Source organism: Mesocricetus auratus, unplaced genomic scaffold (genome assembly GCF_017639785.1).
Source record: "Mesocricetus auratus isolate SY011 unplaced genomic scaffold, BCM_Maur_2.0 Super-Scaffold_100008, whole genome shotgun sequence".
Classification (NCBI taxonomy): Eukaryota; Metazoa; Chordata; class Mammalia; order Rodentia; family Cricetidae; genus Mesocricetus; species Mesocricetus auratus.
The window spans coordinates 70,810,404-70,874,507 of record NW_024429192.1 but is presented as its reverse complement, the minus strand read 5'-3'; the positions used below and the strand labels follow the sequence as shown (position 1 = coordinate 70,874,507).

Here is a 64,104-nt window from a genome sequence, read left to right as displayed (position 1 = left end):
GAGGAGTCTAAAATGGCTGAGAGGCACTTGAGAAAGTGCTCAACATCCTTAGCCATCCGGGAAATGCAAGTCAAAACAACTCTGAGATACCATCTCACTCCTGTCAGAATGGCTAAAATCAAAAACACCAATGACAATTTATGCTGGAAAGGATGTGGTGAAAGGGGGACACTCCTCCATTGCTGGTGGGAGTGCCAACTGGTTCAGCCACTTTGGAAATCAGTATGGAGTTCCCTCAGAAAACTGGGAATAAACATACCACAAGACCCAGCAACTCCACTCTTAGGCATATATCCAAAAGATGCCCATTCATACAACAAAGATGTCTGTTCCACTATGTTCATAGCAGCATTATTTGTAATAGCCAGAACTTGTTAGCAACCTAGATGTCCCTCACCCGAAGAGTGGATAGAGAAAATGTGGTACATCTACACAATGGAGTACTATTCAGCAGAAAAAAATAATGGAATCATGAGATTCGCAGGCAGATGGATGACACTAGAAGAAACCATCCTGAGTGAGGTAACCCAGTCACAAAAAGAGAAACATGGCATGTACTCTCTCATATATGGATTTTAGACATAGATCTGGGGAGTGCCAGCCTACAATCCCATGGCCAGAGAGTCTGGGAAACAGAACCTTCATGTAGTGGCTGATCGAAGAAGAGGCAGACTCCCTCGGTTAAGTACTGAGCTGAACTCAAGAAAGCCAGTAACAGAGAGGGAGGACTGATGACCAAAGGGATTAAGACTGGGCTGGTTTAACCCCCAGAAACAGCTGACCTGACAAAGGTTAACTCTCGAATCCCAGGCATTAGCCTGGGAATCCAGCATGGGACTGATGAAGACCCCCTGAATGTGAGTGTCAGGGAGGAGGCCTAGGTAATCTATTGAGCCTTGGGCAGCAGATCAGTACCCATCCCAAGTATACACACGGACTTTGGACTCCCATGGAACAATGTGAGGTGCACTCTCACCCTGAACTCTTGGGGAAGGGTCTAGGCCCTGCCCTATATGAAATGACAGACTATGGACACCCCCATGGAGGGCCTCACCCTCCCTGGGGAAATAAAGGGATAATGGGGGGGTGTTGGGGGGAGGGCATGGGAGGAGGGGAGGGAAAGGGAGAGGGACCTGGAACTGACTTGTGAAGCAACCTTGTTTCTTATCTAAATTTAAACTGAAAAATAAATTAAAAAAAGAAAATCTATCAATGTAATCCACCATATAAACAAACTACAAAAGGAAAACTACATGATCATCTTATTAGATGCATAAAAAGCCTTTGAAAGAATCCAGCACCCCTTCATGATTTAGGTTCTAGAGAGATCAGGGATTACAGGAACATACCTGAACATAATAAAACCAACAGCTAACATCAAACTAAATGGAGAGAAACTCAACACAATTCCTCTAAAATCAGGAACAAGACAAGGGTGTCCACTCTCTCCATATCTCTTCAATATTGTACTTGAAGTTCTAGCTAGAGCAATAAGACAACAAAAGGAGATCAAGGGGATACAAATAGGAAAAGAAGTCAAGCTTTCACTATTTGCAGATGATATGATAGTTTACATAAGTGACCTGAAAAACTCCTCAAGGGAACTCCTAGAGCTGATAAACTCCTTCAGCAAAGTGGCAGGATACAAGGTTAACTCAAAAAAATCAGTAGCCCTAGTATATACAGATGATAACGTGGCTGAGAAAGAAATCAGAGAAACATCACCATAAACAGCATCAAATATCTGAGGATAATGTTAACCAAAGAAGTAAAAGACCTGTATATCAAGAACTTTGAGTCTCTAAAGAAAGAAATCAAAGAAGATACCAGAAAATAGAAAGATCTCCCATGCTCTTGGATTGGTAGGATCAACATAATAAAAATGGCAATCTTGCCAAAAGCAGTCTACAGATTCAATGCAATCCCTATCAAAATTCGGGCACAATTCTTCACAGACCTTGAAAGAACAATAATCAACTTTATATGAAAAAGCAAAAGGCCCAGAATAGCCAAAACAACCCTATACAATAAAGGAACTTCAGGAGGCATCACCATACCTGATTTCAAGCTCTATTATAGAGCTATAGTCCTGAAAACAGTTTGGTATTGGCACAAAAATAGACAGGTAGACCAATGGAATCGAATTGAAAACCCTGATTTTAATCCACATACTCATGAACACTTGATTTTTGACAAAGAAGCTAAAATTATACAATGGAAAAAAGAAAGCCTCTTCAACAAATGGTGCTGGTATAACTAGATATTGGCATGCAGAAGACTGCAGATAGATCCCTGTCTATCTCCTTGCACAAAACTTAAGTTCAAATGGATCAAAGACCTCAACAGAAATCCAACCACATTGAAACTCTTAGAAGAGAAAGTGGGAGATACTCTTCAACAAATTGGTACAGGAGACAGCTTCCTGAACATAACTCCAGTAGCACAGACATTGGGATTGACATGAGCTTCGATGGATATTTCACATTCAAACAGCGTTCCTCCTGTGGTTCCCATAGGCTCAACTCCAGCTCACAGTACAAAATGCACTTAATACAACTTCAAATGTCTCCATAAGATTAACATCCTACCAGGATGCATGTTGGCAAGCTCAAAGCTCTCAACAATTGTACCCACTCAAGCATAGTACCTAAAAATATGGAGCAGTCTGCAGCTACATCTTGGGCCCTGCATTTGTCCCTGGCTTAATCCCTTTTACTGTTTCTCACTTGGTCTTGTGTTTCTGGGAAATTGCTCAACAGATATACCCATTACTACATTTTCATTATGAAAGAGTAGAAGCCACAGAACTCAAGTCTAAGGTCAGACTTGTATTTTTCTCTGCAGTCAGAAATGTCCCTGACATTTTTTATGGGGTGCTGCTGTAGGGGTCAAATCACAGCCCACCAAGTCTCCCCTCTCATCGTCTTCACACAGTCAACACCCTCTTGTTTCTCGGATGTAAGTTGTGACTCTTGACGGTAGGAGATGAAGTTAGTTGGGTGGACTGTGGTGGACTATGAATAGCACTTTATTTTGACATATGTGGATCATGGGGACTATGAATAGCACACTAAGGAACAGCAGAAACACACACTTTATTTTGATACCTGGTTTTAAACTCTGAAAGTGCTTCTGTGGGATAGATGGGTCAAAGTTTTCATACTAGTGACTTCAACCTCAGTGAAAGTGATCAGCTCGCCTGGTCCTTTGACTTTATTTACTTCATTAGTCAAGTGTCACTGTGCACCGCTGTGTTCAGCTTGTCTACCCATTCAAACTCTTCATTCAAAGATATGATCTCATCCAGACATTAGCTTATCTTTAAATAGTTCAAGGTCACAGCCCAATAATTACTCAACCCTCTGTTCAATTATTGCCCGGAATATGTCAAGCCATGCACTCAGGGGTACAAAGCAAAATCCTGTACATAATGCAACGTACCACTAGGTGGAGACACGACCTTGTCTATTCCCCTAAGGGTTACTAGAATGGGCAGGTCAGGGATCCTCTAGGAGTCACTCTGGGGAAGGTAGGCCTGCTTAAGATAAATCTCTTTTCTTTTGTAGAGCCCCCATCCCCCAGCAGGATCCTTCCTGACTTGGGCAGCTCTAGGAGCTGAGCTACCCTGAGGTTCAGCTGAGTCTGCTTGCTGCTCTGAGGCTGTCTTTTGTCAGTCTGTGTCTCAAGGGCCTTCAGTTCTGTAAGGTTGTCATGTCAGGGCTGGCTTCTTCAGCTGTCTCTTGTTTACCATCGGGAAGGCGGAGTTTGGCAGTCCATCATGTGGAGCCTGAAGTTTCTGTTATTGAAAAATCTTGTGTCAACATAGTCATTTGGGTTGTTAAGTGGATTTTTGTTTTGGGGGTTTTGTTTGGTTGGTTTGGTTTTTTGGTTTTTTTCAAGATAAGGTTTCTCTATGTTGCCCTGACTGTCCTGGAACTCTCTATCTCTGTAGACTAGGCTAGCCTTGAACTCAAAGATTTGCCAGTCTCAGCCTCCTGAGTGTGGGGATTAAAGTCAAGGGCTACCACTGCCTGGTCTGATTATTAACTTTTTTAAATATATTATTGTATAGTTTTATTAGTAATTTCACAACTCATTCTTTTTTCAATATTCTTTATTTAACTTTTTTACGCATGTCACTTACTTTTTAAGAATATTCCTTGAGTGGTAAAAAGAAAACAGTCCTGGAGCAAAAATGTTTTATCAATTTGGGAAAGCAACGGGAACAGAAGTAAAACAGGAAGCTGTTATGAAATGGGACAGAAAATTGGGGTTTGGGAAGTCCCCATGGAGGGGGGGGGCAGAGAGAGAGAGAGAGAGAGAGAGAGAGAGAGAGAGAGAGAGAGAGAGAGCCCAAAGCATTAGTTACAGAGTTTAAAAGAGGACTTGAACTTTAATTAATATCTGAAAGAAAAGGTCAGAAGAGAAGAAAATGAAATAATAATGCCTTTCTGAGTTAGCCCTCAGAACTGCAGTGCACAAGAAAACAGAATCAAGACAGACAGGTCTCTCCTGCTGTCCTGTTCACTTTGAGAGAACCCAGGGAGCCGCCTCTGAGCTTCTTGCACTGTGAAGTCCATGCTAAACAGGAGTGTGGGCGCTAACTATTCCTGAGAATCAGGCATTTCTCTAGGGAGAGTGCTGGATTTAGGTAGATGGATACACGAGATTTGTCACCAGTATGCTCTATAGAACTTGGGTTTTCCCCTCTCCTGCTAGGCAGCCATAAAAGTTTGTATGTAAGGCATTGGCTCATATATAATATATTAGATCATTTCCCTTGGTTTCTACAATACAAGTTGTTGGATGGTATTGCAGGTTAATACTTCCTTTGTCCCAATGTTTCCAACAGCCAGCCTGTATTGAGGCCAGAGAATATTGTAGTAAAATTTTAGCCTCTTTTTTAAGGTTCTCAGGATCTGACTTATCCCAACTCTTGAGGCCACCACAGCAGCAAGACGGAGCACAAGTTGGTGATGATCCTAAGGACAAAGGGACAAGCCATAGAGCTTTGGCAGTGAACCAGGGCAGCCCTGAGTCAGGGATCTCTAGAGGACACAAATAGGGAGAACTTAGCCCATTGGCTCTAAAGCAGTAAAAAGAACAGACTCACACTTAGCTGGGCTCGCAGTCCACCATTGCTCTCACAGGATGAGGGGGAAGAGGGGAGGCACGACAACCAATGTTTACTCAGTCCATGAGCATGGACCTCAGCAGTCTCACTCTGAGGACAGAAGCAGGGATGCTTCCCGGAAAGCAGCAAAGGTTTGTCTGTGAGGAAAGCTTGCAAACACTGGTTCTGCTATCTGTGAAGGAATCAACAGCAAATCCATTTGGCGCCATAAGGAAGGTCATGTTAGTGAAAGGTGAGAAACCCCTCCTCCCTCCATACTTTTTATTTCTGCTGCTCCCAGAAGCTACTGCCACGGTTCAGGGTGCGATTCCCTGAATGGATGATTCTAATTTATGGCAATTTGATGTTAAAGTCACCCCTAATATTCTCTTAATTCCTGCTCTTGGCCTGAGACCAGATGGGTAGAATGCTTTCTTTCCTCATTACTCCAGGGGTTCTTGAAGAAGATTCCTGGGCACAGCCCAAAACAAGTGGAACACTGACTTGGATCTGTGTGTTCTGGGGCCTCCTCTCTCCCTAGCCAAGGTTTATTCTCTCTCTCTCTTTCTTTCTTTCTCTCTCTCTCTCTCTCTCTCTCTCTCTCTCTCTCTCTCTCTCTCTGTATTAAACTCCCAAACTTGGGATAAAAGTTCCTGCTATGAGCATCTCTGATGGTTTTGTTTGTTTTTGCCTCCTTGGAATCTCTTATAAAACACTTGAGGGAACACTCAAACAAACAAAACCTAAGAGGCGATGTCTAAATGACTTTGGTCCTTTTATTTTAAATTGTCATCCAAATTCTAAGTGTTTTAGTTTTGTTTGTGTGTGTCAGTTTATTTAATCGTCAAGGATCTGATTGCTTGGGGTGACCGTTTCACTTGTTATGGAGAGTGTCGTGGGGTTTCTACAATAGAAGACCACCCAGACATGGGTTTACCCCAACAGAAAGTCTTCACTGGCTGGTGGACAACTATGGATGTTCAGGATCCCAGTGTAGTTGAGCCTTTCTCAGGGTGAGCTTTTAAGCACAAAACCATGTTCTGAGCTGACATACTTCAGTTAACAAGAACAGTTAGCCAGAACCAGAACTACAGAAGCCAAAAAGCAAGACTTTCCCAGAACTACATGGACTTCAATGGATTAAGTCTATTTCATTTTGGCAGGTGTTACTGTCTACATCCTGAGTTTTATGACCTGAATGGTACTTCCATCATGGAGTCCGTTGTGCTAAGGTCTGGGAGAGCATTTGAAAGGCCAATCAAAAGGAATCTAGAGATAAACATAGTTGCAGTTTTTTTCTAACTGGCAATGGGGAAATCCTACAGGTTGCCTGGGAATCAGCAATGCTGCTGAGTTCCACAGTGACTATGGTTAGTGAAAATAACCATATAAAACTTTTTAAACTGAAAGAACCCACCATGTGAGGCTACTATTGCCTCTTTGGATACATTGCTCAAGGGAATGCCTTATTATCTGGGGCATTATCTCTATACCCATAGGTAAAGGGTTGTCTACAGAAATGAACTATCAAGAATTGAGAGGGGTGACTGGGGTGCAGGTAGTTGTCCAATGCATTACCAAGTTTGTTCTCTGGCACAGATGAGAATCTGAACATCTGGGAAAGACAAAGTACCAAGCCCTGAAGAAAAGAAAAACAGCAACTTTAATCCTTCAAGATTAGAGAGACCTAACTCTAAGTTCATTAAATGGACTCTGTTGTGAGTGGATTTGTTTGTGGTATATTTCTTGAAACAGGGTTTGTTTTGTTTTGCTTTGCTTTGTTTTTCAAGACAGGGTTTTTCTATGTAGTCCTGGCTGTCCTCGAACTCACTCTGTAGACCAGGCTGGCCCGGAACTCTCAGAGATCCACCAGCCTCTGCCTCTGCCTCCAGAGTTCTGGAATTAAAGGCATGCACCACACCACCAGGCCTGTTGTGTGTGTTTTATAGAGAGCTCTGGTCCTCTCCTTTCACATATCAGTCCTGTTACCCACATCCAACCATGTGCCTCATGTCTTCTTGAAACAAAACCCATCATCTCAGGGAGCCTGCCTTCTCTTTCCTTGTTTACTCATATCTGACAAGAGCAGTTAGGATAGAGCAAACCAAAGAAACGTAAAACATGGAGTATAATTAATTCGGAGTCTGGCATACAAATGGACTTCGTGTGTCCATAACACACAGAGGGATGCTCTCTCTGCCTGGACTCTTAGGGGAGTGCCTGGACCCTGCCCTAAGCAAAATGACAGACTCTAGATATCCCCTATGTGGAAGGAAGTGGGGATAGGGTGGGAAGCTGGGGGATGGTGGTGGGGAGGTATGGGAGGAGGGGAGGGAGAGGGAACTGGTATAGACATGTGAAGCAAGCTATTTAAAATTAAAGTAAAAAAATTAATTAGGAGTCTTGAGAATGGAAAGAGCCTATTGCTTCAGTATGACTAGAATCTTTTATTACTCAGGAATGAGAGTTTCACCTTTAAGTAGGTAAGAAAGCACTTAGTCTGGCATTTTGTTCTTTTAGGCTGTGTCACTACAGCAATTCATTTTTAATCTGAATCCACTGAGATAAGACCCAGACTTTAAATTCTTGTTGTCACTTGGTGTTGTCCTTGTAGAGCAAAGATATGTAAGCTGGGAGGCACTTCGAGGTATTGGTGTTTAAATTAAAAAGAAATAGATTCTGCAGGAAACAGGATCTACATTCAATGTACAGCTTCCTTTTCTCCCACCCCAGGAACCTCCAGGGAGGGACAGGCCATTAGCTCTTTATTCTAAACACTAACAGCACAAAACATAAAGGGGCCACTGTCTTCATCTGGTTGCTTCCTGCTGAATTGGGCAGAGTTGGGTTTTCAGCATCTGTCTTCAAGATCTAGGGTATAGATAGGGTTGACTTTACACAGCAGTAGGAGAATTTTAACTTGGTTGGCTGTGGGGATTCATGCAATTGCCATCATGCCCTCCTGAAGAAAAGAAAGAAAGAAAGAAAAAGAAAGAGAAATCTTTGAAAACAGTTAATTAAACAGGGGGTTAAAATAAGTAAGATGAGAATACAGATTAGGGAACTCAGTAAAGAGCCTACCAAGGTAGCCATTGTTCTGCTGTGGGCTAGGCTCCTTGTTATTTTGTATATCCAATGCTTGGTTTTGGAGTTTTTGTTGTGTCTCAGATGTTTCTTGATTGGTTGATGTAGAAGCAGAAGTCATCTTAGAGAAAGAGGCATGTGCCCCGCCCCTTTTTCTTCCATTAGATCTGTGGCCCACCTGTTTTGGAGAATAAACTATTCAAGGGAATCTATTTGGTTTTAAAGAGTATTGATGGTGGCTGCAATCTCAGCTAGGAAGTTGGAAAGTGCCTCTGATAGTTGTTGAAACAGTAAGTGGAGGTAATTCTCCCTGCTTTGTGCATCTCCACGGTGGATGAGATGCCTACACCAATCAGAATGGGGAGGAGTTGGAGTGCTCTCTTTAACCAAAAGAGTACATTTAACACACATTGTGTGGGGGGGGTGTTGAAACTGTCTGGTTGTGAGACTCTGTATGTCAGGAGATTGAAGACCAGGGTGCACATTCTACCTGAGCCACAAAGAATGATTTTCTATCAGTTGAGGAAGGAAAAAGCAGGAAGTGTTAAGAGATGAGGAAAAAGATCTTACTGACAGGGAGTTGGTAGGAGTTGATAGGGGAAAGGAGGGTTTGGAAAGTCTTGGTTGTGGGTGTGCTTTAGCTATAAATGAATAGGGTGGAGAGTTAAATTCTGGAGTGTACTGGTAAAGGAGTCAGAAATGGATAGAACCCAACAATTTTATGTTTGTTCTATATCAAGACAGTGTATCCAGGGTGCCGCGGTAGAGGTCTGACAATGAGTCATGGTTGTCATGAAGGAACAGGTGATGGTCATAGGGAGGAGACATCGTGGGATGTGCAAAGAATCTTAGAGGGTTTTCCCATTTATCATCTTGGTGGTTGGAGAAGGGGGACAGAAAACTTGGTGTCTCTGGAGAGGTCTGTATTTAAACAATCACTAGAGGGCTGAAAATGGATGATTTGGTTACTGTCTTAGTTACCTTCTTTTACTGTACAGAGACACCATGACCAAGGTAACTTATGCAAGAAAACAGTTAATTTGGGGGCTCAGGGTTCAAGAGAGTTGGAGTCGTGACCATCATGCTGGGAAGCAAAGAATCAGGTAGGCATGGTGCTGAAGCAGTGTCTGAGAGCTTATATCTGATCCACAAGCTTGAAGGGGAGAGACAGAGACAGAGACACAGAGACAGACAGACACACACACACACATATATACATATATATATAGAGAGAGACAGAGAGAGAGACAGAGAGAAAGAGAGAGAGAGACAGAGAGAGAGAGAGAGGGGGAGAGAGACAGAGACAGACAGAGAGAGAGAGAGAGAGAGAGAGAGAGAACCAACTGGGAAGGGTGTAGACATTTGAAACCTCAAAGCTCTCAGTGATGTACTTCCTCCAACAAAGCCACACCTTATCCTGCTCAAACATTTAAATATACTAAGCATATTGGGGTCAATGTCATTCAAACGATCACAGTGACAGAACAAAACTGAGAGACTGCTCAGGAAGGTGGAGGTAGAGGAACAGTAGAAGGGAGAGACACAGAGAGGAGCCATTGAAAGAAGGTGAGTATCTGTAGATAAGACTCACATACAGTGTCGGGAAAGGATTGGAATTGTGTCTCAAGAGGCAGGGGGTATTTGACAGAGGTGAGTCAGGGGTCTGGATGGGAAATATGCTAGTAGAGTTAATAAGTAGGAAGAGAGTGATAGCTCACAGTTAGGGATGGGGAGGATCCAGAAAAAGCAGAGTATCTTGACGGTCTGTTCTGGGTATAGAGTCTTGGGAGGAATCGGTCATTATGTAACGATGTAGCATGAGAGGGCTGTGAATCCACAGTGATAAGAGACTAGGGGCAACCCAAGAACTCTGGACTTTAATGGGCAGACAGACCCGGCTGTTGGGTGAGTAAGTGAAATTAGCTGCCTTTAAAAGCTGGTGAATTTGGTATAAGAGGAGTATGTTGCTCCTCTTGCAAGAGATTAAGGAAAATGGCAAGAGTTGAGTCCCCAGGAGGATCATAACTGTGGATAGAAGAGGGAAAAAAGGGGTTGTGGCCAGTGAAGAGATACTTTAAATTGCTTAATTAGAGGTCATAGTTGGATCTTGAGAGAAGGCAGGCAGAACACCACTTGCAAGGGAGCCACTACCTGCCCCACCCATGCCTCTAAGTGCTCCCTCTATGCTCTTAGCTGAGTGTCCCAAAGCATTCACTGTGAGAAATTAGAAACAGGGGCACCCAACAGGGGTGAGGTAAAAGCAGCAATGGATGAAGCCAAGTATTTTAAGACAAATGAGGTCAAAGAATGTTAGAAGAGTTTTTTCTTCCAGGTTCAGTCATTCAGGGTGAATCAGCAGAATCAAAAAGGGGCTACAAAGCATTGTAGGATAAGAACAGGAAAAAATAGAGAATCAATGTAAAGAATTATATCTGACCACTTATCAAAGTTAAATCAAGACCAGATTAGCAATTTAAGCAGACCTATAACTCCTGATGAAATAGAAGCAATTATTAAAAGTCTGCCCTCAAACCCTGATACTAAGCCACACGCATATGAACACTTGTTTTTTGACAAAGAAGCTAAAATTATACAATGGAAAAAAAGAAGGCATCTTCAACAAATGGTGCTGGCATAACTGGATGCTGGCATGTAGAAGACTGTAGATAGATCCATGTCTATTGCCATGCACAAAACTTAAGTCCAAATGGATTAAAGACCTCAACATAAATCACACTGAACCTCTTAGAAGAGAAAGTGGGAGGTACCCTTGAATGAATTGGTACAGGAGACTGCTTCCTGACCATAACATCAGTAGCACAAACACTGAGATCCACAATTAGTAAATGGGACCTCCTGAAGCTGAGAAGCTTCTGCAAGGCAAAGGACACAGTCAACAAAACAAAAAGGCAGCCCACAGAATGGGAAAAGATATTCATTAACCCCACATCTGACAGAAGGATGATCTTCAAAATCTACAAAGAACTCAAGAAGCAAGTCTCCAAAGCGCCAAAAGATGCAATTTAAAAGTGATCTACAGAACTAAATAGAGAATTCTCAATAATGGAAACTAAAATGGCTGGGAGACACTTAAGAAAGTGCTCAACATCCCTAGCAATCAGGGAAATGCAAATCAAAACAACTCTGAGATACCATCTTACTCCTGTCAGAATGGCTAAAATAAAATTTAAAAAACACCAATAACAGTTTATGCTGGAGAGGATGTGGAGAAAGGGTAACACTCCTCCACTGCTGGTGGGAGTACAAACTTGTAGAGCCACTTTGGAAATCAGTATGGAGATTCCTCAGGAAAATGGGAATCAATCTACCACAAGACCCAGCAATTCCACTCTTAGGCACATATCCAAAAGATGCACATTCATACAACAAGGACATCTGTTCTACTATGTTTATAGCAGCACTATTTGTAATAGCCAGAACCTGGAAGCAACCTAGATGCCCCTCAACTGAAGAGTGGACAGAGAAAATGTGGTACATTTACACAATGGAGTACTACTCAGCAGAAAAAAAAACAATGGAATCTTGAAATTCGCAGGCAAATGGGTGGCACTAGAAGAAACCATCCTGAGTGAGATAACCCAGTCACAAAAAGACAAATATGGTATGTACTTACTCATATATGGATTTTAGACATGAATCAGGGGAGTGCCAGTCTACAATTCCATTGCCAGAGAGTCAGGGAAACAAGAAGGACCCTAAGAGAGATATTCATGGTACCCCAAAGAAAGTGGAATGAAGCAAGGTCTCCTGAGTAGATTGGGAGCACAGGGGAGGGGAAGGGAGCCAGGAAAAAGAGAGAGGGAGAAAAGGAGGAAAGAGAAGGATATGGGGAAGCAGGAAGGTTGAGTTGGGGGAAGAATAGAGGCTAGCAGGATGAGAGATACCATAATAAAGGGAGTCATTCTAGGTTTGAGGGGAGATCTGGCACTAGTGAGATCTCCAGAGATTTACAAGGATGACACCAACTGGCAAATTAAGCAGGAGTGGAGAGACTACTTTAAATGCCCCTCCCTAATACTTATTTTGACGACTATCTTACATACATACCATCCTAGAACCTCCATCCAGTGACAGACAGATGCAGAGGCAAACACCCACAGCTAAACATTGAACTGAACTCTTGGAACTCAGTGACAGAGAGGAAGAAGTGATGAGCAAAGGGGCCAAGACTGGGCTGGTGAAACCAGATAAACAGCTGACCTGAACAAGGAGGAGATCTTAGACCTCAGACTGATAGCTGAGAGGCCAGCATGGGATTGATTCAGACCTCCTGAATGTAGGTGTCAGTGAGGAGATCCAGGCAATCTATGGGGTTTTGGGTAGTAGATTAGTATTTATCCCTGGCACACAAATGGGCTTTGGGGACCCATCCCACAAATGAGGGATGCTCTCTCAATCTGGACACTTGGGAGAGGGCCTGGGCCCTCCCAGGAATGAAATAGCAGACTCTAGAGATCCCCCAGGGAGCGCTTTACCCTCCCTGGGGAATAGAGTGGGGATTGGGTGGGGGGCTGGGGAGTTGGAGGGGAAGTGGGCATGGAGGGGAGAGGGAGGGAACTGGGACTGACATGGGAAGCAAGCTTGTTTCTAATTTAAATATATAATAAAAAAGTGTTAAAAAAAAGTAAGTCTGCCCTCCCACACACACCACCAAAAACAAAGGCCAGGGCCAGACAGTTTTAGCACAGAATTCTACCAGACCTTCAAAGAAGAGCTAATACCAATACTCCTCAAATTATTCCACAAAACAGAAACAGAAGGAACATTGCCAAATTCATTTTATGAGGCCACAGTAGCCCAATACCCAAACCACACAAAAACTCAACACAGAAAGAATTACAGATCAATTTCACTCGTGAACATAGATGCAAAACCTCCTGCAGGTACCAAAGTAGCTGAGCACAAAATTAACTCACAAAAATCAATTAACTCACAAAATTAAGTCACAAAAATTATATAGAACCCTCCATATACAAATGACAAACTGAGAAAGAAATCATGGAAACAACACCTTTCACAATAGCCTCAAATATTATAAAATATGTTGGAGTAACTCTAACTAAGCAAGTAAAAGACCTGCATGATTAAAAACTTCAAGTCTCAGAAAGGTAGGTAACAGAAGATAGAAAGATCTCCCGTAGCAAAAATAGCCACTCAACCAAATGCAATCTACAGGTCTGGTGCAATTCCCATCAAAATTCCAACAAAATTCTTCACAGATCTTGGAAGGACAATTCTCAATTTCATATGGGGACACACAGACACACATACACCACATAACTAAAACAATCCTAAACAACAATAGAACTGCTGGAGGTCTCACCGTCCCTGATCTCAAGTTATAGTACAAGGCATTAGGAATAAAACAGTATGATATTGCCATAAAAACAGACAAGCTGATCGTTGAATGGAATTGAAGAATCAGACATAAATCCACACACCTATGGATACCTGATTTTTGATAAAGAAGCCAGAAATACACACCGGAAAAAAGAAAGCATCTTCAACAAATGGTTCTAGTATAACCGGATGTCTATGTATAGAAGAATGCAAATAGATCCGTACTTATCACACTGCACAACATAAAACCAGGTACACTGAACCTGATAGAAGAGAAAGTACTTTGAAAACACTGGCACAGGAGAATACTTTCTGAAAAAACACCAATAGCATAGGCACAAAGATCAACAATCAATAAATGGGACTTCATGATACTGAAAAGCTCTGTAAGGCAAAGGATCCCATAAATCAGACAAAGAGGCAGCCTACAAGGTGGGAGAAGATTTTTATGAACTCTCAAGAGGGCTGATTTCCAAAATATATGAAGAATTCAAGAAACTTAATATAAAAAACCAAATAGCCCAATTAAAAAGTGGGGTACAGATCTAAACAAATTTCTCAATAGAAGAAACTGAAATAGCCAAAAAACACTTGAAGAATTTCTCAGCATTTTCAGCCATCAGAGAAATGAAAATCAAAAGTACTTTGAGATTCCATCTTACAGCTGTCAGAATGACTAAGATCAAAAACACAAGTGGTGAGGATGTGAATCAAGGGGAACAGTCCTCCATCGCTGGTGGGAGTGCAAACTTGTATAACCACAATGGAAATCAGTATGGCGGTTCCTCAGAAAGATGGGAATTTATCTACCTCAAGATCTATCTATATCACTCTTGGATATATAACCAAAGGATGCTTCATCCTACCACAGGAACATGCTGCACGAAAATAAAAACAAGACTCAGAGACTGATACTAGGCTTCAAACTTCAAGCTGAAGGTCAGAAAAGCAAAGTAGCAGGGCACTAACTCTTACCACTACCTCAGGATGAATGGGTCCTACTGCCTTTCCTCAGTGTGGCTGAAGAATCCTGAGACTTCAATGTCTTCCTCAGTGTGGCTGGAGAATGAATCCTCCTATCTTCAGTGTGGCTAGAGAATGAATGACTCATCTACTGAATACTGAAGACCCTGCTTATATCTTTTTTACCCCTCTAGTGCTGGGATTAAAGGCCTGTGATCTGTTACTCTTTTAGACTAATTCAATTTCATGTATCTCTGGGTGGCCTTGAACTCAGAGAGATCCATCTACCTCTTCATCCTGAGTCCTAGGATTAAAGATGTGTACCACCTCCTACTAGCTTCTGGCTGCTGGGATTAAAGGTGTATGCCTGGCTTCTATGACTTGTGGCTGACTTTGGTTTCTGAATCTTCAGGCAAGCTTCCATCACCACAGGAACATTTGCTGAACCATGTTCATTACTGTTTTATTCATTATAACCCAAAACCGGAAGCAACCTAGATGTCCCTCAACAGAAGACTGTATAAAGAAAGTGTGGTACATGGAATATTACTCAGCTCTTTAAAAAATAACATGATAAAGTTTGCAGGCAAATGCAAGGAATCAGAAATAAACACCCTGAGTGAGGTAACCCAGACACAGAAAGATAAATATGATATCTATTTATTTGCTTATATCTGTATATTGCCTATTAAATAATATGATAACTAAGCTACAATTCATAGACCCAGAGAGGTTAGGTATAGAGAAAGGGACTGGAGAGATGGGGAAGAACACATGTATCTCCCTAGGAAGGGAAAATAGAACAGACTTTCCTGGAGCTGGGTAGGCAGACAAGAATGGGAGGGTCAGGTGTGAAGGAGGAGGGAAGATGGGGAATGAGAGAAAAGATAACTAGAATTGAAGAGCATTTAAGGAGCATTTGAGCAGCTGGTATGAAACAAAATACAGTGGAAACTTCCTATAATACATGAAGGTGATCCTAAAGAATAATCCAGATAATGAGGTAGACAGAACCCCCTACTACAGCCATCTCTTTCACCAAATGAAGCTTCAGTGCCAGGACTAGATTTCATCCAATTGAGTTGTTATCCAAAGAGGTCCCATGAAAATCCACAAACAACCCAGATTGTTCCCAAGACAATAGGTTGCTCTCCACAAACTGACAGCAAAACCCCATTGCTAAAGACAGCATCCATATAACAACCATACAACTCATTGAATATGTTGAGCTGGTGCTTACATGGAACCTTCATCCCCTTGTTCTAGTGTCTATGACACAGAAAGGTACTCTGTATGCTACGAAAATATAAAAATAAATACCCACCCAACAACAAAACCTTTTATATACAATATGTCCTGTCTGTAAAACACAAACCTTTGGGAGTAACCTGCTGATGTCCAATCTGACTTATGGACCATTCCATGAGATGCTCATACTGGACACTGCTTGGGTGACAAAAAAACAGAGTCTAGATAACCCAGTGTCCTAGGGTAAAACCAAATACTACTGGTCTAAAAAACATAACAATAAATGGGTGTCTTATTCAGCCACCATCAGAGAAGCTTCCTCCTGAAAGAGGAGGAAACAAATAGAGAGGCCGACAATCAGACATTACAGAGAGAGAGAGAGAGAGAGAGAGAGAGAGAGAGAGAGAGAGAGAGAGAGAGAGAGCTTGGAACACACAGATCTAAATGGGAGAGTCCCATCAAATCCCTCCCCTCACAGTACAGGGAACCCCTCAGAAGGGGGACAGGAGGAGTGGGGGAGGACACCAGGAGAACAAAACCATCTGAAACCGCTGAGCTAAGCTCATATGAACTCATAGAGACTGGGGCAGCAAGCACAGGACCTACACAGGTCTGCACCAGGTCCTCCGCATACATGTTACAGCTTTCAGTCTAGTATTTTTATGGGACTCCTGAAAGTGTAAATGAGCTGGTCTTCGGTTTTTGTGCCTATTCTTGGGGATCTATTATTTTTATGTTTGTTTGTCTTGTCCAACTTCGACATTACGTTTTTTGTGTTAGCTCATTATGTCTTATTTAGTTATGTTTTGTTGTTATCACCTAGAAGCCTATTCTTTTCTAATGAGAGACAAAAAGAGAGTAGAACTGGATGAGAGAGGAGGCAGAAGCAACTGGAAGTATAGGAAGGGGAAATTGTACTTAGATAAATAAATATAGATAATTTATATAAAATAATAAGGAACTACATATGATATGGAATGAAAAGATGAAGATTCCTTGCAGCCTTAGCATCCCCACAGTGTCCAGAAAATTCTCAAACCTGGTGATGGGCAGTGAGATCAGCTGTAAGTTTCCTGGTAGGGGTTTTGGAATGAATGGAGCTGCTGTAGATTGAGAGCCATTAGAAGAGCTCCTGTCAGGTATCCCTGTTCAGGTACAGGCGGGAGTTTAGTTATTATTGTTCAAAAAACGTTCCAAACCTTTGGAGATGAGATAGGTAAATCCATGAGCAGAGGCCGTCAAACTTAGAGGCAATTTGGGTAAGGAGCAATATATCCCTGGAGCTGCTACATTTTGGAGAGAGGTCCTGATGGTTACGATTTGATAACTTGCTGCCTAGTTTTATGTCAATTTGACACAAGCTAGAGTCATCTGAGAGGAGGGAGCATCAGCTGAGAAAATGCCTCCCTAATATTGGGCTACAGGCAAGTCTGTATGGCATTTTCTTAATTAATGACTGATGTGAGAGGACCCAGCCTATTGTGAGGACACCCTTGGTCTGGTGGTCCTCAGTCTATAAGAAAGTAGACTGAACATGCCATGATGCACAGCTAGTAAGCAGCATTCTTCTGCGGTCTCTGCATAAGCTCCTGCCTCCAGGTTCCTGCCCAGCTTGAGTCCCTGCCTTCACTGATTTTTATGATGAACCAGTACATGGAACTGTGAATGAAATAAGCTCTTTCCTCCCCATGTTGCTTTTGGTCATGATCTTTCATTACAGCAATAGTAAGCCTAACTAAGGCAGAGAGATACACTGGGCCCCCAATCTATAGGGTGGGAATGGGCACCCATCAAAGCGAGAGGAAGGCAGAGGGCACATTCATTTTGTCCAGAGCTGAGTCCTTAGGCAGGAAATGGTACTGTTAGCAAGAGAAGGACAATCAGAGAGGAATAGGGGAGCAATCTGGAGGGACCAGTTGCTCCCAAACATAAGATCAAAGGGGCCAAGGTGGAAGGACTTTCAGGGGGAGAGCCCTAAGATTTCTATGTCCAGTCTTGTTTTAATCTAGAGCTAGTTTTATGGGAGTTTCCTTGAGGATTCAGTTAGTCATTTCTACTTCCTCTGTCAATTGAAATGATATGGGATAGGGAATCTGGAGAGAGGTCACAACTTGTTGGGTGATCATGGGTGTAAATTTGAAGCCATTGAAGACAAGACAGGAGATTGAATCAGAGGATAAGTTCAGAGACTAAGATATGGGCCACGGTAAAGACCCTTTTATTAGTAGTTGGGAAAGCCTCGACCTATCCTGAAAATGTATCCACTATTAATAAAAGGTACTTATACTTTTGTTTACAGGAGACATGTGGGTAAAGTCCAGTTGCCAGTCCATAGCAGGCATCTGTTGTGTAGGAAATGGTAGCAACTAAGGTTTGAATTAGGTAAGTTCTTTTGGAACTGTTTGTCTGGAGGTTGGAGGGGAGGGTGTTGTTGGAGAAACTGGAGTAGAATTTGGTTAGAGGACTGCAACAGAGAGTGTAAGTGGGTGAGGACTCTTTGCTCGGAGGAAAACCAGGAGAATGTGGTGAATTGGGGATGGAGGCCTGGTAGGCATGAGTGATGAGGTTTTGTAGTCAGAGGTCTGATCAGTAAGGTAGAGATGAGTAAGAGAAACTTCCTTGGTGAGCTTATTAGCATAATTGTCCTATGAAAATGAACAACAGAGGCTGTCTTGGGAAGTAAAGCAGCATTTAAGAGATTTGGAGTTTGTGTCAAATTAAAGACAGGAGTTCCCTTTTGTATGAAATCCCCCCTCCCCATTGGAATGGATAATATTGTAGGTGTGTTTTGAAATCTGCATAGACATTGACTTGTTTATCTGCAGCCAAGGTCAGATCTCCAGTTAGGGGTGTGAGTTCTGCCTCCTATAAGGTAGTGTGATGGAGGAAGGGTCTAGCCTCAGCAAGAGTGGAAGAGTGTAGAGAGAGAATGTGGCCTTAGATGGTAGAATAGCCGGCCACGAAACGGGGTTGAATGGGTTGAGGGTGAAGTCTAAAACTTTGATATGGTGAGGAAGAGGGAGCAGAAGCATGAATTGACATTTTTTATGATTTTATTAAAGCTTGCCTCAGGATTCAGAAAGCAAAGTCAGCCACAAGCTATAGAGTTCAGCAGTGGTGGTGCACACCTTTAATCCCAGAACTCAGGGTTAAGAGGTAGGTGTCCAAGGCCACCGTCAGTGGTGGTGCACACCTTTAATCCCAGGACTCAGAGTTAAGAGGTAGGTGTCCAAGGCCACCGTCAGTGGTGGTGCACACCTTTAATCCCAGGACTCAGGGTTAAGAGGTAGGTGTCCAAGGCCACCGTCAGTGGTGGTGCACACCTTTAATCCCAGGACTCAGGGTTAAGAGGTAGGTGTCCAAGGCCACCGTCAGTGGTGGTGCACACCTTTAATCCTAGGACTCAGGGTTAAGAGGTAGGTGTCCAAGGCCACCGTCAGTGGTGGTACACACCTTTAATCCCAGGACTCAGGGTTAAGAGGTAGGTGTCCAAGGCCACCGTGGCCTGCACAAGAGTGAAGAGTAACAGAGCTCATGTCTTTGATGCCAGCACCTGGCACTCACCTTTAATCCCAGTATTATGGAAGTATATAAGACAGGAGCAAGGTCTCAAAGCTGGCATTCATCCTCCAGCCACACTGAGGATAGAGATGCATTTGGTCTCAGAGTTCTCCAGCCATGTTGAGGAGAGCATAGCAGTCTGGGAATTCAGTCTGAAGTTTGGTGGAACCAGGATCACCTTTGAGTTGAGGTACAGGCGAGAGCTAGTGGCTGGCTGCTTTACTTTTCTGATCTTCAACTTGAAGCTTCCCCAATATCTGTCTCTGGGTCATTTATTTTTCATGTTGCAGAAGTGGGGGACCTTGAAAGAGTGGTGGGTAGTAAAGTGATGGGGTTGAGGCTTGGGGAGAGTTGGAAGGTTAGGTTGGGGTCCAGGAGATAGGCAGGCATGGAGAACCTGAACCTGCGAAGGTGATAGGAGTAGGAATATGGGATCTTTTCTCAAGTGTGTGAGAAAAACAGTGAAGGGACTATGGAGGGATATTTTGTTGGTCTTAGGGATGAGAATGGTGATAGTAGCTATGGTCTACAGACAAGGTAGCTACCCTTTAACAGCCAAGTCTAGTTGTTTGGATGCAGTTGGAGTTTAAATGACCCCTGCTCACTGACAGAAGACAGCAAGGGCACTGCTTTGGGTAATGAGAAAGAAGAGAAAGAATGACCAGGAAGGGTCTGGGATTGTGAGGGTGGAGACTCTAGTTAGAGACTGCTTTAAATTGTCATGGCATTAAGAAAAGAGGATGTGGAGGAGAGAGGTCCCTTAATGGAACCTTTGGTGGGATGGGCAATGAAAGAGAAGTTAGGGATCCAGACTTAGAAAGGCCAAAAATCCCTCTTGGTGTTAGGCATGGGGGTAGTTAAGGAGCTCCTGTGTTCATGTAAGTGGGATGGACTAAGCTACAGGCAGGACTGAAATCTTGGGCAATGGAAGTTTGGGAACAGGGAACCTCAGACCATTTGTCATTTTGCTTGACGAAGTTATCTAAGTCTATGAGGATCTAGAAATAGAAAATTCCTAATTCAGGCCAGGTATGGTCATTACCTAATTGATGTTGGAACCAGATGTGGAAGGAGAGCTGAATAGGTCATGGGTTTGAGGCCAATGAGATCTGAAGCTTTGAGGTTGATCTTAGGCGTGCCAGAAGGGTATCTTTTCACACTGACAGTTTGGAACTCATCTCAGAGGCAGAAGAAGCTACAGCTGTCCTATAGTCACCACCTAGGTTCAGACAGCAGCTGGAAGAATAAGCCTGATTTACAAAAACAAAAAACAAAAAAAAAGGGCATCCCCTGTTTGTTGACATCAAGTGGCAAAAGCCGAGGAACTCCTGGGGTTCCAGAGAAAGTCTAGGCCTGGACAGTGAGGTTGTGATGGTTGCAGTTAGAGAGACAGACAGCAAAGGGTCTCTGTTCTGGAGATTGGTAGATAAAGAGAGGTAGGAAGAAGGAATGGGAGAGGGACAGTGAAGGGCGCAGATTGGGAGAAGTTCAGAAACTGAGTTTATGTGGCACACCAATAAAACCACAAAATGAAACTTTTACATATAAGGTAGATAAAGGCCACAAAAGCCAAGAGGTTTCAGGTAGGGACTGTTGGCTGTTCAGTCTGTAGTAAACTGGTGACCAGCCACACCGTTGACTGGATGGGTGTCAGAAAAGGAAGGAAAAAGAGAAAGAGAAGGGCTGGGGTGCAGGACCTCAAAGCACCTCCCAAGTCTTGGAACCAAGTGTTAGATTTGGGTTGTTCGAAGCAACAAGAGAACAAAGGAACAAGAGAGTGACCTGGTCAGAAGAAGATTGTCCCTTATTAGGGTATGAAGGGCAGTGGTCTCCCTGTAGGCGTGGAGACTGTGCAGGGGCATGAGGTTTTACAGGGCAAAGGGGGGTTTTGGGAGGGATGATCTCATCTGCACATCTGTTCCTGCAGCCTTGGCTTTGTAAATATCAGCAGAGATTGGTTTGCTGACCCCCTTATGGGGATTCTCCAGGATCCTAACGGCCTGCAGCTGTTATCATTGTGTCAACTTTCCTGTCCGGAGTGTTCCCAGCTGTCTTGAGCCTTTAGGACATTAGTGCTTCAGGTGCTACCATTTTTACCATGTTCTCATCAATATGAAAAATAATTACTGAAGAGAAATTGTGTCTACAAAGACCAGTTGACTAAAATTGCAGTGGTGTGGAGGGATTGGAATGATGCAGGTCCAGGGCTAGCTTCAGTCCCCGGAACAGCCATAATTTGTCCACCTCTGTGTCAAAACTAAAGTCCTGTGACTAAAAGATGAGAAACCTTTGGAATCTATTAACTTAGCAGACCACTAGCTTCCACCAACCCCACATCTAAGAATATCACCAGAGGATCTGAGGCCCATAGAAAACCCTCCCATCTTGCTTTAACCAGCTCTCTGATGTACCTACTGATGTATTTTAAATTTGCCTTGATTTATGAATCTCTTTGTTCTGTGAAATTAGGAAATGTCTTCCACATTAGAACATAGAAATTTGGGGTATTGGGCTGGAGAGATGGCTCAACCATTAAAGGCTAGGCTCACAACCAAAACTATAAGAAATTTGGGGTATCCTGGGCCAGAAGGGAGAGAAGGAATGGGCTAAGGTCGCCAATGACTTTTATGAGTCATCAACATAGTACTCTAAGTTCATGCGATGTAGGATTTTCACAGTATGCTTTCTTGGATGAATGAAGGGGTGAACCAAAGGCTCATGGAATTTCCTCCTTCACTGTTTTCCTTCCTCATCAGGACAGGTAAAAATAGCAAAGCTGTGCTTGCCCAGAGGTTTTATTTGCCTGATAGAGTTTGCTTTGAGTCCAAGAGCAGAGTATGTATGCTTGTTTCCCAAAGTCACTGAGACCAGAGTAAATGGACACTAAAAGGAGAACATGGTGGGATTTAGGTGAATTTAGCTCATGCTCGTTTCAGATCAACCTTGGTCACTGTGGCCCCTTAACTTCATCTATACACTTTATTCCATTAAAGAACTGTGCTTCACTCTCTGGGTCCATTAGGATGGAAAAGACAACCAGGTAGCTCAAAAGTCCCACAACAAATTGCTCGGACTCATGCCTCAATTCTCAACATTGGGCCTCTTCCTTGCTTACTTGCTTGGAAGTCTATTCCTTACTCCTCTTTCCTCTTGCAAGCATGTTCACCAGCTCCAGAATGCCTGTGTTTTCCATACCCTCATCCTCAGCTGCTGATCTCCACCTCCTTTCTGCCAATGATGCTCAGCCACTCGGGGGATTCTGCCTCAAGATGTAGCCTGCTATATCCGAATGTCCCCGTGGCATCCTGCCATCCTGCTTGAGTCTTGGGGTACTATGGCTCTGAGGTAGTCCCCAGATCTCCCAATAGTGGTAACATGGGTTACAATATTAATTTGGTGATGATTTTAGTGGAGTTTTGTTGGTAGTGTTTGGGGGTTTTGTTTTATTTTGGTTTGGTTTTTGCCTTGTGTGGTACTTTAGATGAGAAACACTTTCCTCCCCATAGGCTTGGGTATTGAGCCCCAAGCTCGTGGTACTGTGTGGAGCAGTGGTACAGCCTAGCTGGAGAAAGCACATCAGTGGGTAGGCTTTGTGAGTTCACAGTCTTACCCCATGTTCAGTTCACCCTTTTCTGTGTTTGTGTTTAAAGATGTGACTCTCAGCCTCTGGCTCTGGCTACCAGCTGCCATGCCTCCTTACCATTGAAAATTTGTCCTCCATGTGAAGTTGATTTGGGTCGTGGTATTTTATCATAACAACAGAAAAGTAATGAAAATTTCTTAGAAAAGAAACAGGTGCAAAAAAACCTGAAGGAAATTCCAAAGATTAACACACAGGGTGACACCAGGGAAAAGCCTTTGGTGTAACCGAGCTTCATTCAGCCTGTGTTGTATAAACTTGGGTTACAAGGGTACTATGGTAATAACTCACTGGAGCCCTCATCCAGCCTTTCTCTCCCTTCAAACCCTCGTGGAGGCATGTCACTGGGCAGGTATGGCACACTCCAGGCTGTTCTGTATCTCTCCTTAAACATCCATCTCTTTTTCAGCAACCATCCTTGTGTCTCTGTACAATTCACTGTAAAGAGGTACTAGAGCCTGGAAACCTTATCACCTGCCCCCACACCTGGAAACCCAAAACGATTGCTCTACAAATTGTATGCAGAATGACAAATGTTTTCCCCCCTCTTTATGAGCTACATACAGCTGGGCAGCTTCAAATGTAGAATGCTAAACCTTACAAAAACGTGTGTCCCCCACTCCCACGCATTCCCAAGGATCCCTGATTCCTGAGTACAGGTACCTGTAACTTGGCTACAACTCACATGCTTCTCCGGTATTATAAAAATCATGCAGCCCTTCTTATAAGTGCCTATGAATTGAGAACTAGTCCTGAAACTCAAGACCTCCACTTTGGGTCAGACTGTAAGTCAGATTCAAAGTCCTTACCTTCTCAGCCTGTGACACTCAGAGGGCTTTTAAGCAGCTCTCCCCTGGCCTAGCCTTTAGATCAGACTAACTTTGCCTGTGCTCACACATGGATTCCACCCTCTAGCTCAGAATGAATCTCATAAGCAACTCGACTAGCTAACCTTGGTGCCTGGATGCCAGAAGGGATTGGCAGAAGGCAGCCAAAACATGGATCCAGCCTCTGATTTCACGTGCCTCTCACTTTTAGATAACTCAAGGGAAGGGTGAATAGAATACTGTCTGGTGAATCTTTTACTTATTTCTTGAGTGTCTGTAGGGAAGGGATTTGTCACTCTTTAGTCAGACCTGAGTCTCAACAAGCATGGAGGACTCCTTGAATACTTGATGAGTTGAACTAGAGTGAACTGTTCCAGCTGAGAGTGTTGTGAGCATGGTTAGTGCTCATAGTGACAAAGTGTTCTAAATGTTTGAACATGGAGGAGGAATGCAATAAGGTATTGACCCTCTTACATCCCATAGCCAGGAGCAGAACTGTCATGCTTGATGAGAAGACAGAGCAATGCACACACAGATGTGCATTTCTGTTTATCCTCAAAGATCTAGATAAGAGTGGAAATAGCTGGAACTTCCAAGGTTTTAAGATCTAGTTTGAACAGTAATTTCTTCCAGACATAATTTTTAATGAAAATTAAGCTCACTATCAACTCTATTCCACTGACTTCCCAAACTGCTGAGGTGTCTAAGCACAGTAGGACCCTCTGACATGAAGTCCAACTCTACAAAGAGAACGGGAACTTACACAATGAGAATAAGGCATGTCAGATGATGTAGTCACTGTGTTCTTTACTATAGCATATGAAACAAGACCTTGTGACCCTTTCTCCACCTCAGGAATGAAAATACCTTTCCACTGGGTTCATTTGAAATTTCTTTGCTTTCAGTGAAGGGCTGATTCTGCTTTGTTTTGTTTTTTAATTTACTTATTATGTATACAGTGTTCTGTCTGCATACCAGAAGAGGGTATTAGATCTCATTATAGATGGTTGTGAGCCACCATATTGTTGCTGGGAATTGAACTCGGGACCTCTGGAAGAGCAGTTGGGGCTCTTAACCTCTGAGCCGCTGACTCTGTTCTTTGAGTGGAAACTGAGCCAAGCTGATCTGAAACCCCCACAAAGATTTACAGGGACCCTAAAAACTAAGATCCAGGAAAGTCAGGTCCTGGGAACATAGACTCAAATTCTTGAATTCCATCCAGAAGAAGAACAATTTTAGAAGGCGTGGCCAGCAGTATGATGATATCCACAGGAGGTGGGGAGAAAGAACACAAATAAAACCGTAGTTGCACACTAAGAGGCCAGGATACCAAATCATTGCAAAGTTAAGGTAGTACTTCAAAAGTGTTTTTATTTTAATTTTTAATTCAATTTTATTTTTTTAATGTGTATGCGGTGTGGGTGTGTTCACAACTGTGAAGGCCCAGAGTTGATGTCAAGTGACTTGCTCAGTCATGCTCTGCTTTTCACTGCTGAGCCCTGTTCCAGGCAGTTACGGTCCATTTTAATTTACCAGCACAGGGTCTCTCGATGATGAACTGGAGTCACAAACTCTGACCAAACTGCCCAGCTTGCCCTGGGGAACGCCTGTTTCTGCTTCCCACGCACTGGGATTGCAGGCAGCTACCATGCCTGCTCAGCTTTCATGTGGGCTCCCAGGCTCTTAACACTGGTCCTCACGGTTGTACAGCAAGTGTGATATCCACTGAGCCACCCCCAGCCACTAACTGGCTACAGCAATGTGCTGTCCACTGAGCCACCCCCAGCCACTAACTGGCTACAGCAATGTGCTATCCACTGAGTCACCCCCGGCCACTAACTGTCAGTGACAGCTCTAGTCCAAAAAATGGTACATCCTGTAATCAAAAACAACAGTTACAATGTAGGGGAAATAAGACATGTCTTTCACCTTTTCAAAACAAATGGGCCTTTCCAGACTAGTCCCACCAGACATGTCTGTTGGGAGAGCATCAGAGATGGTGTTGACAAGCACTCCAAATGCCTCCCAGACCAGTCAGTTGTCTCATATGGACAAGGAATAAAAGGAAGACAGCACAGAAAAACACTTTTATTCCCTTGTCTTCAGCAAAGTTGCCAGAAAGAGATGCTAGCCAAGTTTGGGGTTGGCTTTCGGTTTTCCTATCTGAGTTCAGCAGTGTCATGAGAGAGACACTAACTGACATGGTAAGACCTGGGTTTATTCTGACTGAGCTACTTGATCTCTGAGTGATCTTGTAAAGGTTGGCCTGTCAGAAATTCCTTTTCTTTAACCTAAGACAGGCACGATACTATCCGGCAGCAGGTCATTACCAGAGTTAAGCGAATTACCATGGATAAATGCCAGGCACAGGCCAGGGTAAGTAGGCATGTATGGAATGTTAAACATTACCCTTCATCCTGAGGTAGGTCACACAAGCATTCCCAGCTGGTCTCAAAGCTGTAGCTTCCTAGGTTCCCCATGATGAGCCTTAAACCCAAGCCAAACCTGAGGCTCACAAGGGACCTGAGTAAGCTGGGGTGCAGAGTCAGTGCTCAGGGACTCAGGGGCACCTTCTTGATTCCCTCTGCAGTCACACAGACACAGCTCCAGGCACAACCCGCCGGATGTGAGTATATGACTTCCTGATGGTGACGCTGCCATGATGTGACACTCCTCGTGGCAGGACACATTCCTCCGTCAGCTTCTGGGATTCAGGGTCCCAGCAGAGCACAGTGGCAATGACCTCATTCTTCTCGTCCCTCCCACCAGTGATATACAGCCTGTTGTTGCAGGGTGCAATGCCACAGCTGGCTCGCTCGTGACTGAAGTGTGTCACCAGACACCAGCTGTCTTCCAGAGGGCTATAGGCATAGAGCGCTCTCATGGCACCACCTGCAAAGAAAGAAACACACGTTGGGCATCCTTCCGGGTCTTTTCTCACCAATCACAAGGATTCTACTTCTGATAGACCAGATCTGCCATTTTACCAGGGAAACATAGACTGGGGGCTTCCAGAAAGCCGGAATGGATCCCCAGGTTACTAATGTGAAGAAACTTTGTCTCCTTTACATTCTGACCTGTGGGAATCTGGTTCCAAAAGATACCTGACTTTGCACAGCTGCAAAACACACCTTAAGACTGGCTCCCTGGAAGAGCCCCAGCTGACGCCTCGGGTACCTCAGCATAGCTACAGTCTGATCTGTGACCCCAAGCACTAAAATCACAGTGGTTATAAAATAACAAATGGACTGGTCACAGAGACAGTTCATAAAAGTCATCAACTTGGCATTAGCTAGGAATGGCATCTCTTTGGAGATCAAGTATGATTGAAGACATCAGGGCTACCCATCTTGATACTGGACCTTTGAAACCCTTGGGAGCCTGACCACAAACAAAACTCCAAGAGACCTACAGCAAGGGAGAGCTGCATTTTCCATAATGTATCCCAGTGTTTCGTCTCCCAATGCCTTCTCTGATTAGCCCTGATTAATCCCCGAAGCTATTTGCATGCTGGCATCTCTTTAATCAGTAGTTGTCTACCATGGCTGCCCATTAAAATCAGCTGCAGTTTTAAACAACTCAGTTGTACTATTCCCTCTCATTCCACATGCCTGGCATAAGCCCTGGGCATTGTAATTTCATAAAGCACTTCCCAGTAATCCTAAGGAATGGTCAGGACTGAAAAACACTAGTCTTTAACAATTACATGCCAACGTGGTCTGGCCAGCCAGGCTTCCTCTCAATTAAGTACAAGTCCCTAAAACCAAGCAGGAGAGGGACAATCCCATGATAGCAAACTAAAATGTACAAATGTTACACTGAATGTTTCAATTTCTGTACGTTTGCTAAGTTTGCAATGCAACTTTACTCCCACAGTGACTTCTGGCCTCCTCCACTGGACTACAGTGCCCATGCTTTATGTGGTTGTTTCTGCCTCCCGGACTTCAAGGGAAATTCCAACAAGGCCTAGGCCAAAACCACCTTCTCTCCCTTTTCAGCCTTGTCCCCATCACCCAGGCACTCTCAAAATGATAACATCTGATCTCCCAGGTGGCCATGCGCGTGGGGCTACAGATGTAAGAAGTCATCACTGACTCACCAACAACATAGATGTGATCCTGGAAACTCACTGCATTGATGCATTTAGCTTCTACTGGCATGGGTGACTTCAAAATCCATTTATTGGTTGAAGGATCGTAACACTGAGTCTTGTCTGTAGCCAGCTTCCCATTGGGTCCTCCTCCAATGACATACAGCTTCTTCTTGTGACTAGCAGCTGCAAAGGAACTGACATGGACAAGAAGAGGTGCAGCCTGCAGAGGCCAAGGGCACAAAAAGTCAGTGCGCTGCAGAGATTTCTAGAGAACACACACTTGGGCATGCTTTCAACCGAAATGGCAAAACCCATAGCTCCCAATAAAATGCAGAGAGCAACAAAACCCACTATCTCTACAGGCTCTGGGAAGCCTGGAACAAACTGTGCCTCAGCTGTTCCTGCTTGTTTATCCCAGAGACCAGCTCCCACGGAAGGAGGGATACAGGCAAAACTAAATGTCTATGCATGTGAAGCCAGTATACTCATATCCATTCAGTGGTCAATTATGAGGTGCTAATGTTGGTTTAAAGTTATGCACATACACAGATTCGCTCACTCTGGGGCAGCACTGCAGATTTGGAGATTAAGCCATATTTGTGTTTGTGAAACTTGTGAACCCGAGGACACTAAAGGAGACTTGCAAGGCCTCTTATCAATTTGCATAACCCTTTAGTTTGGAGGTCTAAATGGTAGGACTTGATGATGAGAGACCATCTTGGACCCAGCCCCCACAGGATTAGCTGGACTTCATGGCAACAACATGATGATAACCTTTTCTTGTGCTTACAGTAACCATGGTTTAAACCTCCTGAAGCTGGAACATGCTCCGACAATAAGAAAGAAAATCTGCACTTGAGAATACTGTTTTCTTATCATGGGGCAGGTTTTAACCAGAGGTGGCTTTGTTAGAGGCTCATACAAAGGCCTGTAAATGGCTTTTGAGAGACTCCTTAATACTCTTTCCTTAATGAGAAAAGAATACAGTCTGACTTCTAACCATAACCAAATGACCGAGTTCACAAATGGTGGAGGAAACGGATCCTCAGGTTTCTGGTATGAAGAGCTATAGGGCAGAAGGCATCTGAGGAGACAGACTGTGAGCCAGGACATGTGACCAATGGAGTTAGCCATCTTAGGGCAGGCTCAGCCTCCCCTCATTGATGGGGCTCTGGCTAGCACAGGACAATGCCCACACAGAGCCCTGCCACCTGCAAGAATGTTATTACTGGAACTGAATCAGTAATGTTGGCTCAGGGCTCATAGGAAGAGAAAAGCTTAGGACCAAGATGTCTATGGAAGCAAAGTGATCAACCACCAGCCACCACCATAGGCAGGGTTTTTGTTTTGTTGTTGTTGTTGTTGTTGTTGTTTAAGTTTTGAAATTACTCATAGAAACAATCTCCCATACCTCTGACCAGCAGTTGTGGAAGGGGTCATAAGTCTCCACATTGTTGATCCTTTGTAAGCCATCAAAACCCCCAATTACATAGACTTTGCCACCCAATACGACCATCTTATGCCTCCAGCGGCCTATGTTTAAATATTCAATCTGAATCCATTTGTTGATTGAGGAATTATATTTCCAAACATCATGCTGTGTTTCTTTGCCACCTACAAGAGATACAGAGTGTTTAAAAACATCAAGCAAATGTCTCAAAATACAGTTTTCCCACAGCATTCTCCAAACCCTAACAGTGCTAAATCCCAGCTAAGGAAAGATAGGGGAAATTCTGAGGGTCTGGCAAGAGGAACAAAATAAACTCAAAAGAGTGAGAAGTCACAAAGGCAGGGAGGGTGGGCCGGGCCTCTAACGCCCAGGAAGGTGGGCCAAATAAAAGGATCCACAGAAGGCTTCAGTGAGGTCAGTCTGGGTGAGTGGGAACCAAAGAGTCTAATCCAGTGTTTGTGCTCCCGAAGAAGCAGGTAACAAGGTTGAGCAAGAATGGTAGATTCTTGACAGCCAGGTTAGAGGGTAGTTTATGTGCTAAGTGTATCTATCTATCTGTTTGTTTGTTTGTTTGTTTGTTTATACAAAAAATTGAAGAAACCGTGTAGAAGAAATCACCAAGAGATCTCACAACATGATTTGCGCTTACATCTTCAATCTGTATAAAAGTAGTATAAAGAATGGAATCTACCTCTAGGTGGAGACAAACCTTTGCCCCCTCTCGAGGGTTAATCCGGTGGGGCAGCCTGGGATCTGTCCTGGGCATCCTCCCCGGAAAGCAGATCCACCTTAGGACAATGGTCTTTTCCTTTCCAGAATTCCCACCCTAGTGCCCTCCCTGAGTCAGGAGGCCCCCTACACTGAACCTCGGTTAGGTAGGGCTGACTCTGCCGCCTTTCTGAGGCCCGACTGCTTCTAGTTCTCTTTACTCTTTCTGTGTCAGATGCTGGCCAGAACTTTAACGTGCTTTAAACTCCATAACCAACGCTTTGGGAATTTGCACTCTTCCTAAAGCTCCCCTACCCCCATCCCAACCCCTCGAAGCCTTGAGCATGCGCCCAGCTGGCTGACCTCCCAGCTGCCTGCTGTCTTATCTAAGGCTGCATGACTTTTGTTTTTCTCCTGTCGTTTCTCCTCCCCCCTTCCAGGCAGCTGTTGAGAGTTACAGCTTTCCTCTCCTGGGCTTAACTTTTAAACTCTAATTGTCCTTGAGTCTATTCTTAAAACCTTTTATTAATAAGACCAAGAACCCCAAAGAGAGAACAGACTTCCTGAGTGCTATCTGGAGGATCTTCTGGGGCTGCCTGAGAGTTCTAGCAACACACCTTTCAGCCTTTTACTTCTTTCGCTGGCAGAGCAAAGGGACCCATTCCTGCACCCCTAGATGGCAGTAGGCCTTGTCCTATTTTAATTAATTTTATTATGAAATACTTACAATTGATTATTTGAGAGTGAAATGGCCAATGTTTTCTTTACAACAACTCTCTTAGAACACAAAATTATGATGTCTAGGTCAAGGGCACATGCTTGTGAGTTTTTATAGAGACTCCAAGACTGCCCCCCCCACCCAGAGTAAAGAACAAAGGCACAATGATGTAACCAGCATGGCAGGAATGAGGATATTCTAAAGTGGCATTTATGTCTCAAACCTGTCCTACTCCTGAAATGAAACCATGAACCCCAAGAAATGAGAATCTCTCCAGGCTGAGAGCAAAACACTAGCGAGGGTGAGGGGGCTGTCTTCCACAAAGATTTCACAGTTCTAGCAACTTCTGAGACAACCTTGTCAGGTAGGACTGAAGCCCAGCCAAAGATGGGTTCCTGATGGACAGACAGGACCACACCTTAGTGGTCCTTAGGACTGCTTGCTTAGTCGAGCATGTACTTGACCCTCTAATCAGACATTACACTCACCAGGCATGAGGGTACCATATCTTTAATCCCAGCACTCCAGAGGCAGAGGTGGGGAATCTCTATTAATTTGAGACCAATCTGGTCTACACAGAGAGTTCTGAAGCTGCCAGGGTTACTTAGTGAGACCCTGTCTCAACAAAACAAAACAAATCAAAAGCCTGTAACTTCATTTGAGGGCCCCAAATATGAACCTGAGCAGGGTCACTGGATCATCTTTGTCCCTCTTTCCAATGTGGCCTCAATGAATAAATCTCCTCTTTCTGCTCTTTACTTTAAATTTGGCTGTTTTAATTGGCTTTTGTTATTAATTACTGTTTTAACTGCCTTCTTGGGTGTAAGTGTGGCCAAACCTGGCTCCTTGGTGTACAGACTGTGCCCCTGAGTTTGGTAGATGTCATTGTTTGGTTCCATGACTGTGGAGGGGCTGCTATATAATTTCAAATATATAGAAATTATTAAATGACCACTTGGAGATGAGTTAGATAGCTATGTCACTTTACACTTAAAACAACTTACAGTTATGACTTAGAGAAGTAATTAGAGGATGTAGGAGATGAACCTGGTGATTTGGAGAATATGACATGAAAATGAAATTAGAATCATATTGGAAAGAAAACAGTTGTGAATATATAAATCAAAGTTAAAGACAACCACAATCTAGATGGATAGTATTTATACCATAAAGCAAAAGATATTTAACAAGGGATGCAAAAAATTAATAAGAAAAAGATAAACACAAAACAACAGAAAAACAGCCAAATGGTATGAGCAGACATTTTAAAATAAATCAAATTAGCCAATAATTATATGAAAATATACTCAACATCATTAAATATACAAGAGTATAATGTATATATTCTAGTCTATTATATCAGAAATGATTGGTGATAACAATTGCTATTGAGGATGTAGAAAATGGGCACTGGTTAAACTATAAAATGTATAATCTTTGTGGAGAAAAATATAGCAACTGACAAATTCTCAGTTTATTTATCTTCAGACCACTTCTAGGAGTCTTTCCATAACTTCATAAACTATTGTGTATGCAAATGTCTGCTAGAGTATTTTCTGCAAGTAGATTATAAACAGCAAATGCATGTGCATTGGCAGAGATCAATTCTGATCACCAAACCTGTTCTTCCTTCCTGGACACATAACTAACTACATTGCCAACCCCACCTCTATTCTGGGAAAGAAGGGCACACTGTTGGCTCCTGCCACTGGACTATTTGTGGCCTTTGCAGGCTAAGGCTTTATGGAATAGATGTTTCTTCTCATGCAGGCCATGTGTAGGAGATGGCAGAATCACAAGTCAGAAGGAACGTGAGTCCCTGAATACCTAGGTTAGCGATGGCCTCCTGACCCCACCACTCCCACACACTGTGTTCATTCATTAAGTCAGACTCAGGACTTGTTAAAACAGACAATATTACATATCCTAACAAGACAAAAATATTTTATAAAAAATATTAAAACATGGGAAATTATCCTGGATCCAAAACTGCCATATTTTACTTCCTATTCTCTGTATTATTCAAACCAAAAAGTATTTCTATAATAAAAAGAAAATTATAGCCTAATAAGTATTTCAACTGACCTAGAGGACAGCTAACATTACCCTCTGGAGGACACTAAATACACAGGAACAGGAAGGGAATGTTTGTGTCGTCTTTTTGATATGAATGAGAAGGACCTGGGCTTAGTCCTTAGGCTGTGATCCTGTCCAACACCAGGATGTAACCTGTATCACATTCCAGAGCCTCTCTGTGCCCTGTTTCCTCCTACTTCATAATTTAGACTCCTTTGCTGTGACTGGAAATTGCATGTTGCTCAAGTGCAGGTTCACCTACTAAGGTATAAAGATGACAGAGACTGTGTCATTCAAAAAATACCTGCTGCGCATTTTCATTGTTAGGTACGAGTCAGTGTTAACTCTCATGGAACCGCAAGTCTAAAGAGAAGGCAAGCACACACAATTGTTAATGATTAAGCAGCAACTTAGCAACAAAAGTGTGTATATATTCATATCATCTCAGTAGACATGTACCACAGAATGTCTAAGAAATTCGAGAAGGATGGGTCTGTGGGAGGACAAGATGTTTCGTTACCCTAGTCCTGTACCCACATCAGTGCCCTGCGCCTATAACAGACTGAACAAGTCCTAGTGTCCATGAGGGGTGCAGCTGTCTGTGCAGCTCACATTACTGTATTTATTAACTGATAATGTCTTCTCCAAGATAAGACCACACAAGCTCCTGGTTCCATATCCTGATTCACAGAGCCTGACCACTGTGAACACAAAGACATTCTTGCAGGGCGGTTCGTTGGTTTCACTGAGGAAAGTGCAGAATGCTGTTGGAGAAATGCTTTAATCCCAGTCTTCTGCTTACCTGAGATGTAGACCTCATTTTTCAATGTCACGCAGGCAAACTCCACCCACTTCTTATTCTCACTCTCCAGCTCATGCTCTGTCAGTGGGAGCTTGGCCACCTCCAGGCGACTGCGCCTCAGGGGGTCCAGGCAGGTTACCTCTGCCACAAATCGTTCATCTTTTGTACAGCCGCCAATAATCATGAACACCTCAGACTGGAACTCATGCATCCTGGGCTTGGTGCGCTCTGAAATAATCTAGAAAGCAATGAGAGCATGTGTGGGCAGAGGGAGCACAACATGACAGTTCCCAGAGCTTGGACTGTGGAACCACAGAAGGCAGGTGCCAATTTCCACTTCCACCATTGCTGGCCTTGTGACTTCTCCTTGACCATGATTTCATCACCTGTATAATGCTATTTGATCATAACTGCCCAGTAAGTCTATTGTACTAAATGACACAAGACATGAAATATGATGACCCAGGGCCTGCTGCATAATAGGTACTGAATAAACTGTCACCTGTCATTTTTGATGCTATTTCAAGACAAAAGTCTGTTTGCTGTCAAATTACTACTGACTCTTCTACCTGCTCTGAAACCTGACCTCCTGGAATGAAAGTCGACATCAACATTTATTCAATGCCTATTGTCATAATGTAAAAAAGAAAGAACATGGTGGCAGGTCCATGGGAAATTGCTGACACATGTCACCCCTCAGAAGGTCTTTATTAGGTGTCTTGCTGGTGCAAGGGGGAGGGACCATCAGGATGCATCATAGCATGCTTTCCTTCCTTATCAACTGTTTGTCCCAGAGAGAGAGACAGATGGCTGGGAGCCTCCACTGGGGGGGAAAGAAACAGTAAGAGTCTGTGTTCTATACTACTATATACCAAACCCTGGGCCAAGCATACTATATAATACTACTGTGACGAGTCTATGGTAATAGATACTATTGACACTTTCTAGTAGAAGGAGAGGGACCTTTATCTGGGAGTCCAACCATTATTTGTCTCCTGCTCTCCTTCAGTTTCAATTGATCTTGGGAAATGCTACAGTAAACAGGAAGTCAATGGTTAAGTGAAAATGAGATTCATGGTACCGTTTACATAACATCATCAGACATAATGAGGTAAGACTTTTCAGTGATGCAGCTGTTTGGGTGTCACCCCTTACCCATGCTCTATAAGTAAGTATAACAAACTATTCAGCTCATCAAGTTGAACTTCAGTGGAATCATTATTTTGGTCTGTCTAGACTGAATCTGGTAGTTTGTTTGTGTCTCCCCAAGAAAAGTTAACAAAACATCAGCTAATATCCCACCTTTGCTTTTCCATTAATTTTGTATTATTCGTTTTTCTGTGCAGAAGAGCCAGTTGTAGTAAATATTGCACCCCCAGTTTTTTAGTTTGGACTGTGGCCATAACATTTGTAGTAAGCCTGTTAGTTGTGAGTTCAAAGGAAGAATGGAGAGACATGTGACAGTATAAATTCTCATTAATGTGCTAAGCCTGAGAGGGTAAATAATAGAAAGTCCATAGAGCAAGGATGGGAGCAGTGGGCCAGAGAGCTTAGAGACACTTGAAGGCACTAAGTGAGTAGGTAGGATTTAAGCAGTGAGTTGACACCAAAGGCAAACTTTGCTTCTTTGCACCTTTCTTCCCAAAATCAGCCTGTTTTTTATGTCCCCAAACCTTCCCTCCCCAAAGCTGAGACACAACCTCCAACAGAAGCTGGTCATCTTTCTTCAGTGACCATTTCAGTACTGTAGGTGATGCTTCAAGGGTAGTCTTGTAATTTACTATAAGAACAGTCCTTTTTCTCTAATGGATTCTCAGCACCTGGGGCTTGTGGGTTTCTATGAGTTGATGGAGGATGGATGGATGGATGGATGGACAGATGGATGGGCAAGACAGGTAACCAAGGTCCCTGGTATGGACTACTTTTTCAATACAAATCACTGTGATACCCAGTCTCCACAATGGCCTCAAGTAATATCTTCCTCCCAGAACTCAGAGCCCATGGAGTTCTTTCCATACTGTTCCAGAATCAGTCTCTCCAACCAAAAGATTACAGCAGAAGTGGTGTTCCACCAGACTACCAAAAGCTCTAAGGCTTCCATACTGGTTGCTTTCTTAGTCTCTCTTGGATAATTTGCTCTGGAAGAATGTCATCTTCTATGTAGATGCCCACATGGCAAGAAACTACAACTTCAAGCCAATAACCAGAAAGGAACTAATGCCTGCCCACAATACCTTGAGTGAGAGTCATGTGAATGTTCTGATCTCATTTGAACTTTGAGACTGCTAAAGTCTAAGCCAATAGATAATAGATATATCAGCATCTAGTAAGAAACTTCAAGTCAGAGCTACCCAACTAAATCAAGCCATTTCTCTTTCTTCTTTTTCCTTTGCACTGCAGGATTGAACACAGGGCACCGTGGCAAGAACTATGCCACAGATTCTCATCCCTCTCTGCTGCTCTCTACTGTGAAGTAATAGGATAATTCATTGTATAGTGATTCCATATGGGCAAATGATGGGAGAAAGAAAGATCTCAAAATAATATCCTTGACTTCTTCTTTAAGAAACTAGGGGGGGAAATAGTAAGTTCAGAAAGTAAACAGAAAAAAGAACTCTACCAGGATCCAAGTAGAAAGAAAATTAAATAGAAAACAAAAAACAATAGAGAAAATAAAATGAAACCAGAAGTTAGTTTTATGAGAAAAATCAACAAAATATATGATACATCTAGTCAGACCAAGTGGGAGTGGGGACACAAAGAGCTAATATCTGGTATTGAAGATGCTCTGTCACTACAGATTCTATAAATAGTACAGATCCACATCACTACATAGTCTATAAACAGTGCTGATGATGAAGGGAAATTACAGCTTTATGCCAACAAATCCAGCTACTTGTATGGATGGAGAAATTCCCTGCAACTCCATTTTATTCGAAAAGAAACAGACTACCAGAGCAGCACTGTGTCTGTTAGCAGGATGTGATTTGAAGTGAAACCCTCCTCTCTCAGAGAAAACCCCAGGGTACCCAAGTCCTATAATACCAAACACTCAGGATACCTGTGAAGAACCGACAAGTAGCAAACAGTTCTAAAACCAACCATGAAGCACAGAGATCCACACAGATAAAGGAACGTCCTCCAGAGGACTTGCAGACAGATACAATTCCTGAAGAACTTTGGGCTGAGGTTTCTATCGTAGCCTGCAGATGAGCTTGGGAACTTTTGCACAGTGATAGGCAAACGTGAGGTTTCATGCCTGTAAATCAACATCAATCTCCCACTACATTATAGCTTCCTGGTGAGCTTGACCCTCCACTAAACCTGGCCTTGTCTTTACAAGATTCTGAATTTTAAAACATCTTCAGAAATTGCAAAGGAGAACAGGTAGGAGCAAATATTTTCTTGGTGCTCATTAGTCATCCATAAACATCATCATTCACAATATACCAGGGATTTCTCCTAAGGTCTAGAGATGAAAAGTCCAGTAGTACCCGGTTTCTACTATAAGAAGGTACACATTAGAATATTTACAAGATGATGAATGCAATGGTTACCATGTGGCATTTGGTGTCATGACCAAAGATTGAACAGGTGGTCATGAGAACACAAAGAGTAACCTTGAATTAAATTTTGGACTAGAAGTAGAAGTTAGGTAGAAAAAGAAAAAGAAGGAGGAATTTAGACAGCATCTGCCTTGTCCTGAAGACTAGAAAAACATATCCCATAGAGAAACAGGACTCAGTGTGTCAAAACCACAGCACAATGTATACATCAACAATTAAAGAGGCAGAGACCATGAATTTGAGCATCAGGGGGATACAGGAGAAGAGTTAAAGGGAGGAAATGGAAATGGAAAATAATGTAATTATATTTTAATTCATTTTAAATTTGTTTTTAATTTTTAAAAGCAAATACACACAGTAGAAATGGTAGTAAATGATGTCACAGACCTGGGCACGAGGTATTTTGGTGGAGTAGAGCTCAGGGAACTTTAGGAGAAAGAGTGAATGTCTTCCTGAAAGCGATGGCGAGCCAAAGAAAAAGTCAGGTCGATAGCAAAGTTCACACCTGCATCTTCCATCATCCCAGGAGTGGGAATGAATTGGAGGAAGACCAGACTGGGAGCACAGTAATGAAGTCTAAGGAATTTCCATAAATTCAGGAAAGAAATGATGAGACTCTGGATTCAGGCAATGTCAGCATAGAACAACAGATACAAATTCTCACAAAAGTAGGAAAATTTAAGCAAGTAGAATCCCTTCAGAATGAATGGTGATTGGATGGGACCACACACAACTGGGCAGAGGAAGCATGTGACAGATACAGTGCCAAAAGATTTCCATTTCTCACCTAATCCTCCAACAGCTGTGTGATATATTCTCCATTACACAGATCAGGAACCCCCAGCTTCTAGAATGAATTGACTACTCTACTTGGTGGCCTGAGGATTTGTGAGCAAGGGTCACTTGCACTTCTGAAAGCCCTGGCTAACTTTTCATTGCTGATGAAATCCAACCTACCTCATTGCCAGAAAGGTGGTACATCCGGGCTTCCTGAAGCAGTGGAAAGACCTCGGGACACTGTCTAATGAGAGGGTCTGCTTCAACCATCTCCACGAAGTACCACGGGTCCAGAAGGGGTAGGCGCACGTTCTCCAGAACACAAGGGAGTAGGCAGAGTCTCTCTGACTGTTTGTGCCGGACCCAGCTCATCACCGTCTCAAACACTTGAGCCTCCTCAGTCACACAAAGGTCATCACTCTTCAAGATGTGATACAAGGTATCCACTGGGAGTTCCAGGAACTCCTCAGAGTTCAGAATCTGAACGAAGTTTTGAATGATGTAACTTTGAACCTGCATCTTTAAACCGTCCAAGGAGTGTGTGTCGGCCAGTCTCAGTATTCCAATACAATTTTCTGGGTTCAGGGCTTCCGTGAGGAAGGTGGCACAGGCATCCACCAGCTGCAGAAACTAACGGAAGGGTGGAGAGTCAGGCAAGGAAGTGATTAGTCCACAAGACCATTGCTCAGTGAGCTTTGTGTCAGCAAAAATTTACAAACAGCTTCAATGTCCAACAGTACATTCACATAGCCAACAACTCGATGAATAATTTAAAAACATCTTATAAGATTACATTAAGTTACATGGAAATGTGATGTAATGGGTTTTCAAATCTGTCCATTAAATCTGACCAAATGTCTAGATTTATTTGTGTTCATTTTGTAGTGCTGGGGGTAGAATACACAGCATTGCATATGCAAACTAAACGCTCTGCCATCAAGCTAATTTTCCTAAATTTAAACCTCTAGATTTAATCATCAGTTTATAGAAAAATATAGAAGTAGACATGATACCATAAATATACATCAGCTACATCTAGATGGTGGGAAACTCCATGGAACAACTGATTTAATTTCTTCTGCAAAACACTACAAGTGCAAAAAAGGGAGGGGGGTATAAAACAAGAGCTCTGCTCATATCCATGAGTCTATGGCAGCCAAATTGGATTTAGTTGGTCATTTTTTTAAAAGGGGGGATTATGAAGTTGAGGAGGGATGAAGGGTCAGGGTTGATCCTGAAGGAGTCAGAGGTAAAATGGGGTATAAATATGACCAAGAAACATTATAGGTATAAATTATCAAAGAACAAGCCTGAGCAGTGGCACACACTTTAATCCAGCACTTGGATGGCAGAGGCAGGCAGATCTCTGTGAGTTTGAAGCCAGTCTGGTCTACAGAGATAGTTCCAGGACAGGCTTCAAAGCTGCACAGAGAAACCCTGTCTTGAAAGACCAAAAATTTTTTTCAAAGAAGAAATATATTAAAGATGAGAGATCTAAGAGATATCAACTTTCTACAAAGTATGGACCACATTGGAATGCCTGATATAAGCAACAAATTAAGTCAGAGAAACGCTTACAAGCACTAATATCTGAAAACATGAAAAATTATTATTAACTTTAGGGGTAATAATGGTCTTACAGTTATTTTTAATAGGAATCGTTATCTTTTGAGTTAGGGTGATGTCTCAGCAGAAAAAAAGCCCTTGTTAGCCAAGCCGGATGATCCAAGTTCTGATCCCCAGAACCCACATAAAAAGTAAGGCATAGTGGTGTAAGCATCTGCTATCACAGCACTCCTTATGAGGGCACCCAGACAGAAAGATGGCTTGCAGCACATGGCCAGCCTGCCTGGTTTATGTATCAGTGACTATACCCTGTCTCAGACAAGGTGAGAGGTGAGGACCAAATCCTAAAGTTTGTCCACTCACTCCACACTCCCATTATGGCATGCATGTGCCTGTGCCCACACACAAGAATATGCTCACATATCTCACCCCCTTCTCCCTCCTTCCTGTCCCTTTCTCTCTCTCTGTCTCTCTCTCTGTCTCTCTCTCTCTCACTCTCTCTCTCTCTCTCTCTCTCTCTCTCTCTTTCACACGGACTCAGTCTTTTTAAAAAAAATCTTTGCCCTTTAAAGATACGCCTGCAATATTTTCAAACTGAAATGAAAAAGTAGCCTATTGTGAGAAAACTATTACATAAGCATGCAAAAGGACTAAAAGGTTATGGACTAAAATATTAAGTGTTCAAATCTTGTATCACATATCTTGTGGTAAATTAAGCTGAACCCAAATCCCAAGAGCCTACAGTTAGTGTCTGTGTTCCGTGACTATGAAGGGGCTCTTCATTCCAGGACCCAGGGTGGTGGAAAAGCCCTGACAGAAGTCTACTGGCTCAAAACAGAAGAGGAAACAGGGCAGGGCCACACAAAGCCTCTTACAGTGTCGGAGGTGGCCCATGCAGATGTCATTCATACTCAGCTGACCAAAGTAAGTCATGATGCAAACTCTGCCACCGAAGGACAATAAATCTCCACAGAAACTGATCCCACAAGGGAATACAGCATGTAAAATACTACACTTTAAGGCTTCATACTCACTAATCTAGCTATGGGGAGTTTTCTCTCTTTGGTAATGTGTTATTTACCCTTCCCCCAATGAATTACTGTCACTTTTGTACTTGGAGAAAAAGTTAGTTTGTAAAAAAGTATTGGTTGACTTCCATATTCCACTTTAACTCTGTCATCTTCCTCAAGAGGATATGAGCTTAACGTTTGGGCAGCACTTTACAAGTCACAAGGCACTTGTCACAGCCATTGTGTTCAGGGCTCATTTCACAGATCACACGCATTGTCAGTTCACTCTTGCTCTCCGGGGCTCTGCTCTGAACCAGGCTGGTCTCCTAGACCTCTCTTTGTCCACTGGGTTCACACGGTCACAGGCTCAGTGAGCTTGAGTTGATCATTTAAGGGGAAGGAAGGAGGTCACAGGGAAGGGCCAGATGAGAAAGCCCCTCTGAAGGCAAGCACTGGTGAGAGATATGGGCACAGACCTGAAGGAGAGTGTGGTATGCGGAAGGACCGGGAGACCAGAGCTGTGCGGAGAAAAGGTGGGTGGGGCAAGAGTGGTCTTGTTGCTGCTTTTGAACTGCTGGACTGAGTTGAATGGAGTTCAGTCTTTATGCTAGAGTACCCTATGGCACGTATGCTCACTTTCAGGGTCATCTTCAATCACAAAACGCGATTTTCCCTTTCAGACCGTTTCTTCCAAATGACTATATAGAAAATGTTCCTTTGAGCGCCTACACAAAGCAGGAGAAGTCAGTGTTGCCCCCCTCCTGCTCTGTCTGTGGGCCCTAGTGCCTACAGTTCAGCTCCTTGCTTGAGGTTGAGCTGAGAATCCTAAACCAAACTGTTTGCTTGATTTTTGTATTTTCTAAGTTCTTCATCTATATTTAGTAGCCCAAAGTGGCCTTAAACTGTCAATCCTCCTGCCTCAGCCTTCCAAATACTGAGATTGCAGGCTTGTGCCACCATGTTCAGCTCTGGGAAATTCCATGAGCTACTCATTGTCATAGCAATACAATGAAGTATGTGCTTCGTCCTGGGCATTTTAGTTCTGGGTAGATAGTTGTGTAAATAAAAAGTAGAAGAGGAAAAGTAGAGAACCCCCACCTCTCGATGGGCTTTTTTCCTACAAGTCAGCTCTCCCCAGTGGCTCCTCTAATTCTCTGATGTGGGGTCGATTCTCATCCCTTCTCGGCCCCATTGTGGAGGTGCCTGTAACAGCTCTGCTCTGGGCTCTGCCCAGCAGCCACATCTAGCAACTCAAAGGTTCTAGGTCATGATCTTGTTTTTATTTCCAGCAATATCTACTATGAAAGTCTGACAGCAGACAGGTTAGAAAGGGCCAGATAGAGGCAGAAGACATTTGTTAGACATCTGGAATGCACTTAAGACCCATGCACTTCTTCATCTGTCATTGTACTTATCAAACTATTTTTAACAAATATCCTTTGTTTAATTAGTAAAAAGACGATATTCAGACTACATTTGTACAGAGGAGAAAATAGAGAATTCAGAGTAGAAGACATCTCCTGAAGTCACATAGCAGGTGGCAAGATGACCCTATAGATGCCTGCTTTCTAACCATGGTGGCAGCATTTAGACGCCTGCTTGCTAACTTTGGTGGCAAGCTTGCACTGTTGAGCTAGCAAAAAGCCTGGAGAATCTCAAGAGATCTTATGACCACAAGGGAAGGTAGGTTTCTCTGACTGCTTAAATATGTGTCAACAAGCATTTCAGAGGGATCCACCCAGCAGCAAGGAATTTGCTGGCATGAAAGGCAGTCATGAGAACAAGAAATTGCTTTTTTCATATTTGCCTTTGGATAAATTTTCAGCATGCTGTTCCACAAACTTGGTTTTTAGAACCAAGAGATGACAGATAACAGCAACAGGCAGCTAGCTTCCTATTTAGAGGGATGAGTGAATCAAAGGTTACAGTAAACACCTGACTCTTTGACAGGAACTCCTAAAATACCACCAAAGAGACATGGCCACACAGGAACTCCTAAAATACCATCAAAGAGACATGGCCACAGTTCCCATAAGAAATGTCTGCCCTTAAAAGCCATTTGCAGGTCTTCTTTTGAGGATTTTTCTTCTTTTGAAGATCCTTCACTCATTTTAAAAACTTTCTATTGCACAAGTGTGTGTGTCTTCATCTTTGTGTGTGTGTGTAACACAATGTGGCTGCTCTCACAATTAATATCCTACTCCGAGAGAGATATATAGTTGACACCAGGCCTTCTGAGATGCTTGACTATGGAACTATTTTCTGAACACTCAACTCTACCACACCAAAGACTCATGTGAACATTACAGGTACTTCAACTAAAAGAATATAGCTGATAAAAAAAAAACCAAGCAAATAAATATCACCAGGCCCACACAGCCCAATGAAGTAGCGCATGAAAAACAATGTAACATAATTCCTCCAAAAATTACTAATTCAATGGTATGGCATCTAATGAGGCTGAATTAAATGAGATCCCAGACAGAGAATGCAAAGGAGTGATTATTATAAGTATGTTCAAAAAGGAAAGAAGCACCTAGGTTAGGATACAAAGAGATGAATGAAATGAGGAAAGTCACGTGTTGCTGGGCACACTTGCTGGCCCAGGAAGTAAGAGGGTGTGCTCTGCCGATAGCTGGAGCACACGCAGTGCTCCTTACATACCCCAGAGAGTGAAGTTACAGGATGCAGGATGTTCCACACCGATACACACTTATCCAACACAATTCCGTGAATCCTAGCTCTGGAGATTAGATGACATACACGGCAGCTGCCCCACTGCAGTTCCCTCAGCACACACCAGAACTGAGTCTGGGGAGCTAGGGAGAACCAGAAAGAAAGCTGGCTTGGCAGGATGACCCAAGGGAGCTCCCAGCATCCTCATCAGTCAACTCACAACTGTAGTAACTCTAGCTTCAGGGTATCTGACGCCCTCTTCTGGTCTCTGTGGGTGTGGGCGTGCGCACACACACACACACACACACACACACACACACACACACACATATTCAGATACACACACATTAATAATAAAAACACTAAAACTACATTTAGAAAGAAAAGTAGATCTTTTTTATTGTGTGAGACCTGCTTTGTGACAATGAGCGATTCAGGAGACTTGATGACTACTCTAAACTTTGTCACCCCAAACAATGAAATTTGTTTTCATTGAGCTTCTACTTTGGTGCCAGACACTATATTTATAACAACAAATGCCATAGTTATTACTGTTGCCAGTTTTCCCACCTTTAGACAAGTCAGCAACCCTGCCTACATCCCAATAAAGGAAATTAGCATGAAAATAACAAGGACTCCTAAAGCTTGCCTGACCAAGGGTCACTCTGCTCAAGGTTATAGGCACATAAGTTCAGAAGCCCTCTTGACACAGAAGGGGATGAACTACAAACACTGAGTATGAAGTTGGTAAGTCCTGTCCCTCCATAAGGAAGGATGGTGTCCTGTCAATCAAAGGTGCTGATGGTGAACACAGAGAGAGGGTCAGGGCAGTGAGTATTAACTGACTTGGTGACATTGCCAGAAAATTAGCCCAGCTGGAAGCAATTGGCCTGGAATCTTCAGGATGCTCAGGGAAATTGAGCCAATGAAATTGACTAAACTGGTGACAACCTGCTACTCAGAATCCATCAGTGCTGCTTTGTAGCAAATTTCCTATTTCCTTCCCATGTTCCTATGTAGAAATTTTTGTCCTGCCTGGTCCCTGCAGCCATTCCATCCCAAATATACACACAGAGGCTTATATTAATTATAAACGGTTTGGCTGATGGTTCAGACTTCTTATTGACTAGCTCTCTCTTAATTATTATCCCATTTCTATCCATCTATGTATCTCTACGTGGTTTTGGCTTACTGGAGAATGTCCAGGTATCCAACCTTCAAGGTAGCTACATGGCATCTCTCTCATCTCCTCTCTGCCTTCCTCTTCCCAACCTTCTCCTAGTCTGGTAGCTCCACCTATATTTCCGTACTGGCTACATCCTGCCTGTCTATTGGCTGAAACATCTTTACTCATCAACCAATTGGAGAAATGTACATTCACAGCATACAGAAGGACATCCATACCAATCCTATCTTTTGTCAGACCTTATAAACCACTCCCCGACTCTAGCCTCAACAGATCTAATCCTGAACCCCTCAGGGATGCTTACCTTCTCAGACTTTGGTTTCTGCTCCCTTCAACCACCAGGCTAATCATGACACAAGCAGATACCAGCTCCATAAGAATTAAACCATGCACAAAATTTGATATTTATCCCTAGTTCCTGGAAGTGGCCTGGCCTATCCCTGGACTCAAGACAATGAAACACATCTAAACAATGAAACAACATTAATACAATGGAATCAAGTCCAATGGTATGATTCTAGACCTAGGCAAAGATGATAATTTGATTAGGACCCTTGTTATAATTATTGATGCAACTGATATTATCCATGGTCTAATTATTTTGTGAAGCTAGTGTAATTGCTACAATCACACAAAGCAAACATTATAGAATACAAACTATATTTCTTTAAAGCATTATTCTGAAGTCCTCTCTCCTCTGTGACACTTCTTACCTCTCAATGATCTCCTTTCACAGCCACCACAAGGTGCATGTCACACAATGGCTGCTTCCCCATATGTAGACAGTGTCACCTGAAAGCTGCACGGTGTGGTGGCAAGCAGTAGTTTCTTCAACCAGAAAACCCAGTTTCAAATCACAGCACTTTCAGTCATTCTCTGTGTCACCTTAATTTTCTGCTAACTTCAACATGTGTACCAAGCATTGGCTGCACCCCTGGCTCTGACTAGGCTGCAACACTTGGCAACCACTGTGCTGCAGTCAGACGCCAAGTGTAGAACTAGGCACTCCCCAGCTTTATATGGTAACGCAGCAACACCTCATCACATCACCTGCCACTAAGTGTCTGAACGAGCAGCTTCTGACCTGCAGGTAAATTTGCTAACCCCCTCCTGTGTGTGTGTGTGTGTGTGTGTGTGTGTGTGTGTGTGTGTGTGTGTGTGTAAATTCCAGATATAGGTCCGGAAGCCAGCCTAAGTAGGTCTCTGGGGGCTCCCTGCTTTCATTCACTTCAAAGAGCACAGAACTTGCTTGTTCACACACCTGGAAAAGGTTGGCAGCCTCCAGAACCCGCTGAACATTGTGCTTGGTGATCAAAGCCTTGCTTGTGTATGTGTAGCTCAGCAGAGTGTGCATGGTCTCAGCATCCACCCCTTTAATAACGATCCTCTTCTCATACTTTTCCTTTAAGTCGTTGCAGAACATGGCCCTAGAAGAGAGACCTGTAATGTGAATCCTTCCGGTACCTGAACAGATCCCCTTTTAGAGTCATCTGCCCTCCTGAAACAGTAAAGTCTCAAATCAGAACCTGGACCAATTGCCAACATAGAAACAGAATCATTGGACATGCTGACTTCCTGAGGTCTTCCCCCTTGGTTCTTCAGCTCTCCTTGTAGATGCTAATTCAGTGCCTAACACGGAGAGCTCTTGAATGAAGTCAATGCATTTCAAGATGATGCCTCATTAGTCTCTCTGGGATCACCTGTGCTCTGAACTGAGCTGGCATTCCTAGATGTGACTTCTGAACTCTCTCTCTTAGATACACACACAGTGGATACTGTCTTACTCCAGTTTAGCTCACACCTGTATTCCCCAGAAAATCAAGGAAAGCAGGGAAGGGACAAGAAAGCAAGACCGTGTCCACAGAGAAAGCCACTTCAGTCTAATTGTGCAGGGATCCGAAGGTACACTCTACAGCTGTCCCAACAAGAGATGAAGACACTGCCTTGGCACTGTGGGACTACAGATAGCATTCAGTCAAGGATCTTTCAGGAACAGGAACCACTCTCAAGCATCCTGGTTTTCCAGAAGCCTAGGAGAAAGCTGAAAAGAAGTTCTGCCCAATGAGTGTGGCAGGCAAAAGAAGCCTGGAGTCCAGATGACACTTGAACTCACTCACTCCATAGCAAACATGAGAAAATACAAATCAATTCACCTGTTTAGTGGTTATTGGTAAATCCCTGCCTTGCTGATGCATTTGAAGAATAAGTAAGATAGTATACATCAGTAAAAGCCCAAACAAGCAAGACAGTCCAGATCAAATTTTAGTTGGTGAGAGACATGGGGGTGGGTACTTTTCTTGTCGCTGCAACCAAACACTTAACAAGAAGCAACTGAAGGGAAGACAGGTCCCACAGTTACAGGATTGAGGGCACAGCTACCGTGGGAGAGAAAGCACAGCAGCGAGGACAGCTGTGGCAGCAGGAGTGGGAGCGGCTTCCTTGCATTTTCACATCAGAAAGCAGAGATAGGACAGGAAGTGGAGCTGGGCTGTAGGCATCAAGGCCTGCTCTCTGAGACCCACTTCCTCCAACCGGGTCCCACATCCTCCCTAAACAGCACCACCAGCTAGGAGCGAAGTGTCCAAACACATGAGCATGCCGGGGTGCTTTATGTCCAAACTCTGAGAGTGGGTCATACACCACTTCAGCCTTAGCTTGCAGCATGTGTCCCAGTCTCTGTCACGTCCCTGGTGTCAGAGTCTCTGCATGCTAGCCACACTTCATCCACAGCAAAGGCAGAGTCTGGGTTAACCACATTAGCAGCACTCTGAGGACACTAACTCCATAACTGTTTGTGAGAGAGGAGAGGGAAGGAGGGAGGGAGGGAGGGAAGGAGGGAGGGAGGCATAAAAAATATAAGGGTAAGTGTCTTTCTCTCCAGGGTTCCATGCACATATGGCTCCCATAGCCGTAGCACTTGTCCTTGCTCCCCTCTGACATGTTGTCATTGTCCTTGGTCATGGCCACCATATTGAACACAAATAAGGCGAAAGTAAAGCTAAGCCTACCAATTCTTCATAGGCTGAACTCCCAGCCAGCTATTGCTGCCCTCGGAGACTCATAGACACACATGCATGGGCAAATTTTGGTCTCCAGAGACGGTCAGTCACAAAATAGACACTAGAAGCTAGGACTTGGGGCCCCTACCTGGAACCTAACAGGATACAGTACTCAAGAAAATCAGTAGGATACAGAGTCAAATGCTGGGCAACTGACTCAGTATCACAATGAGTCCACTAGACCAGGTTATGTTCTCTGGTAGCACAGCTGGGTTGGTGGTTAGCAATTAACCTCTTAATGAGGATAGTAAAGGATGGGAGGGTACATAAGAATAAAGTATAATGACGCAGATATATGAAAATGTCCGCTTGGCATGGGGGCACATGCCTACCATTCCAGCACACAGGAGGTGAAGGCAGAAAGATGAGCTTATGGCCAACCACCATCCACTGTATAGCAAATTCAAATCAGCCCAGGCTAAATGAGGCTATCTCAAAAAAAGCCAAAAGGGATAGGGGATGGAAATGCCATGATGAAACCCATTCTTTGTTAACTTAGAACAATGAAAATAACAATTATTAAGAATTAAAACGCCTGCAATAAGTAGGCGTCACTAGGATATGCCAAAGAAGTAGAGGTAGGAGGACCAAGGAATTAAAATCCAGTCTAAAATACACATATTTCTGGATTCTAGGCTAGGTGTGGCAGCACACACCTTTAGTTCCAGCACTTGAGAGGCAGAGGCAGGCAGATCTCTGAGTTTCAGGCTTGCCTGTCTCAAAAAATAATAATAGAAAGAAAAGAAAAAAATGAAGAGGGGGGTAAGAACTGATGAGGTGGCTCATAGATAAAGGTGCCATGATGGTTACAGATAAACATGATGGTATGAGTTCAATCCCAGGATCCATGTTATAGAAAGAGAGAACCAACACCCAGATGTTGCCCCATGTCCTCCATATGTGTGCCTACACACATATTCTCCCCTGCCCCACCTCTTTCAATAATAAAAATAAAAAGAATTTTAAAATGTAACCTAGAGCATGTAAGTGAGAAATTGCATATAGTAACAAGCATTTTCTAGAAAGATATGGGCCAGCTTACATGAGATCCTCATTTTAGAACAAACAAAAAAGTTTCAGAGAAGTAAGCTAGTTGCCCAATACAGTGAGTCAGTGTTGCTTCAAGGCAGAGGCCAAGTCATGTAGCATGTCTCTCACCACAGCGTGGACATACCCACAGACCCAAGACTCGCCTAGATGAAGTCAGGTCTCAGATGAAAACACTGTGCCTGGGCCACACAGCTCTCCAGTGTCCACAGGTATTACCCCCTCAATTGAGGTCCCTCCTCAAATGTCATTTCCTCAGAGATGTTCTCTCTCATGCCGTGCCCAACCTGAAATCATCACTCCACATTTATTTGCTTTACTTTTCTTCATGGAACTCCCAGAACCCGCCATTACACTGTACACCCATTTGTTCACGATTTGTTTAACGATCATCCTCCCAGCTACCACAGGACTGACTGTCGTGGTTCAGAGTCCCCAGTGCCTAGAACAAAATTCCATATCCAGTGGAGAGTCAGTCTCTAAATGAGTGAGCAAGCTGGCAAACAAATTGTCTTTCTGAGATCATTAGAGTGGTTTTTTTGTCAGTCGTCTGCCACTCCAAAAATTGTCAAACATCCTCTAGTGGATGAGGAGGAGCCGAGCACTGCCTCCCATCAAAAAATTCCTGTCATACACCCAGAGCTCAGAATTTGAAACGGATAGACCTCTACACACATTCCACTTACTATTCCTGAATGGCCTTAGTAGCACTACTGGAATTTCTCATCCATCCCAACTAATCTATTGTTTACCCTCTCCTACAACATCCTCAGAGCTCCCTGCCTCAACACCAATCAGCCCTATAACAAGCACTCCCCCACTCACCTCTACTGTCATGCATTTCAACACCTGCCTGTCCCTCCTTAGTTCCCTGCTCATTTCCTTCCCCACCCTCTTCATACCAAGAAATAACTTCCCTGCTTCACTAAGATATTCTGTGGCACTAACATTAATTGCAAGGTGAGTAAAATTCAACTCAGGAGCACAGCTGTGTGCAGACAGCACATGCCTATAATCCCAGAACTCAGAAAATTAAAGTAGGAGGATTTTAAGATAAAAATCAACCTGAAATCAAGAATCTGTTTCAAAGTGTGTGTGTGTGTGTATGTGTGTGTGTGTGTGCATTTGAGTGTGTGTGGGGGTATGGTGTGGGGGTATGAATGTGCATGAGTGTGTGTGTGTGTGTTCACATATATGCAACATTCTTTTAGGTGTCTTCATGTGATACCCAATGAATAGTGCTGTTAAGAAAGGGTTATTGTTCCAGTGTAGCCAATCAAAGGGATTTCCATTGTAAAAAAAAATCAGGGAGTCACCAGATCCAACTGTGATGGAAGATAGGATGGTTTTCTGGCTATGGTCCCCAGAAATTCTGAGCCGCAGGCACCAAAACCTTCCATGCTCCATTTCTCAAACCAATTGTTACTTTTTATATCATTTTTTAAATAAATTCATTTATTTTTAATATGTGTGGGTATTTTGCCTACACATATGATGTATGCTATGTAGGCACAGTGCCTTTGGAGACCAGAAGAGAGCATTAGATGCCCTGGAACTAGAGTTAGAAATGATTGTAAGCACTGGAAATTGAACCTAGGTCCTTGGAATGAGCATCCAGTGGTCTTAACTGCTGAGCCATCTCTCCAGCCCTTTCCTCAAGCCAACTCTAACCAAAGAAAGCATGCAAACATCCAACTTCGTCCAGTTTGTGATCTCTAGCTATTCTCTAAAGCCTACTATGCCATTTCTCACCATAACTGGAGTCTAGATTATATCCTTAGCCTCAAGTACCACAGCCTCATGGGGTGAGCCACAGTGTAAACTCCAAGGCCAATGTCATCTGAACACTGTGTGTGCCTGCTAAGACCCCAGAATCCTGAATTTTTTTACGAGACAGGGTTTCTCTGTATTGTTTCAGAGGCTATCGGTCCAGCCCAGCCTCGAACTCACAGAGATCCGCCTGCCTCTGCCTCCTGAGTGCTGGGATTAAAGGCGTGTGCCACCACCGCCCGGCCAGAATCCTGAATTTTACCAACCCTAAATCAAATGGATTAAAATAATTGGTAATGGGGTTAGCTAGATGCATTTTATTAGACCCTATGCTGGCACTCATGATTCCCGAGCAAAACAAAATTTAAAAACCACTGCCTTAATCTGAGCATGATAGCACATATCTATAATCCCAGCATGAGAGACTGAAGCTGGAGGAGTATACATTTAAGGCAAGCCTAGGTTACCGTCCTTCTTGCCTTTCCATTACTGTCTTAAGACGCCATGACAAGGCAACTTATAGAAAAAAGTCTACTGTGGGCTAATAATTTCAGAAGGTGAGTCCATGAGCATCATGGCAGGAAGCATGGCAGCGGACAGGCAGGCGTGGCCCTGGGGCAGTGGTACTGAGGACCTACATGCTGATCCACAAGCACAACGCTGGGAGAGAAAGCTAACTAGGAATGGTGTGGGCTTTTGAAACCTCAAAGCCCCCAGTGACACAAGTTCTCCAACAAACATTTTTACCAAGTGGATATCAAGCATTCAGATATTTGAGCCTATAGGGATATTCTCATTCAAACCACCACAGCTACAAAATGAGAACCCGTAAATAAATAAGCCCCTAACACAGGTCCCTTCGGCTCCCACATAACAAGAAATCATAATAAAGACCCAGGTTAAGAAAACAGCTGGTGAGGACTAGAACAGGTGTGCACCTGGAAATTCCTTTTTTGCTATAGAGATTCCCTTCCACCTTTTGAGATCCAGAACTCCCAGGATCTCATCAGGACTGGGGATATTTCACAAAGGAAAGGGACAAGTAACCACCTCTTCCCAGCCTGGGAAGTTCACTGTACCAGGTCGTGCCCGCCCTCTTACGTCTCTGTCAAATACTCTCAGAGGAGGTATTGCAGCCTACACTCAGGTAGCACAGTTCATTGGAGCTCAGAGTTTCCATAAAGAGCCTGACATTAAGCCTTATTACTAATAAATAACATGTGATTTTGTTCTTGTCTGTTGTGAACATGCAAATCTCTCACACCTGGGAGAGCATCTTCAACTGTGGTATTTCCCCAACGGTTTGTGTGTTCTGATCTTGTCCTCAGTGTGGTAATGTAGAAGTGCTGGGGCCTTCAAACACCAAGCACCTAATACAAGGCAGCTGGCCTGGTAGGGCACTGACACCAGAAGAACCTGTGACATCCTCATGGGACACCGCTCAGTTGTCACTTGGAAGAGGAAGACGGGCCCCATCCCCATTCTCCCTGGCTTCTTGTCTCACTGTGAGACCTTCTTCTCCCCCACATTCCCACTATAATATCACCTATTAAGTGATATTGGCTTCATCAAGGCCAGAGCCAGGCCAATGCTAGCATCATGCCCTTGAACCTCCAGAACTACAGAACCCTTCCTTCTTAAAGTTCGTAGCCTCAAAGTCCCTTTGTTATAGTAATAAAAATTTTTTAAAAACATATGGGGGCTGGAGAGATGGCTCAGAGGTTAAGAGCACTGGTTGCTCTTCCAGAGGTCCTGAGTTCAATTCCCAGCAACCACATGGTGGTTCACAACCATCTGTAATGAGACCTGGTGCCCTCTGCTGGCCTGCAGGCATACATGCAGGAAGAACACTGTATACATAATAAATCTTAAAAAAAAATATGTCTTCACAGTAGCATCTGGAAGTACACAGACATCTTTCTGTCTACTACAGACATATATCCGATAAATAATATCCACATTTCTCTCTTGAGTTTGAAGTCAGGTGTTTAACACCTCCCGTCATTGAACAAGCATTTAAACTAAGGTGATAGAGGAGTTTAAAACTGAAGAGTTCCCTCCACTGATGTGAAATAGCATCAGGCCTCTAAAGAACTTCTGCTTGCCACCTGTCTGGCTCATGTTTACCACTCCTCAGTCACTACACACGACTTTGGGGAAGCAGGAGCTGACTTGCTTACTGTGCAACCAGAACCCTCAAAACCCTACTGGTGACTTAGCAAGTCAGGGAACTCTGATCATCCAAATTTATGACAGAAAGGCTTTTTCTGTCCTACAAGATCAGACACAACATAATATAGCAACAACTAATAGTGTCCAGGCTCCAGTGATGATCCGAACATACATGTAATGGCCGTTCTTGTTTTCTTGCTCAGTATCATTCTTACTCTATTTAGTAAAGGCATCCAGGCTTCCCACAGTGAGCTACCACCCCTCCTCCTATACTGTCTTAAATGTCTGCATGGAGCTAGCCTCACTTCTTGGGCCAGAGGTGAACATGGTCCAAGTTATATGGCACATCCCCCAAGCCAGTTTCAGAACTTTCTCTGGAAGTATTACTATGAGAAGTTTGCTTCCCATTGACATTGTTGAGCTTTTAGAAATGAAAGTTCCAAGATACTTGTGACTTCATTGTCTGTATACAGTAGGGAAGAGGAGGAAAGGGAAGGGGAGGGGAGGGGAGAGGATGGGAGGAGAGTTGAAGAGGGAAGGAAAGGAGAGGGGAAGGGAGGAGAGAGAGAGAGAGAGAGAGAGAGAGAGAGAGAGAGAGAGAGAGAGAGCAATTTGAACATAGGGATCCATTTGTACCTGAAAACAATACACCTAGACTTTTAAAACAAACAAGAGTACATTTTATTCTTTTTTAAATGCCACAACAAGCACTTTTAACGATCGCCAGATGCAGAGGTGGATGAAAAGTGAGATGAAAAGACACCCACATGGACAGTCTAGGCCAAGAAGATCTAGCTACTTCGCCTTCCACTCCCACCCACCCTCTGACTACCATGAGCATAAATGGCAATGAACTCCCGAGTGACCTTTCACAGGTATGTGTGGTGTGAACCGTATTGTCTAATGATGCCAGGAACCAGACATCCAGGATCTGATACTCATCCTGCAGTCTCCTGCCTGAGCTCCGATCTTAAACACATGGCGGTTATACCTTGACCAAGTTTGCCTTTGAGTAGGTACCTTACACTCCCCACTGGAAATGAAGCCTGGCTGCCCCTAACCCAGTGGTTCTCAACCCATGGGTTGTCTATGATACAGACAACCAGAGGGCAAAAGGAGAAAACTGAGCACTGCTGCCAGAGAGCAACAGCAAAACCAGAGGAGGAGGAAGGAGAGGAGGAGGAAGGGGAGGAGGAGGAAGGGGAAAAGTTAGGCACAGCATCTTGTGCCCGGGTGCCAAGGCTGGGCTCCAATCCAGCACCTGCAGCACTTGTCAGCCTTTGCCCCTGAATGTGGACTTCATAAGTACCCAGGGAAAGGATTCTCTTCTTCTAGGCCTCCCTCATGGATAACTCTTTAAAACTCAAAGGACAGCACCCCCAAAGCCCAGGCTGGTCTAGATGGCACAGGGCACAGAGTGCAATAATAATAGCTATAGTACTTCCTGCAAGGGGCTCAAAAGTTGCAATGCAACTTTCAGTGCTACTGGGCAGTGGGAGGGGCCTCTCACAGAGGTCTCTTGGATACCTGTCTTCACGCCTGGGAGCAAGCATGATTTTCGGAGCAACTGGGCCACAAGCTGCATTTGTCTTCAAACCATGTATATAATTTGAATCCATGGTTCCTTGCCTGCATGAATGAGAACTCCTGGAAAAAAACTGTGACTACAAAGGCCGAATGATCAGAATTTAGTGGCTATGTGTGGAGAGTTTGGATGTCACAAGTCCAAAATGATGTTAGGCCGTCATTAGTGCCTTAATAGCTACTTATTGCCGTCTTCTGTGCGTGACTCCACTTCTTTGTGACTATTAGGTAATTTTTGGAATGTACAAACCAAACACCAACTTTCACCAGCCAAAGGCTAAGAATGCCATCACGTAACGTCTGGGGCCTGCAGCTGAGGTTTCTCACATTGCTAAAAACCCACTGATCCAGCACATCTACCTGTGGTTGGACAAGCTTGTTGATCCCTTACTTTCTTAGTTCCGTTTCTGTGTAAGATTCGTGAAATTGCTACCTCATTGGAACATGGTATTCAGGGAGAACCAGAATCAGTGTTCCTGGCCCATGGTCTCTCATAGTCACCTCCAGAATGAGCAATACTTTTTGTTCCCTTGAGGTGAGAACTGTTCATTTGTCAACACCTAGAACTTATCCTAAACAATTTCAAAACATCTAACTTTACACAACAAAGCTGTCATACTTATTACGACAGTGTGTTGTAGAATATTAGTTGAAGATGTGTTACATTCGTTTATGCAATAGAATATTTGTTTAATGATGCAAAGGTGTGTTGCATTCTTTTATGTTGCATTTGTTTAACTCTATAAAGCTGTATTACTTTGCCTTTCTAAAACACCTGATGGTCTAATAAAGAGCTGAACAGCCAAAAGCAAGGCAGGAGAGATAAATAGGTGAGGCTGGTGGGCAGAGAGAATAAATAGGAGGAGGGATCTAGAGAAGAGCAAGGATAGAGAAAAGGAGGACAACAGGGGCTAGCCACCCAGCCACACAGTCAGGCACAGAGTAAGTAATAAAGAAAGGTAAAAGGTCCACGGGTAAAACATAGTTAAAGAGAAATTAGATCATTTAAGTCACAAAAACTGGCTATAAACAAGCCAAGCTAAGGCTGGGCATTCATAAGTAATAGTAAGTCTTCGTGTATTTATTTGGGAGCTGGGTGGCAGGCCCCCAAAGAATGAAAAACCAATGACAATAGTGTTCACAATTAAGTAGTAACTGAATTACAATATATCCACAGTTTGAAAGAAATCATTAAACCTTGTCTATAGAAAGTAAAGAATAATAGGGGAAATGCTTATATTATGTAATTGAATTATACATAAAGAATAAGTGACAATATGTGATATAAGCATAATGATTCTTAATGTCTATACCTAGAAGAGGTGATAGCATATTTAAATATTAATAAAAGACTTCTAAGTAATTTTCCTGTACATTTATAGCTTAATACATTTTTATTAGTTAGTCTTTAATATTTGTTTTTCCCAGATTTGTCTTAACAAATCTGACCTACTTAGGTGATAAAAAAAATAAGCTTTAAGAAAACAACAGTAGGATTGCTTACTGTGGTAGGTAAAAGGAAATATATAAAATATAAAACCAGGCTTCTGCACAGGAGGATTCTGGGTAACTGATAACTGAATCAATTAAGGAGTAACATTGTAGAAAAGGGGCCATAACAGAGCAGAAAAAAATGATACTAAAGTGAACACAGCATTTTCTTAACCCAATGGTTGTCTTGGTGTCAGTGTGCCTTTCCTGACACTGAAACACCACTGATATTTAAAGACAATACAGGGAGGAAACTTCTAGATGGGCTAAGCCGTTATTTAAATCACACAACTGAGTTGAGAAGCCAGCCAACCACAGCAGACAAGGGGGGCAATGACATCCTGCCACTCCCTGTTTCTGTAAACAAAGCTTCCCCAGTGCCCATCAATTTATATGTTGAGCAACTGGCACAGAGATCACATGGCCCCAAAGCTTAAAACATGTACTTCATGGCCACTTTCAGAACAACCATGTCAATCATTGATTTAGAATAAAAAGTTGCAAATTTGAATAACCCATGGTTTATAACTCTTGCATCTAATAGATTTTGAACATTTTCACACACACACATACACACCCCTCCCGGATCTCAACCCTCTCCTTCTCATACTGAAACCCAAGTCCCCGTCGGAGTTTTAAGTTTCTTTCCTGTGTGTGACCCATTGAGTTAACTAAAGTTGCTTTCACAAGGGCTTGGTTGGGGAGCAGTTATTTACTGGAGTATGGGCAATTTATCAGTGGCTACACCACTAAAAATGGGACAGCTCCTCCTCCGGCCACCATTAACTGTCAGTAGACCTCAGGGAAGGCTGGACCTCACAGCCCATCTATGAGGCACTGTTGAGCGCACACTTGTGCTAACAACCAGAGCTGCAGTGAGCTGGTAAGTTCCAGGCCTGCATCGTGTCTAAAGTCATCTTTTTGCTGCACATCTCCCCTTCCTCTGGCTCTCAGAATCCTGCCACCTCCTTTTCTGTGATATGGATGGGGCTATCCTGGGCCTCAGAGTAAAACCACAACCATTGTTTTGCTAAATGGTCATGTCAAACACCTTCTAAATCTTCATGTTTATAGCCATAGATTAGTGCCGCTCCCAGAAAGGCTCATTGTGTTGCTGGTAGTCAAGGCAGAAACCACTACCTAACTGAAATGCCATGAACATCTCATGCTTTCTTTTTCTTTAATTTTATTAAGATTTATTAACTTTTATTTTCCATGTATGACTATTTACTGCATGTATGAGTGTATACCACGATACTATGTGTGTCCCTGGTGTCTGAGGTCAGAAGAAGGGATCAGATGCCCTGGAAATGCAGTTACAGATGATTGTGAGCTACCTGTAGGTCTTGTGAATTGAACCTAAGTCCTCTGTAATAGCAGTCTTAATAACTGAGCTGTCTCCCCAGCCCTGAATAATCCATGTATTTAATTACATTGGAGTGCCCCCCACACACACACACAGTGCAGACTGAGAACTGAGTTGCTTTGAAATTGCTTTGTTTCTGGTCTTGTTTCTGAGTGAGACGGGTGGGCAGGTGAAGGATGGGCAAGGGCACCCTCTCGTATCTGTCCATCCATCTGTAAACTCAGAGCTGGTCTTCAGGAAAGCATTGCATCAACTTAGTTGCCTCCCAGTCCTCCCAGGTTTGTGCTGTCATCCTCCTAGGCAGTGGTGGCTGCCAGGGGAGGTCTGTGGTCCGGCTGCTCGAGGGCTCAGAGAGGACTCAAGGCTATTTGACACTGCCTCCCACTGCCTCTGCCTTCATCCTTCCTAACATTGCTCTCACTGTAATCTTTTCTTAAGACAGTTATACCGTGTGGCTCGGAATGGGCTCCTATTCTGGAGCCTCCTGCTTCTGTCTCGCATACACAGCTACACTGTAACCTCTAAAGGGGCTCTCTGATGGGGCTCTCCCTACTTACAGCCTAATAGGGTATTTTCACAGAGATGGCAAATCATGTCTTTTTTTTATGCTCTGATACTCTTCCATGGCCTCCCCCTGTTGGTAAGAAACATTCCACTTCTTAGTCAGTCCTAACAAAGCCTTTCGTGTTCTGGTCCTAGTAGTCTCACAGCCATACTGCTGCATATCTATGTTACTTCTTCTCCCAGTAATTTGTATGTGTGTGTGTGCTATCTCTCCAGATGTGTGTGTGTGTGCTATCTCTCCAGATGTGTGTGTGTGCTATCTCTCCAGATGTGTGTGTGTGCTATCTCTCCAGATGTGTGTGTGTGCTATCTCTCCAGATGTGTGTGTGTGCTATCCCTCCAGATGTGTGTGTGTGTGTGTGTGTGTGTGTGTGTGTGCTATCTCTCCAGATGGCTCTTCCTTCCAGCTCCAGGTCCACCTGGTACCGTCCACCAAACTATGTGCCTGATGCTGCTAGCAGATTGCCGCTACCCTTTTCCCATCTTTCTTGTCTGTGCACTCTGCTGTCTCTCTCTCTCTCTCTCTCTCTCTCTCTCTCTCTCTCTCTCTCTCTCTCTCTCTCTCTCTCACACACACACACACACACACACACACAACACCTCTTTGGAGAGAGATCGAACATCTTGACTGCCCCAAAGGCCTGGGGTTCTCCTTGGTCCCTGCCTCAGCCCAGTCTTTCTATGATACAGAAATGTGCTAAAACCAATCTCACTTGAGTTTCTATCGCTTGAAACCAAAACCAAACCAAACAAAGCAACACCCAACCCACCAAAACAAACAGACAAACAGAAGACAATGCTGACTCCCGTGGAGTGTGATGGAAGGAGCTGCAGGCCCATCTACGAAAAACTGGTGCTCCATGCAGCTGGCTCTTCTCAGTAACGAGCTGTCCACTGTCATGCTGGCCAGTCCGCACACCATGTTTTTACAAAGGACTGGCTGCACACCCATGGGAAGTATTTCTCTATTGTGCTTTAATTGAAAAGCTGCATGGAAAATAGTCAAAACTAAGACTAGACTTCTTGTTCTTTAAAAAATATTTTTGCCATGTTTATCTGTTGTATATGTGTATGTTTACAAACATGTGTGCCTACCATGGCCATGTGGGAGATCAGAGGACAACTTGAAGGGTTCCCTCTTTCTACACCGTGAACTCAGATCCTCAGAGTTGGAGGCAAATACCTCTGCAGAGCCATCATGCCAGCACTCTGGTCTTGACTGAAAGTTGACCCATATGCCCTAGACACCAGGTGTTGTGTGCGTAAATTTTGTTTAAAAAAAATCAAAGGAAATTCTTCTGCATCTGCCCCGGAGCACAGCATCACCACCCACTCTCCACTCACACATTCCCCCACCCCCACCCCCACACCTCCTGTGTAAACTGTGCTGCAAGAATCACTGTGAGGGCGTAGCACACCCATGTCCACATGGTTATATGAGTGACCTATTGATTCTACAATATTCTGATATGTTTTGGATTTGGGATATGTGTGTGTGTGGAGAGAAAGAGAGAGAGAGAGAGAGAGAGAGAGAGAGAGAGAGAGAGAGAGAGAGAGAGAGCACATACAGACCCATGGATAGAGGCCAGGGGTAGACATGGGGTGTCTTTCTCTGTTGCTCCCCCATCATGTGTTTTGAGTCAGAGTCTCTCACTGAATGTGGAGTTCACTGAGTGGCTAGGCTATCTCTGCTTCCCAGGACTGGGATTACAGGTTTGCACTGCTATGCCTAGATTTCAACCTGAATGCTGGGGATCTGAACTTTAGTCCTTCTGCTTGCACAATAAACCCTTGACCCACTGAGCTGACTCCCAAGCCTGAATTTTGGACTTTAAGTGCTCCTTCCTATGAGTTTTCCTATGAGGACTGAATTTCATCATCCTTCCCTTTTATAAAGCATATATCAGCTTCCCAAACTCATGAGAATCTTTGCTCAACCAGTGACACAAACTGCAGGAGGACTATCCAGGTTTTACTGACTTTGAATATATGTGGGGTACCTGCTAAATACCAGCTACCACAAATGGCACCAAGGACAAAGGAATGAATGGGGAAGTCACTGCCTTCACCAGCTCACTGTGTATCTATCCCTGGCTGACCTAGAACTCTCAGAGACCTGCCAGCCTCTGCCTCCTGAGTACTGGGATTAAAGGCGTGCATCACCATGGGCAGCTCAGTCTGTTTTGAGTTCACCTATCTGTTCAATGCCTCCAGGCCACAGATTCACAGATGACTGGGAGGGGAAGAATGATAGCAGCATGAATCGATGCTTGTCCTTTTCCTGCTGGGGCCTTAAGTTACAGATCCAATGCCTGTGAGACAAAAGTCACAGTGTCTTCTAAAGTTGTGAAGCTTTCAAAATCTCATAACACCTATTCATCTAATCCAGGCCTGGCCCACTTAAGTCATTTTGGCGTTCCGCAGCATCTGGACCCCTCCATAAGTATGGCAAATTCTCCCTTTTGAGTGAGACATGGTGGCAGAAGCCTCCACTCCAGTAGGTTCAGAGGCAAACGCTCCTTCCCAGCTCCTGTCTCAGCTGGGCATCAACAGATAATCAGAGCAGAGGAGACAGACAAGCACGGACACATGAGAGCCTGTTCATATAGGAGAAACAGAAGCACCAGTGACTTCCAGTTTCCAGGAATGGCCACAGAACAAGGGAGTTGAAGCTCTACACCATTCCCACCAGGGTTCCATAGTACCTGGACCTCTAACACAGGCTGGATGGCTGAGATCTTGTCTAATTCAGGCTGGGTGGCTGAGATCTTGTCTAACACAGGCTCAGTAGCTGAGATCTTGTCTAACACAGGCTCGGTGGCTGAGATCTTGACTCCTGCCTGCTCTTGCACCTGTCTCTTTTCTGAGTTCACTTCTCTACCCTTCTTGGGAGGGGATTTTCCAAGTCCATACCACTACACATATAAATTCCTCTTTTCAAATAAGCCAAAGACCATTTCTGATCACAGAAAGTAAGAATGGCCATACATGACACTTTTTTAGGCAAACAGATTAATAAGTGAACTGTTGTGTTATCTGCATTCCATGACAACTCACTAATGAATGTAGACCTGCAAATCTTTAACTGTAGACATGGTGCTAAGCCTTTGAGGTCAAGCAATTCCTCCCAGATTTTAAGGAGACAAGGAGCTAACTTTTTAGGCTTACCATCCTTTGTTCATGTCTCTGTCTCAACAAAATGTATTTTTCTCCAACTTCCTCATTCCTCCCCAAACTTTAAAATAGATCCACAAAGGGAAATTCACTGTCTGAGCGACTAATAGTGTCCCTGTTTGGTTGACACATTCCTACTCTATTGCTCTTCTGGCACACAATTAAATTCTTGTAACTGCTTTTCTGTGTGTGTTTGTAATATACAGGACCAGCAGGCTGCTGGGGGTTAAACAGCTCTGATACACTGACAAGGCGAGGGGCTGAGTTTGAGGAAGTGATACCTGCTCTATACCACAAACAGAGGCTGCTGATTTCAATCTGCTGTGGTGTGATGACAATGACAGATGTCTCACCCCTTTCAAAACCTTAGAAACAAAGCAAAGATGGCAGTGAGTCATTGTCAGACCTAATGCCGTGGTCCTTGGTCTTAAGACATAGTTGGCTTTTTTTTAATTAACTCATCAGCTGTGCACATTAAATGGGCTAGGTTCATGTGACAATGGGCTCATCCCACACTGGGCTCAACAAACAGAATATGGAGTCCTATCTCCAGAACCACACCTACTATAGAAAGAAAACTACATTGGAATAAAATCTAAAGAAACGGTAAAACTAGGCAATTTGGCAAGAAGGTCCAAATCCACTGGTAGACCCTCACACCTGTGTGCTTCAACTTCTCACCACCACCTTCCCTGAGGACCAGCAATGGGTTTTCTACATCAGCAAGAATAAAAGATCTGAGCTGTGGCACCTCTGTTTATGAGCAGAAACCCAAGGACCAAACAAAACAAAGTGATGTCTCAAAGACAGAGACCCAGCAGTCTTGTGTAATAAGCAGGCAAGCACTACTATAAAATTAACAACCAGTGAAACAGTTTTTCAGTGACTCAAAACAGAAAGAATACATTGAAAACAAGTGCCTAAGGCACGGAGGCAAACTGGCTTTCCTCCACTCCTAAGTGGGAAAGCTAGTGGCCAACGCAGTGGCGGCTTAAGCAGTGTGTTGTGTCGACCCATTTCTATGACTGTGCTTGCATTTTACCTAGATTTTCTGCCTGTAGAATGATGCTCCAAACATAGCGGCAGCTTGCACTGCACTTAAAACAAGGACTTTTAGAATGTGTGGAATCTCCATTCCAGCAATGGCCAGGTACACAATGCGCAGCTTCCATTTCCTCATCTAAAAAGAGGGCACCTGTCACCTTTATGCCACTGCAGAGTGAAACCAGTGACCGTTGTTTGTGGTACAGAGCAAGCATGACTTCTCTCAAATTCACATAAGCCCCTTCCTTGCCCCTTGCCTTGTCAGTATGTGGGAACTATGTACCCACAGCAACCTGATTATCCCGCTCTTTGACTTCCAAAGAATTTTCTCCTAACCACCCCAAATAAAATACAGACAGACAGACAGACAGACAGACAGACAGACACACACACACACACACACACACACACACACTTTGTATGATACTTTCTTAAAATCCTCAACCAAAACTGAAAGGTAGGGAAATATCTCTGAGAATAAACACAGTGATTTTTTTTTCCAAAATACCTTCCTCGCCTACATCAGCCTTTCACACTGGTTCCCTGTCATGTCTACACTGATGTGGACTACACTGGGTCAGTTGTATTCACAGGGGTTTCAACAAAGATGCTTTGAGCAAATGTATCCTCAGACACTGTGTAAGACCTTTCCACTAGGAGGACCCTTATAATGATGAGAGAAAACTGTCCGCTGTCCTCATCTTCCAGTTCACAAAGCAGAGACACAGGAGTACTGGGGAAACTGCCTAAAATCTCAGAGCCAGCAAGGGCCCAATTGAAATGGAATCAGGTCTTCCGACCCCAGGTCTCCCACTATGACACCCAAGAGCCTTTCATGCCCAGAGCCTTCTTGTAGTAGTTATCCTTCCCACCTTCTCCTTGCACAACAGAAACCCCTAGTCTTCAGCAAGTCATCTGCTAAGTCCAAGAGCGAGACCACATCCTTTTTCTCTACCTCTACTGAGGAACAAAGACAACATCAGGTTTCTAACACATTAGTCAAACTGAGGAAAGGGAGGGGGAATATTCCCCTGACTGAAGTAATTTCACATTCTTAAAATCAAGGACATCCTTTCATATGTAAAGTTTACCGTAATAAGTAAGCACTGCTTCTAAAAAGCCCCGGTTTCTTATAAAGTGGCCTAAATCCAAAATCTAAAGTTTGATAGTTTCTATTCTTATGTTTTAAATAGGCACACAAATCTTAGTATATATACATACACATTTATACATACTTACATTGTATATGATATGTATTGTAATATATGATGTACAGCATATACCATATATAATAATAATAATACAGCTATAAATGTAACAATAAGCAAATGAGGTTCAGCTCTCACATCTACAGATCTTTCCCTTGCAGCACGCATGCAATTTGACTCTGATTCAAGGCTGACCTGAAATAGTTGCTGGCTGCAGCAAGCACCACGCGATGGCAAGAAAATTCTTGAATGTCCACACACAAGATGACATCGGTCAAAGCATTTTCCTCTCGGAGGGTCTCCAGGCCGTTCTGGAGAATTAAGGAAAGCCTCGCATCGTCAAATTTTACCTTCTCCCCATTTTGTATTTCCACCGCGTCTCCCCCTTTCTGGGAGGACTTGTCTGTAGTGGGTGCAGAGGGTCCTTCCAAGCTCCTCTCTACCACGTCGTCGCTCATGATGCAGGCGCCTCTTTGTCCTGCCATCAACGTCCAGACGAAAGGAGCTGCCAAGTTTCGGGGAGGTCACACTGCAGAAGCTGAGCGGATTTCCTGCACAGGGGCCCTCCACTTATCACCAGCTGTCACACATACATAACAGGAAGTCTCACACTTTCTCATCCTGTTACTACAAACACCAGCAACAAGTCCTCCTCCTCTTCTTTCTGAGGATTGTTACAGGGTTAGGAATCTCTTCCAGTGGGTGTGTAGGACTGGAGAGAAAGGGCTGCTCCCTAGAATCTCCGAGGAATACAATTTAGTCATCTCCTGCCCACACCCATGGGCAGCAAGCAACTGGTGCTGGTTATTACCTGTTTCTGGGTGTTTCCATAACCCATGAGAGAATGGGCAGGTGATCTTCTCCGTCTCCCACTGCCTGAGACCCTGTTGAAGCCTAACAATCTCCCTTCAGTGGGCACTGCACATGTTCTGGCACTGTCCCAGTTCAGGGAGAAGACATTGTCATAACAGTCATCAATATATCCCACACAAAACAACCATTTTCTGATCTGAGCATGCCTCTACGTGAGAAAGGGGAACAACAGTGTCCAGAAGCCCCATCCCCGGGTCATATCTCTTACCTTAGGGTAGGTCAACACCTGATTGCCATAACAAGTCTCAATTTACCCAGCACTGACCAAGCATGTATATAATAGTAGATTGTAAAGTGTTTTCATTATCCTGGCAGGTCTGCATTGCT

General features: G+C 43.6%; 1 protein-coding gene across 2 annotated transcripts; it reads right to left on the bottom strand.

Annotated features, from left to right (window-relative positions):
• Positions 1-25,148: 25,148 nt before the first annotated feature.
• On the bottom strand, positions 25,149-63,462 carry Klhl6 (kelch like family member 6). Of its 2 annotated transcripts, none has more exons than XM_005077579.4 (7): positions 63,100-63,462; positions 45,687-45,852; positions 38,168-38,617; positions 33,645-33,882; positions 29,302-29,504; positions 27,897-28,110; positions 25,149-26,689 (listed from the first exon to the last, which is right to left on the bottom strand). In XM_005077579.4, the coding sequence occupies exons 1-7, from the start codon at positions 63,387-63,389 to the stop codon at positions 26,388-26,390; spliced, it is 1,863 nt and encodes a 620-aa protein (XP_005077636.1). In that variant the 5' UTR covers positions 63,390-63,462; the 3' UTR covers positions 25,149-26,387. The 2 variants fall into 2 exon arrangements, with proteins under 2 accessions (XP_005077636.1, XP_021087179.1); XM_021231520.2 differs by having other exon boundaries at positions 63,255-63,380.
• Positions 63,463-64,104: the final 642 nt, after the last annotated feature.

Bases quoted from the DNA above. Each gene is read 5' to 3' on its own strand.
- Klhl6 (XM_005077579.4), bottom strand. From the start codon at position 63,389: ATGGCAGGACAAAGAGGCGCCTGCATCATGAGCGACGACGTGGTAGAG. The intron at 45,853-63,099 runs GTCAGCCTTGAA...TCTCTCTTCTAG, and splicing joins GCAGCCAGCAACTATTTCAG to GGCCATGTTCTGCAACGACT. The intron at 29,505-33,644 runs GTAAGCAGAAGA...TATCTCTTGTAG, and splicing joins AAATGAGGTCTACATCTCAG to GTGGCAAAGAAACACAGCAT.